Here is a 72,089-nt window from a genome sequence, read left to right on the forward strand (position 1 = left end):
TTAGCAACATGCTAAGTTCAAGTAAAAGAGACAGCTAGCAAACCTGGACTAACCAGTCTAATAAATGTGCCTGAAAACAGTGGAAAATGCTCCTAAGACCAGTAATTCAACACACTGCTTGTCTATGGAACATTGGTTCTTAGGTTCTTCTTTTGGTTGGATTGCTGTCAATTCCAACTGCCTTTAACTTGAGCAGTTATCTTTGTCACTCAGTCTGACTGAAGGGGGCATGTTTCATCGAGAAGGTGACATCAAAGCATTTCCTCCTTCGTAGTGTCAGCATTCAAGAGGTTGCCACCCAACACTACGTAACTACATCAACTGAGGTGGAGTTACACATGCAGTAGGATTGCTTTTTCAACCTCTTGGGGGCGTGCTAGCTAGGTTTGGAACAGAAAAAGTGTAGTTTTTCTCACCTAAATCATTATATCATTTAAAACATTGTCCTCTGGTCTGCATTTCTCATACGCCATAACACACTTCAAAAAATGATCAATTTGGGTCACCATAATTTACACGTATTTTACTTGGACAGCCTAAACACTGAGCACTAATGTGTTCATATATGTTTCATATGCACTTTTTAAATATGTGTATTTGTAGTAAAATAAGACACTGACAATCTACAAATCTAGATATTGTGTCATTTTGTGGAACCACGTCTGAACCAAACCCAATAGTACTCAAGGCTATCATTATACACATGACGAAATTCAGATTTTTGCAGGATGTGTTCTACTCTTACCGCATAGGTGGACTTTGGGCTGTGTAAGTAGCCAATAAAAATGCAACTGACCATTACCATGCCAGTGTCAGCACCAACAATTATATCTGGTCAGTGGTGATCCTGTGGTGATCCTTTCCACTGATGAATGGGGTTGAGGAGGCTAATAAATATTGCAACAAAAGATGGGCTACAGGCAGTTATTGTAAACCTGCAATGTGCGCCTAGACACTAGATAATATACCCAGTGCGTCTAGGTACTAGGTGGATGTAATGAACTTCCAACTAAATGCATGTTCCTAGACTTTTGCATAATGTATTTGTTGACATACGCTGTAGTCAAACCCATGCAACAGAAAAACTATGGCATTAAATATGTAAATAAATAAATAAACTGGAAGTATTTATGGAAATAATGAGCGCTAAAGTGAGCTAATCACGTCCTTACACTGTGAAAACAGATTTGTCCTTAATTAAAAAGCTAGGTTAAAATCCCCCTCCCCCTACCACGCACACATCTACAGCACACAGGAGAAACATCTGCTCAATTTCCATTTAGATAATCGGCTGCCACCCTCCCTGTGTCCTCCCGGCTGAAAGCACCAACGTGACAATGCTAAGTGATCCCCAGTCTACCAAAGCTACAGGTGAAATCAGTGGGTAATGCACTGACAGTTTTTCAGGACATGGACAAAATGTAAACAGTGACGCAAGTAGGATCTTTTAGGCCGAGTTCAAACAAACAAACAAGTAAACAAACACAAACACATGAACAAACAACAACTACAAACCAAAACACCAATAAATGACTGTCCATGAACATGTAATGTAATGTAATGTACTTGTTTATATGCTTTACGCCTCAAAAACAATGTGCTTGAAGGTGCTTGATCTCACTCCACCCTCCATCCTGGATCTTAACAGGTATGCTTGTTAAAATAAATAAATAAACAAATAAATAAAGTTACTGCAAAGGGAACCACTTTTGGTTTTGGTTCTATAAAGAGCCATGTTTATTATTGAGATGTGTAGGTAAGGAGAATCTTTAAAGGTCTAAAAAACCTTCAGTTATTAGAGAGGTTCTTCACACTCATCACACAACTTTACTGCAAAAATGTTTATGGAACCAAAAGTGATTGTTTTATGCACTTTTATCTTTGTTCTTAGAGCATTAACTGAAATGTTTTTCTGTAATTTATTTTCTTTTTGATATATTTGTTTTTTTTTAGTTTTTTGATTTGCCTTTTGCTTTTTAGTTTTTGATGTATTTGTTTTTTCTTTGTTTCCAATTTCTTTTTGCTTTTTTTTTCAAGTATTTATTTTTTTTGTCTTTGAGTATATCCTCTTGCTATTGTATTTTCCCTGGCAGAACTTACACAGGTGAGGGTTATTTGTTTGGGACTCCAAAAGGAGTAGGGTGAGGGAGTTGTTCTATGAGCTTTGATGATGGCAAAAAGCTGAAACCTCCGGTTTGTGTCTGGCTTCTTTGTTTTCTATTTCTATTATTAAAATAAAAATATATTTTTAGCAGTGTGCAGGAAATATCATTCCTACTTCATATTTTGTAAGATTTTAGAGTTAATTTGTTGCCATTGTCAAACAAAAAACATGTATCTCTATTTTCGCTGTTTTCACTTTATGGTATAATCTGGATCTGACACATGTTAGTTAAAATGATGAATGATGAATTGATGAATTGCCCCAAAATGTAAAATTAATTTACATTGTCCTCCATTGAAGGTGAAGAAACTTTTTAATTTCTTCTATAAAGCTGACATTTTGAAAATTTCTGGTGTGACAATAACTATATCTATTTGCAGGATCTGAGAAAGGTTGCCACCATCAGGGTGGCTGTTTCTGAGCTTTTGGGGGCCTAAGGTAATATTCTACCTATATGGGGCACACATAAGTATTAAATAATAAAATAATAAATAATGACTTCATTTGAGGAGTAAAAAGGAAAGACATTAAAACCAATAAAATACATGAATATATGAATAACATAACATAAATAATAACTAAATACTACATGCTTATTGGGTCCTTTGGTGGCTTGAGGACTGCTTATTTGCTTATTTGCTTAAAGATATAAGGGAGGTATGTTGTTAAGACATTGCATCGTAGGGGTATTGTGCCAGTATCTATGTGAGGGGTCCTATTAAAATTGCCCACCCCATACTCCCCCTCAGGCAGTTACGCCACTGAATGTTACCACTGTTATATAACTCAAAGAGCAGTCATGTTACTTATTAACTGCAGCTACCTTGAACCTTTGCTGATAATGCTGACTCATGTACCTTTCAATCACCAAGAACATTGGGAAAAAGGAAATGTGTATGTGTGTGTAGGTCCATGATGAAATAAGGAAATGACAAAATCTCAAAATAGGCCCTCAAATAGCCCCTCCCGTCCATTCTGTATGCAGCTCAGGTACGGCTGTAGCAGGTGGAATCAGGTGTTGTAGACCCATGGGCATATTCAGATGGATTCACGTCTGTCCCAAGCTAAGCCTGTCAATCCATCTCAAGGCTACATGGGGAAAAATACCTGAGAGAGAAGTGATAAGGCTCTTCAGGGCTCAGTACTACACTCTGTAATTTCTCATTGCAGCACTCAGCACCAGGTGCAAAAGTGTCTGCTCATCCCATGGCAATGTCTGACTCATTTGTTACTGCCTGTTATGCAGCACTTGACTAAACAAAATTGAAAAGCACACCTTGAAAAGATGCCAAGCTCTGTACGAGTTCATCGATGAATGAAGGTCAGTACAGAACTGTTAAATACTAAACAGTGTGGATTGAGTTGTAAATCAGCGGGTAAGCTGTAGGTCAGTACATGTGAGCGGGCAATGGCTGACTGCCCGCTTCGGAATCACATAAACCAAAAGCCAGCTGGAAATACCCACTGCACTTTCAGCTAGTCAATCAATGCTGTATGAAAATGAATGAAAATAGTGACCTTCTACATGCCCCTATAGCTCAGTGCTTAATTGATCAAGGACACAAGCTCTACAGGTTTTCTTGAGAAAGTCATAGTTGATTAATTGAAACAAATTAGCTTAGCTGGAGAGGTAACTGAAGTCATGTAGACAAAAGTCAGGCTGGTTTAGTGCCACCTCATGAGTTTTACAATCAGCTCTTAACTAACGCCTTAAATAATGTATCATTGTCTACTGGTGACTTTTAAAACAAATAATCCATCTTGACTAAGATGTTCCTGTATGTCAGTATGCACCTACAAACCTATGCCACAACAATAATAATATTGCGTCTTATAATGTCATATGAAATTTCGCTTACCAGCTACTTTTGGGCCTTATTATTAATTCAGCTGAAGCTGTACTGCTTTTAAAATGCTCAAATTAGAAATCAAAATGTGCCATTAGAAGCAGACAATTCCTGCCCAAACCTTTTGCTTTTATTTGTTTTAAATGAACTAGTAAATGAGTTACAGTTGTGTAAACATCATAATCAGTCAGGTAAATTGTGTTTGTGTGTTTTTCTCTGTAAATGTGAATCAATACAGGTGTCAAGGATTTCTGAGATCCTACCAAATGCAAATCACCTTGTCTTTAACTAACATTCATCCACAATTGTGGTTGTTTACATAAACTCACCATGGACATAAATGTCATGGCAATATTTAGCTTGTAATGGATTATTTGGACTGTTCTTTGTCGAGGGCAGTAAGAGTGAACAATCTTAAACAGAAAAAAGAATGTGTTGCACAGGTTTGAGTTTTTTGGGGGAGGGGGGTATGGCTATATAAATGGCTTGTATAAATACAAGGACAAATATATACATACACCCACTTTCTTTCAACTTGCCAAGGGTAAGGCCTCATAGCTTCTTGTTAGTGATCATGATTGACTACAGCTGGTAGCTAATTATTATTATTATTATTATTATTATTAATAAAAGCAATTTCTTGTCATTTTTAAACAAAACAAAATCTTGAGATCTGTAGATTCCTGGAATTGTGTTGATGGCTACAAAATACAAAATGTAATGTAATTTAATTTCACCAAATATTAGCTGTGCTGTGTGTATAATTTTTACCGTGTGCTGATTTCAGAAAACGTGTTGCACCACATTCTTGTTGGTTTCTATTAAAGTATTTAAAATGAAATCTTACCCATGAAAACGCTGTGTGCTTTCTGTTGGTGTTGGTGTTCTGTTGGTTTTTTTTTCTAGGGATTTATTTCTGTTATGGATATTTCTTCTTGGGTTAGTGATCTCTGTCCAGGATAACATAAAGGACTACTAAAGCAACCTACCTCAACCCCCTGTTTGTTACAGTATGAGTATCTGTAAACTTCTAACCACAACTGTGAGTATATGTAAAATATACCTGGATGTGAAGCTGACTGTAATATCGTTGCTGTCCAGTGAAAAACAGGTGTCTCCAAAAAGCTTTACAGGCAAGGGCAAAACTGTTCTGAACTTTAAAGTCAATGTAAAATAGAAGTTTTTTTAAGTAGTTTAGAGCGCTTCTATTGGTCCAGAATTATTTACAATGTAACGAGAATCTACAGGGTTCAAACCATGGAGAACACTAAAAATGGACAAAACTGGAGATGCAGGTTTTTCATTGGACAGCAGTGATATTCTATAAAATGTAACCCTAATCCTAAATTCAAATCTTAATGTAAACCCATAACTTAATGCTAATAGTATTTTTCCTATTTTTTTTATAGTATGTTTTTATATTTGTAAAGTTGCATTTATTAAAAAAACAAGTGCCTTTCAAATTAAGCTTTAATAAACGTAATAAACAGTTTCACAGTTCAACAGTTTTTTTCCCACTACAGGCTATTGTACAAATACTGACTGAAACTATCACAGTCCTCCAAACTGTCAGAGTGACAAACAGTAATGTCTGAGCCCATGACAGGTGAAAAGGCACAGAGGTTGCTGTATAATTTCCTAGAAAAACATGCAAATATTGCTCTCCCACCACACCTCAGCCAATGAGAAGAGACCAGACAATCGCTTGAGCAATGCTTCTATAGACAGTCTTTGTGTGTCTGTTATCTGTTTTCACAAAGTCCCACCAGCTGCCAGTCCCCTCCACAGCCTGGAATCATGCACAGCAAGGGAAACTCATGGTAAATGTGTTTTTTTTTTATGAATATTGAGGTTGTTGCATGTAGTGGTTATTTGTGTGCTTTGCTAAATGTACAGGGTGTGTATATTTACATTGTGTAAATATATCTAATAGATTTAGACTGTGCACTTAAAAAAGTGAGGGATTTGCTTGATTCAAATGTATACATCATAATATTTGACATTAACACACTTTGGGCAAAGGGAGTGGTGTACACATTTGAGTATATTTGTACAATGAAACTCAATTTAATTTGACATCCCCTACAGCAGCACAGCCTTGTGCTTTACGACTAAAGTTTAATGCTGATTTATGGATTGGACTACATTGGAGTCAGATTTTTTTTTTATCTAGTCCAATCAGGAATAATTTGATTCATTTGTATTGTATCCGTATTTTTCTAAACTTTACAGAAGAAGCAAAAAAATAGCATTTCTATTGGTCCATTGCTCATGAAATTGTGACACAATAAAAAGAACAGTTGCCAGATTCATATTATGTCAAATAATTGAGACATGAGATGAAAGATGGACATACAAGGTTTTTACATGACCATGACAACCTGAAAGGGTGGCTCTCAAAAGCCTTTATTTATAAAGCATTTTGGTTGGAAAGCTCATGTTGGTGGGCTCTGCAAAGTGGCCATTCCAGAAGTGTCACATGCCTAAAGTCAACACTGCTAGCTGACCGGTCATGGCATGAGGGCATCTTCATTTTCAGGTTCAGCGAAAACATCTATTACCAGCTCCATTGGAATACATAATACAACTTTCCCCTAACAATTCCAAATGATAAATGGTTGCCAAGAGTACTGGTAGAAATGTCTAGTGATAAGCTACCCTGTCTGTGCTCACTGTCTCTCTCTCCGGATTCAGCTGCTGCTCATTTGACGAGTGCAAGTTGACCACAGAGTGGCTTTTGAGCAGGACTAGACACAGGCCGAAGATAGCTGTTGTGTGCGGCTCGGGGCTCGGCCTCCTGGCAGAGAGTGTCTCTAACAAGCAGGTCTTCCGCTATGTGGACATCCCTAATTTCCCTGTGAGCACAGGTGAGTGGGACCATCATTAGTGACTATAGGGAAAACATGTTGTTTATGTTGACCCTTTTCTGATCTCCTTTATCTCAAGCTTCTCATTTTGTGATCATCTAAGGTTCATTTAAAGATCAAATGGACAAATTAATTTCACTTCAAAACATTAGCATTTAGCATTAGCATTCACTTTCCAGTCAACATAAACAAAGTCTGTTTTTGAAAGTTTGGACTTTTGTGATTCTGTATCTTTTATTTTATTTGGATTGGTTGGTTCACACTACAGTAGCAGAGGTGTGGTAAATAATGCATGACTTGGTGGGATACAAGCAAACTGTCATATCATGATATAAAATCAAGAAATCTCCTACATACAGTCTATCACTGATTTCACATTGTTTTATAAAAATTAAATGAACTGGGCTCCCTCTACAGTAAGAACGTGGAATTTGCACTATGCACTTACATGCATTTCTGGACAAGCTGAGATGCAGAACGGGTACAAGATGTAAATGAAGCATCAAGTTAAAAAAAACAAAAAACATGAGGAGTAATATGACATGATTTTACATCCATACCACTCAGATATACACAGTTCTTGTCTGTTATTCTGTCCGCTATACTAGAATTACATAGTGGTGTTAGCAATGTGCTGTGCACTGAGTAGCAACAATAGATACACAGTTTTTCTTACTACAGGTCAGTGGAGCATCACACTGATTTTAAAGCTGTTATTTTAATGTAAAAATGCTACATAATGTTGATTTAAATACCCTCCAGGTATTCAGGTGAACCAGCCTATTAAAAATGTGCTTTGGCAGTCTGTCCATGTGCTAACATAAACAGTTAAAGAGCTAATGAGGCAGGTTAGGCAGTCAGTTTACTGTTAAAAGTATAAGTTCCCTGAGGAACATTTGGAGGTTTCTGTGTGGAGGAACCTCTTAAGGTGCTTTGAGGAATCTTCAAGAAAAAATGTTTTTAGAAGAAAAAGGTTCTTTGAAAGTTCCTCCTCTGTTTTAAACTGAAGACGTTCCTCAAGGATTAGTGTACAGTGCTGAGCTGCACTGATAAGATCTTGCTATAATGTTGAATTCTGACATTTGGTGCGAGCCACAAAACAGAGATTGTGTCAGTTTAATTTTCAAGGTAGGTGTGTGATAAGAAAGCCTTGGTATATATAAGAATCATCTGTGCAAATGGCACTGCTCCAGTCTGGGTCTTTGTTAAGGTTTTCTCTGGAACGTTAAATGAAGATCAAATTTCTGTGTGTAATTGGCTTAAAGACACGCTTTTTTATGGGGTGTCCTAATTGTGTTTATATTGTATCTATATGTCTTATTTTATCTGAGCATGCTTCTAGCACATTACTTCAAATCCTGATTCTTCAGATTCAAACCAGTCAGAATCTGAAGACCATATATTTTGGTAAAGTGTTTAACTGAAGACATTTAGACCCATAATGGCAACAGTCATTTATTTCTGGCCATCAGCCCAGTTTTTACTGCAAAGTTTTTATGCACATCCCAAAAGATTCTAAAAAAAAATCTCTACCTCTCAAATTTTTTCCGACATGCAGTGATGGCAAAGTGCTCTTTATGGACCTGGCTGATGATTTATGTCATAATTATTGTCCATGTGTGACAGTAGAGTCATTTCATTCAGACTATAAAAATGTCGGCCGGTGGTGTCTGAGGCTGTTGTGAAAGCTCTGAGGCTTTGTGAAGGTACAGGGGTTTAACTGTTCTCCTCGCTGCGTTGTGTAATTAACAAATTGCGCCCAACTCCTGGTAAAATGAGCCGTGATTTCATGAGAATGAGTAACTGCTGCCCATGAATAAAATATCATGACGTGGGTAAAAATAGTCCCTAATATCTGCCAGAGGGGGTTCATATTATGATATCTTGGACATATTTAAATATTGATGTGCTGAAGTGAATAATCTTGATAAGTGTTCCAATGCACCTAATGATATTTGTGCCACATGCTTTTGTGTGTGTGTGTGTGTGTGTATATCCTGCTCCTGCATTAACAGGATAATAGATGATTGCAAGAGGTTCAATGTCACTAAAGGCTGCAGCAGACAAGACGTGAATGCACTCAGACAATACAATAAAGAACTATAGATGAGTTGTGTGATAGTTTTCATGCTGGTTCTGCTGCTGATTTATTTGTAACGTTGGTGTCTAACAGAAGCCTGTTTGCTCTGTGATAATGACTTAATTATAAGAACTGTTTGATAGGAATCTACTCAGTTTATCATACAGCTTGTAATTGAGGGACATACAGACAGGTGACAGATGATAGGATAATCAGTGAAAAAATGCAAAGTCAGATCCTTTTAATCACACTATTAAAAATTAAGGTGCTAGGAAGGATTTTTTGAGCAATGATATCAAAGAACCATTTTTTTCATCCATAAATAACTATTGTTGGAAAGGAAACCTTTTTGTATTTGTGAAAAACCTTTATGTCCACTTCTTAAACCTATAAAATGTTCCTCACATGTTTTCTATGGCATTACTTTGTAGGAGGAAAAGACCTAAGACATTTTTATGGGGTCACTTCATGGGACTAGTATCTGGACTGTCTCCTGATACGATTTTAGCTCCATGCATTTACACTTGGTAGTCAAATATGTAAACGGTTAGTCCGGATCTCTGTGTTGGATGGAATACAGATTCACTCACACTGCACAGCAATTCTTAATGGTGTTTTGGTTGTAACTGCAGGGGTTTTGGCTGGACTGGAAGGTGTTTTGGTTGTCCAATGCAACTTGGAGAGACGGATGCATTTCCACTGCTATGACATGGCTCAAATGAGTCTCAGCCCACCTTCTGAAATGGTTTGAGTGATCGGATTTGTCTCTGTTATAAATGTGTCTGTGGTGTGTTTACTCTTACGTTATGAGGTTATAAGACCTTATCTAGATATAATCCTGATACTCAAGACATATGAAGGAAACGGGACGGGATCTAAGTGACTTTAAAAGGGGGTTCATTACTGGGCCATGGAGGGCAGGAGCTTCAGTCTGACTTCAGTTGTTGCCGTGTTTACAGAGAAGTGTAAAAAAAAAGTGGTCTGGTGAGTGTTTCTTCCCCATATTCTCCACATGCGGGTGAGTGTATGTGTGGAGCTCACCAAGAGAACATACAGACCTGAATACTAGGCCTCTACATTAAGAGGGTCTGGTGGCTTTGTTATACTGCGGGAGTATGATGTAAGTGATGGCCTTCACATTCTCCAGATCTTAACCCAGTTGAATGCTTATGGAAGATTTTAGGCTGGTGTGTTAGACAGTGCTTTCCACTACCATCATCAAGGAGTATCCTTTGGATGTGGCGTGTGAAGGTGCCACACTTTCCTTTTTAAGATCAAAATTATATACCATGAAATTTACAAGTACAAGAGGTAATAATGTCATGCTAACACATGCATTTATTTATAAACAAGGACTACTACCATTTTTACCAAGCATTACCTCTTATTTCCCCTATTTCCATGTGCTGCTAGTACATTAACACCACTACATCAATGAAACCAGCAATGTTCTGGTAAGAAGCTGGTAAGAAGATGGGTTTAATTATTCTCTCTAAAGTGTTTTTTAAAAATATTTGGTCGCACAGGTAAGTCTAGATGCTTGTACACACACACACACACACACACACACACAGCCAGTTAACCCATTCCTTTAAAGGGCTAACTTTCTTGAGAGGAATTTCAGAGCGCACAAATACAGATTTCAATATGAAGTATTTTACAACAGCCTATCTATAATCTTAACTAAAACAGATACAGATTTTGCTGCATCTACACAGTTTGTGTTGAGCAGTGACACTGCCTGTATATCTGGATACTTTTACTTTCACTTTTTTGGTCTTTGCACAGTAGATGAAAGTAGATTTGATACCATGGTAATTTTGTTTGTTTATCCTTATATTGTCTTTAAACCTGGGATTTGGTGCATTCTACCACCAAGTTGTATGAATCTGGACCTTTATGTTGGTTTTCCCCTTGTTCACCCATCTATCTGTACTTTTACTCTAGTTACAGTTAAATCTATACAGTCATGGCAGATTTATGCTATATTCTATCTCAGACCTTGACAACAGTCAGCGGTGCTTGCGAATATATCCACGCTGATGAGCGTGCTGGTCTCAAAATGAGGTGTGTTCAGGTACATTTCTGGCATTTTGCTATCTTGGCAACAGAAAACTCTGGAACGTCATTGACTGAAAACAACATAGGCAGACGTGAACAGTCGGACATGCATTGCTATCTTGGCAGTGAATTGTCAACACAGGCGCGTGCTCAACGTGTGCACCATTGAAACAGCAATCCGCCAAAGTCAGACGGCACCTGGCTCTTAATGGGAATGGCAAGTGACACGCTGATTGGTTTATTGCATGTTACGCCCAAAACACACCAATGATTAATTAAGAGACTTGGTGCATGCCTTTTGCACGTTTCGAGCCACACAAGGCGTACTTTTCTCATTATTACGATAGCAAAGACACACTGACGCTCTAAATCAAGCAGCGGGAGGGAGCACTGTTGACGGCTCACCGAAAGATCCTAAAATAGGGCCCCAAGTCTTTCCCAATGTCATCAGCATACTGTATACAACTTTTCCTATTACCAGTTGTTCTGCTGGTCTGAAAAGGGGGTTCTGAAAGTAACAAATAAGCACATGCTGATTGAGGCATTAATGCTCTCATTAATTTCTGGATGTTTATTAAAATACATTTTCATGGCTACAATAACACCCCCCCCTTTTTTTCCTTAAAGCCATCCGTCAGTGCTCACAGAAAGAAAAGTGAAGCAGCTCCTGGAGGAGCAGACGCAATTATTCAGCTTCTATCTCATTACGTTGCAGATTTTAGGGCCAAACAAATCTCAGCAGGCAGGATTCAAGGTTATATTTGCATAGGCTGTGGATCATCAGGCATGGTCACCCCGATCCGGTGGTGAAATATGTTCTGCCCAAAGCAAATAACAACATTACATTTCTGCCTTATGCAAAACAAAAGTCCAATAAGCAGAGTAATGCCATACACTTTCACTAATGCCCTGCACGCAGTGTTGAAATTTGTAGTCGTGCTAAAGCCTCTATTGTTCTGGAAAGGCTTTACACCAGATATTGGAACAATGCTGTGAAGATTTGATGGCATTCAGCCATAAGCTTAATAGTGTGGTCAGATAGTGATGTTAGATGATTATCCAGAAAAAGAGAATGTACTGATACTGCTGCAGATTCCAGTGATGGAAAGCATTATACTGCTCTAACCAAAGCTTGTCATTAAATATGTACTTAAGTACTAAAATGCTGTATCTGTTCTCTACTGGAAGATTATTTTTTTCTCCTACTTCTACTTTTACTTTATTACATATTTTGGATGAGTTTAATATGTTTACTCCATTAGATTTTGATGTGCTGTGCTGTTACTCGTTGCAATGATAAAAACGGTACGAAAGATTTCAAACTCACATTATCACCAGGCCAGAGCGGTAGATGGCGCTGTCACCGGGTTTGATGAAGACGTCTTAACATTGAGCAGATCAAGCGATTGAGCCGTGAGCATGCATGCTGCCGTTCCACCTTTTACCTCACTGCTGCACTTACACTAGAGCTCTGTTAGTTTATTCAGAGATGGAGGAAGAACCACCAGAAGAAACACCATCTTCACCACCTTCTTACAAAGAGTTAATCTCAGTGTTTTAAGGTGCTCTCCTTGCTTGTTTTTACATGTGAAACACTTGTGTGTGGCAGGTTGAGTCAGTTCTGTTCAGCCTTTCCTTGGGATGAGTTTGTTTAGAGAGTTAATTGAAGACTCCATGTACATGAACACTGTCTTGTACTTTCCTGTCCTTGTACTACAGCCAAAAGAATTGTGACAGTCCTTAAGTCTAAGCATTTGAAATAATATAAACAATGATTTTCAGACTTTTGATTGCTTTCGGTAATAACTACATAATACAGTACTTTTACTTTCAGTAATTAAGTAGTACATTTTAGAATAAACTACTTGCAATACTTTAGTACAAAAAATTTGAATACTTTAGTACTTCCACTTAAGTATGGAGCTTAAAGAACAATTCTACTTCTACTCAAGTCACTTTTTTGATAGAGCACTTTTACTTTTACTCAAATCCGGGGCTCTAGTACTTTATACATATTTGAATATGACTTACATAGCATTTCTCGTGATAATAGATGTTATCATAAAGCAGCTCTACAAAGATCTAGTCTAAGCCTTTTTGAGCAAGTTAATGGTGATGGGGCAAGCAAAAACATTCTTAGATCATGAAGAAACCTTTAGAAGAACCAAGACTCAAAAAGGCAACCATTCCTCCTCCTGTCGACACTGGCATATCCCAGTAAATGGCCAGATAGTGGGATAACAAGGAACTATTGCTAGTGTAAAAACATGAATTATGATATAAGTGAGTGCAGGATACATGCTCAGTATTATTGTAAGAAAGGATAAAACTGGTATAAAGTCCATGCAGGCTAAACAGTTACACGCCAAATCCAAATGTTTGTGGACATCCCTTCTAATGAATGCATTCAGCTACTTTTTACAAAATGCACCCAGTGCAGACACAAATAGGCAAATGTACAAAGAGTTTGTCTTGTCCCTGTAGAGAAATTTTTGTCTATTGAGCAGATAAACATGAACCTATTGGCACCCTGCCTAATGTCAGGCGTGGGCTAGATGGGTAGAAAGCCCCCCCAGCATTGAAGTGTGGAGCAGTGGAACTGTGTTCTCTGGAATGATGGTTGGTGCTTCATCCAATACTTTTGGGGATGAGTTGGGGGGTTGGGAGTGAGGTGGGGTGGTGATGATCCACTATCATGTTTGTTGCTGAATGCAACAAATCTCACAGCAATACGCAGTTTTAGCCTGCACTGGACAGTAGAGGCAGCTACTCCAACAACAGTAGGCTAAACTCTTTTTTAAATACCCTTGATTTCAGAAGAAACAAGGAGTGAGCAGGTGTCCCAATACATTTGTCCATATCATGTATGGTTCCAAATGTTATTTTCTCTGATCTTTTGATACTGTATTAAAATTTCTACAGCCTATCCTGTAAGCTTATTGTCTGAAGCTACAATCATTTGTCTCTTTCTTTTGTGTAGTTCCGGGCCATGAGGGGCACCTTGTGTTTGGCCATGTGAAGGACAAGCCCTGTGTCTTCATGCAGGGGAGGTTTCATCTATATGAGGGTTACTCATTGTGCAAGGTGAGTTCAAATTGATAATACCAGACAGCAGGAAAGCTCTGCACTCTTGTTTGATTGTGTTTGGGACCTTCCTCTCATTAATAATCTTTACATGTAAAACTTGCTGAGGATTGTCTTTTTTTTCACATGCTGGGGGATCGACTTCTACTACACGGTTCTGCCTATTATTGTTAGCTATTGGCCCTGGATGCTCTCTGTGACTCCACAAGGACAAGTGAACTTGGAAAACTACTCCAATCTGTAAAACAGAGTGGAGCTGGCACCTCCTGTATGGCTCATTAACTTTATCTGTCACAATCAGAAACCACAGTGCATAAATATAGGGACTCCAATCTGGGCCTGCTGATACTGCAGAGAAATGAACTCCACTCCTTTTGCCACTCACATGTGCATGCAGAAGGTGGGGAAACAAGCATGAACATACATTTCCAAATCCAAAATTACTGATAATGAACTGTAAATGAAAAAGTGATTTGTTAGATGTAATTGATTAAATGTGCACATCAGTTCAGTATTACTGAAGTACACATTACACTAACACGTTTACAGTCACCCAGTTCACAGTTCTAAGTAATGACCAGGTTAATATAGTTTTGATAATATGATGGTGGTTCAGAGTGGTTCAACCATGCCACTTTGCCATCAGTGGCCAGAGTCAGAGAGAGCACAATCAGCACGCTGTCTCTGGATGGTGTTCTAAAAGCACATTGTTGGTCAACTGAAGCGTCCGTTAGCTGGTGTTGTGGAGCTGGGAACCCGTTGCTTTTCTCTAAGCGTGCCGGCTGCTTGGCAATGCTGCATCAGCGGAGGTTAAAAAGAGGTGTGTATCGGAGGAGACATCTGTAAAGTCCTTACCCTTCCAGCGTTACAGTGACTGTAAAAATATGCTCAATGCCAGACATGGCCTACAGGGGTATAAAGCCCTCTAGCATCTAGCTGTGGAGCAGTGGAACGGTGTTCTCTGGAAAGACGGTTGCTGTTCCATCCAATACTTTTGGGATGAGTTGGGGAGTTGGGAATGAGGTGGGCTGGTGATCATCCAACATCCTGACCTTGCTAACACACTTGTCACTGTTGCAATCAAATCTTTACAGCAATGCTCCAAAATGTGGTAGATAACCTTTTTTCCTGGACAGTAGAGGCAGCTACTGAAACAAAAGTAGGATAAACTCTTTTATATACCCTTGATTTAGAAAGAAGCAAGGAATGAACAGGTGTCCCAATACTTTTTCCATATCGCGTATGCAGATTGTATGGTTTTGAATTTGGATTCACTGTTTCAAATGTTTTTTTCTTAGTATCTTGTGATACTAAATCGCTAAATAGGTAATGCCTAGAAAAAAAAAGCATTACCAACTATTAGAACACTATTAGACAGCAAAACAGATACACAATGTTATTACAAAAGTCTGTTAACTGTAAGATAAATTTGTGTTGATATATTTGAATAATGTGGAAATGATGAACACTAATTAGCTGAGTAAATTAAGTGCATATCTAAATTACGTAAAACCATTAAAGCAATTATTTATTTTTTTAGTCTCATTGACCAGTCCCTGCTCTCCAGTTATAAACCCTGTTTTAAATGAGAAGATCCATATCTCGTACACACTGCATTTATCTCAATCAGAAAACCAGCATAAATTCTTTTTTTAGGATGGCATACCTTATGTCACCTGAGAAAGAGAACTGAAATTTACACATGTCAGTCCAGGGGAATCATTTATCTGTCGCACAAAGTGCCAAGGATGCGCTTTTCATTAAATTGCCGAGGAATCTACATCCTCCAGCAGTGCACAAGAACTGCCAGAGTAATTGCACCTCTGACAACATGACACAGTGCATTACAATCAGACGTCACAGCCACCGCAAGCCTCCAAAGGCGGGCAAGAACGCTTCACTCCTAATGGAAGGCTTAGGCATTAAATCCATCAGTCGCCTGTCTCTTTCGCTATCAGCTTTTCAAGGGGCCATTTTGGTAAATACCTTTTACCTGAAGCTTTTTTTTGCCTGAAGTGGTATTAGATGGCATAGTGCTAAAGAGAGTTGGTCCAACTTTCATCAAAGCTTTAGAGTTAAGACTAAAGACATTAAGGAAGTTCGCTACAATTGTTTCAAGTTAAAGACCCAGAGGAAGCACGAGCAGCAGATCTGCACTGCACATAAGCACAACATGACAGCGAGCAATGTCTCACAATACTCCCAGCAGCCCCCAGCATCTGTGGCTAAATAGCCTAATTAACTATGCGTGCACCACTTGCCAATTTGTTTCATAGCAACCCTTGCCAGGTTTCAGTAAAGCTGAAGAGACATGGTTGGGGCACTTTGTTTGGAGTTGCATCACAACTTTGGGTTGCCCATTTAAACTAGTTTCATAGACCCTGTTTTTGTAGCTATGTAGCCATGTTGGGTTCCACTTCTGTCAGACAAGAACAGAAAGCTGAGGCTGCAGTGGGCACAGGATCACCCAAACCTGAACAGTTAAACCCTGGAAATAAGCAACCAGTCAGAATTTGGCAACCATGAATCCAGCCTGCCTTGTGTCAACAGTCCCATGCTGGTGGAGGTGGTGTTGGGAATGTTTTCTGGACACACTTTGGCCTGTTAGTAAGTTCATCAGGGAACTTGTAAGGGTTCTTCAATTTGAAACTGTGGAGGATCCTCTTCAAGGAACGGTTAAGGAACCCTTTTCTTCTGAAAATCTTCTCTTAAAGGTTCCTTAAAACACCATTCAGAGGTTTCTCCACAGTTGCAAACTGAATAACCTCCAAAAGTTCCTCTGGGATGTCAAACTTTTAGCAGTGCAGGCTTTGGAAGGCAGCTTCTGTCTGTCATGTACTTGTACATGTCATGAAGAAGAATTGACAAAATAGCACTGAGAGATACTGTTTAAGAAAATGCTGCTGTTTATGCCTTTTTAAGCTTATGAAGAGAAATTAATGGACTGACATTAATGGTATTTAAGTAAGTATTCCTAAAGGATTTCACTTTAGTCAAGGCTAGGTTAAGAATAAGGGTTAAGACTAGGTTTAGGCATAGATTAATGTGAAGGTTGGGGTCAGGTTTAGGTGTAGATTAAAAAGTACATTTGTGTAGTTTTTCCTTGGTTTCAGTGACATTGCCTTAGTCAAATCAACTCTCGGTTGTGAATTGGCTTTAAGGGGAGTCACGTGTAGTCTTTTCTTTATCACTAGAGGGCGCATTTCCTCTGAACGTGGCAATTGTTCATTTTACAAGACCATAAAAAGGCCCACCTGAACTGCATGTCGCAATCATGTCAACCTGGACCAGAATCACATAGAGAAAAGTTTCCATGACCGTGTAATGTGACAGCAATGCTAGAGCAATGGATAATGAATCAACAACAAGAAACAGTAAGCTGAGGTGTAAGTATATGTCGGAATGTGATGCAACCATACGCGTGAAGTTTGATGGCTGATTCCACTGGACCTTTTTCAGCAGCCCTGCCCCCTCTTTTGTTTGTTTGTTTTTTGTTTGTTTTTTTCAGTCAGTCCTAAAGACATTTTATTAGAGCCAGTGAACATTCCTTAGCAGGCTTAGCATTTGCTTTGAACAGTTCCACAATTCAGCATCTGTAATCAGAATAAATGTGGATGTAAATTGGCTTGTTTACAGCTTACCATTTTATGAGGAGACGGTTTTTCTTCTTTGCACATAACTCACTGTACTTTATTAATTGGTCTCTTTGTTGCTGAGAGATGTGTTGTTGAGGTTAATTGGAGAGCTGTTTGCTTAGTCCTTGAGTGACCTCTGTTCTTGTCTGCAGTTAGTAAAGCCATTCTGCAGAACAGAAGCAGTTTGTGTATGCAGATCATTATTATTATTGCTATTATTATCTCTTATTCCAGCAGTTTCAGTGTGATCGAACCAACATCACAATACACTGAGTACAAACAGAGGTACACACTGTTCTGGTAGGATGTTTTACTAGCATTGTGCTCTGTGTACTGTCCATTACTGCACTGTGTGTATGTTTTACACTGTTCAGTACTGCGCCACTGTTCTGTACTGTACTGTGTTCACTGTTCAGCACTGCACTGTACTGCTTTACAATGTTCAGTACTGCACTGTGTTCCCTGTCCAATACTGAACAGTGCGACCTGAACACTGAACACAGTACAGTACAGAACAGTAGTGCAGTACTGAGCAGTGTAAAGCATTACACACGGTTCAGTACTGGACAGTGAACAAAGTGCAATACTGAACAGTGTAAAGCAGTGCAGTACTGAACAGTGTAACTGTGTGCACTGCTTTACACTGTTTAGTACTGCACTGTGTTCACTGTTCAGCACTGCACTGTACTGCTTTACAATGTTCAGTACTGCACTGTGTTCCCTGTCCAATACTGAACAGTGCGACCTGAACACTGAACACAGTACAGTACAGAACAGTGGTGCAGTACTGAGCAGTGTAAAGCATTACACACGGTTCAGTACTGGACAGTGAACAAAGTGCAATACTGAACAGTGTAAAGCCGTGCGGTACTGAACAGTGTAAGTGCGTGCACTGCTTTACACTGTTTAGTACTGCACTGTGTTCTCTGTCCAGTACTGCACTGCTTCACACTGTTAAGTACTGTACTGTGTTCACTGTTCAGTAGCGCACTCTGCATACTGATTTACACTGTTCAGTAGCACACTCTGCATACTGATTTACACTGTTCAGTAGTGTACTGCATACTGATTTACACTGTTCAGTAGCGCACTCTACATACTGATTTACACTGTTCAGTAGCGCACTCTGTATACTGATTTACACTGTTCAGTAGCGCACTCTACATACTGATTTACACTGGTTAGTAGTGCACTCTACATACTGATTTACACTGTTCAGTAGCGCACTCTGTATACTGATTTACACTGTTCAGTAGTGCACTCTGCATACTGATTTACACTGTTCAGTAGTGCACTCTGCATACTGATTTACACTGTTCAGTAGCGCACTCTACATACTGATTTACACTGTTCAGTAGCGCACTCTATGTACTGATTTACACTGTTCAGTAGCGCACTCTGCATACTGATTTACACTGTTCAGTAGCGCACTCTGCATACTGATTTACACTGTTCAGTAGCGCACTCTATGTACTGATTTACACTGTTCAGTAGCGCACTGTATACTGATTTACACTGTTCAGTAGCGCACTCTGCATACTGATTTACACTGTTCAGTAGCGCACTCTATGTACTGATTTACACTGTTCAGTAGCGCACTCTATGTACTGATTTACACTGTTCAGTAGCGCACTCTATGTACTGATTTACACTGTTCAGTAGCGCACTCTATGTACTGATTTACACTGTTCAGTAGCGCAGGCTATGGCTTCTGTGAAATCGGCATAACAGCAGCTATTTTTTAAAGACATTAAGATAAAATATGTTGAGGTTTTGATATGATGGCAACAGTACACACGCACACATCATCTTCTCTCTCTTGACGGCATTAATGTAAGACATTCGTTCGACAGAACATTCTCTCATAGCTTTTCTTTTAATCACAGTATCACAGTACTTCCTAATCAGCTAGCCCATTATATCTTGACCATCTGCTCACACAACATAGTCAGGCTACACACACAGTCAGAGGACAGTTCTTATGTGAACGTCTAAACATTACATGTTCATTACCCTTCTAAGAATAAGGCCGCTGATTTCCAGTGGCATGAACGGGAAGGGTCAGCAGGGTTAGTCTGAGCTGCATGGCCGACGTGTGTCATGTCAAGGAGAGTTTCTTAGCTGTGGATGTGTGTGTGTGCTGTAATTTGGAGTGTATTGATTTGGCTGGATTTTGTGAAAGCGCTGGTCCTCCTGCGTGACCTGTCAGAGCAGGGAGCTGTAATGGCAGTGCTGTTGGTGCAGCCTCCGCCCCACTCAGCCTCATCAGCTGCACAGAGCAGCCTGACACACACTGTCACATCCCTATTGAGCTGTGCTATACTGAGCTTACTTCATTACTCATCCCTACTCTCTTTCTCTCTCTCTCTCTCTTTCTCTCTCTCTCTCTCTCTCTCTCTCTCGATCTGTCCCACCCTATCACTCCATCTCTCTTTATCTCTCTCTCCTTATCACCTTCTCTCTCTCTCTCTCTCTCTCTCTCTCTCTCTCTCTCTCTCTCTCTCTTTCTCACTTTGTCAATCAACGTCTCATTCTCTCTTTCTCTTTCAATCTTTCTTTCATTGTCCCCTTCTCTGTCTCTCTTCCTTTCTCTTTCTCTGTCACTCAGCATCTCTCTCCATCTCTCTCTCTCTCTCTCTTTTAATTCATGGTTTATCTATTTGTTGAAAAACCTCTAATTTCGGCAGGTGTATGGGAGATGGGGCTGGGTAAGATGGGGAGGACATCAATAATGGCTGCCGCAGAGACATACCACATCTATGTTCGACCAAATACAGTCACTAAGTTGACTTAAGTGACCATGAGCCCACCGGGCATATCATCACAGCAGTGTGACCACAGAAACCATGACATTCACTCCAAAAGTAGCAGTTGTTAATGTGTTAGCCCCACTAGGATAATGCTAACGCTAGCCTGGTGATAGACTGGTAATAGACATTTCCCTGTAATAGACGTTTCCCTGTTAAGTCCAGGTTAACTGTAGATGTCTAAAGCTCATAACACCAGTACCCTTTAGACTGCTAGCATAGCTTAACCTCACCCTCTATACAGGACAAAAAAAAAATAACTTTTAATGTAAGTCAGTGTAAAAGGTTTCTATTACTGGTCATTTTGCAGAATTTCTATTGGTCCAATCATTATGACGTATTTACACAATGTAAAGAACATCTGCCAGATTACAATGATGTGGAAAAGTGAAAAATGGGTATGCAAGGTTTTTGCATGACAGCGGCCAGATGTAAACTGGCAAGGAATATGCAGATTTGTTCGCTTGGCATTTGCATATACTCAGGCTATATTTTGCATATGGGTCTCAGGTGCATCACATAAAACGTCAGAGTGTAGTCTTGCCACACTATACTACTGCAGGACGAGGTTTATCTGTGTGAGCTGCAGTCTTTAACGACACAATTTGCACTGCAGATATAAGGGCCAGTATGGGGTGGGGGGGATGGGGGGGGGTGGGGGTGTGTGCTTCTGGCAATATGATTTGGGTAGAAGCCAAAGAATTTATATACTCAACCTAAGGCCAGTGCTCATGGGTGTGTGTTCGTACACTTTCAGGATAAAAACTTTCTGAGGTTATATATAATGCAACCTCAGTTTTATACCCTGAGGTCTAAATGAACATAATACCTGATTAAAATAATGTTATTTCTGCATCATCTGATCACAGTACAGACATAGTAACCCTGCACTGTGCAGTAGGACTGGATAATTGTGTGTATATTCTGTCCAGGTCACGTTCCCTGTGCGGATCTTCAAGCTGATGGGAGTGGAGACTATTATAGTAACAAATGCCTCAGGAGGCCTCTGTCAGGACTTCAAAGTGGGAGACATTATGATCATCAAGGACCACATTAACTTGCCAGGGTTTGCTGGACAGCATCCACTGTGTGGGCCCAATGATGAACGGTAGGAACAGAGAGCCAGAGGGAGCTAATTGAGGAAGCACTAAATGTATCTTAATGATGGCAGTTTAAGGTATACAGCGTTTAGTCAAAGTCGGCTTTATCATCCATCGTTCTCTTCACAGCCTTATGCTGAGTGAGGAACGAAATAGTGTTCCTTTGGTATTCAGTGCTACAATGAACCCTTTAAAGCCAAGTGAGGTTTTGAGATGTCTGCAACATCAGTGTGGTAATTAAATAATTGATTATCTTAAATAACTATTTAAAAACATCTAAATAATACTACAATATTATATAATACATTAAATGAATAATAATTAATTACATAAATAAGAAAATAAAAATCAGATACATGTTTATGCCCCCTGATGGATGGATGCAGTGTGTGCACCAGAAAAATACATACAGAGTTCTACATTTAAAGTTTAAAGGTTTTTTTGAAGACAACTACTATAAGTAGTTAAAATGTTTTATATGTACGTATTTAGTAGAAATCTACTGTAAGTAAAAAATTGTACTGTATGTATTAAACATAATACAGAATAAAAGTCATATGTGCAAAGTGTAAATTAATTTGTAATTTAATTGATTTATTTTTTAATCTGGCCAGAATGTCAAATAAACACTTCAGTTTTTAAAGAATTACAGTTATCTGGCAAATAATTGATGATTCAGGCTTTAAAGGGCTAACACAACTGCAAGAGACAAGAGGATAAGGCATGAATGGTCCGTAAATACTGACTAAATTCTGAAAAGTTAGTAAATACTGAACATAAACTTATACAGTAGAAAGTACTGTATAATCAGTCAAACAAGCATTAAGCATAGGTCATTTTCTTGTTTTGTTAGCATATACTAAAAGTAGACTTTAATCCTTAGACTAAGGAGCATTACTAGTGACAGTGCTACTTTCTTAAATATTAATCTAATACAATACTGCATTAATATGTACTGATCTGCCAGTTTATTAGGTGCACTTACTTCTACAGTCATTGGCCATTCTATCATGCACAATAATAATGGTGGTGCATTTTCAAGGTTTACTCTAGCTCATCTGTTGCTTTCCAATTTATCAACTCCCTTCCATCAGTGAAAAGGGAGCACCATAGAACCACCGCTAACTAGACATTTTTTGGAAAATGGACCATTATGAGCCTAGCAGCAACACTGACATGTGACAGTGATAAGTAGTGCTTATGGCACTGGCATCTGTGAAACAGGCATTTCTGAGTTGTATCATGATGTAATTTAACCAAAACATATTGTCATACTGCCCCATCTCTAGATACTTGGTAGGTGTGCCTAATAAACTGGCTACTTACTGTCTGTTTATGAAATATTTGATTATTAAATAGAAAATAACTAATCATTATTTTCTCTGTGCAAAACATCGATCTGCCTTAGCTTTGGAATCCGGTTCCCCTGCATGTCTGACGCTTACAGTAAAGACCTGAGGAAACTTACCCTGGACATCAGCTCTGAGCTGGGCTACTCTAACTTTGTGCGAGAGGGTGTTTACTGCATGGTCAGTGGGCCCAACTTTGAGACCATTGCTGAGGCACGCATGCTACATATATTGGGCAGCGACTCTGTAGGTAAGGAAAATGACATGCCCAAACATTCTAAGCATTCACACAGTCACACACACCGGCCAGACCTGGCAGCAAAGAGGTCATTCTGTTAAATGTTCGCATGCAGTGCAAAGGCCATCCATATTGTAATTAGCCCTTCATGGAAATGTCTGCTCCTTACTAAATAATGTAACCAGTCATAGATAGCCACTGAATCTCCTGATAGAGTAAAGCCACACAGAGTGGACACTATAGTTCACATTAGTTCACTATACTGTACAGTACAATTTAAAAGCACTGTTCAAGAATTTGGAAGCAAAGTAAAAATTAAGGAGCAGTGTTAAAATTTTAAAAGCAATGTTCAAAAAATTGAAAGCATTCTTCAGAAATAAGAAGGAAAAGTTATAATATTTAAAAATTATATTACAACTTTGAAAGCAATGTTAAAATATTTAAAAGCAATGTTAATATTTTAAAAGCAATGTTAACATTTGGAAGCACTGTTCAGAAATTTGGAAAAAAAGTTAAAATATTTAAAAGCAATGTTAAAAGTTTAAAAGCAATGTTCAAAATTGAAAAGTTATGTAAAAGTAAAAAAAAGTAAAGGTAAAAGTAAAAATGTGGAAGTACTGTTCAAAAATGTAAGAGTAGTATTAAAATATTTTTAAAGCAATGTTACAATTTTAAAAGCACTGTTCAGAAAATTGGAAGAATATTTGTATCTGAATGTAAATTAGGATGCACTTTCAATAAATTTAGTAACACTGTTCAAAAAATTTGGAAGTAATGTTTGCAAGCATTGGGCTAATGTTAAAATCCTTAAAAGCAATGTTCTAAAACCTGGAAGCACTGATCAGTGCTTTGGAACACTTAAAAAATTGGTATTTTTCAGAAAATTTAAAAGCAATGTTAAAAAAATATTGCAAGTGACTCCCATTCTTGAACAGTACTGTGTTTGTGCTTATAAAATTAGGACTTTACATTTTTCATCTTTCATATTGGTCTGCTTTGAAAATTTTCTTTGGGCCCTTCACATTATTTGTGGATCGCTACAGCTTCATTTTAAACACTCTCAACTTCTTCTTCTTCTTCTTATGCATAATAATAATAATAATTTACAAATATTTGAAAGATAAAAATGATAGAAAAAGGCATTTTATCATTTGATGAAAAGTAATGGAATAGTTCATGTATGTGAACATAGCAGTGAACCCTGTGCTGATGGCTGGACATTAGTCTTCAACATTAGGAATTAAAAATGCGGACCAGTGCTGCTCACTGCTATTAATGATGCAGTGCAGGCTTCTCTTGGGTAATTCACCATGAAGGTAATTGGTGCTTAATTAAGTGTGTCTGTCCCTCCCGTGCTCCTCTGTCCTCCTCTTGTCATCCCTGCAGGAATGAGCACGGTCCCCGAGGTGACGGTGGCCAAGCACTGCGGACTGCGTGTCCTCGGCCTCTCACTCATCACCAACAAGGTGTCCCTGGACTACAGCCGTGAGGAGAAGGTCAATCATGAGGAGGTTCTGCACATCAGTAAGATGAGGGCTGAGATGTTACAGAAGGTGCTCAACACCTTCATTGCTCGCTCCCACCAGGTGGAGGCCATTAACAGCACCTAGACCTTCTCCAACAGCCACACGGGTGGACTCGGATAAGGGGATAGACTTTTGTTATTATGAGATTCCAAACTGTTAGATTATTATTGTCAGTCATATCAGAATCCTGATCAACCTTAATATCATCCTAATGTCTCATCGTTGTTCCATTAAGAGATGTTTGTTAACTTCTTAATTAAATTAGACTAATTACTACATGTGCATGTCCACATTGACCACAGTAAAGGTATCACTGTGAAATGTATGCTACTGTGTTTTCTGTCACTACATAAAGAAATACCGTACCTCCTAACTGTTGGATGCACTTGGCTAGTGTCTGTGAGTGCACTGATTGGTAAGCATTTAATGTATGTGTATGCATATATAATCACTGTCACACCCTATATCTCCATTTGTGCTGTTTTTTCCCTTTTTGCCCTAATGTAAATCTGGCAGTTGTTCTTTAGTTTGTGTCAAAATTGATGAACGAACCAATAGAAATGCTTCAAAATGACTTGGAATAAAAGTTTTCTCCTTTTTATACATATACACTCATATACATATACATCAAAATACAAAGTAGCAATAAAAGGTGACTGAAGTGGGAAGTATACTCCTATTTTAATTGCCTATATTGGCAATTGGTAACACAAACTAAATAACATCTCCAAATTTATTGTCTTCTTTAAAACATATCAAATTGTCAAATTAACTGAAGCACTTAACCTGCTTATTCCATGGAACCTCTTACACTTAATGCATACATTCAGAGATGTATTACTTTCTTATATTCTAAGTTACATAGAAACCCTCTACATAGCTAAAACGCTCCTGCTAAACAACTACACAACAAGTTCATTTCTGCCAAGTTTATTCAAATCAAGGATAGTTCTTCAACTCCTTGAACCCCAGGGATAATTATTCATAAATTAAACCTAATGTAAAACTATTTTCAATGATTTGGCCACCATTTCATTTAGCATTTCTTGTGGAGTCCCACAGGGTTCTTTTATAGGGCCTATGAAATTGGTGTTGATTATGACCATAATGTAGTTATGAACAGAGGGAAGACCTGAAGCGTATGCTTACATACAGGGTCTAAGGAGTTAAACCATGTACAGTTGTGAAATATGAAGGATGATTGTGCATATTCATAGTCAACAAATCATCTATCAAATATCAAAGATTCTGAAATGATGATGAAAATGTGAATCATTTTGTAATGTATTTACATGTTAGGTTTTCAGTTGGTTTAACAGAAACTGCTCTGAGCTTTACATTCCAGCTGCATCAAAATTATACAAAATAAAAGTCATATATGCAAATGTTATTTATTTAATTTGAATGGTCAGAAGATCAAATGCACACTTCAGTTTTTGAAAGAATTTGATGAATTTTATGGTAATTACTAGATGGTTCAGGCTTTAAAGAGTTCATTAGCATTAAAGGTTTACACAAAGCTAGTGTGTGGAGCAAAAAGAGCATGACTATATTGCTACAGTACAAGCACCTGCATTGTCCAATGACACGGATTTGCTGCTGTTGAGCTTTTGTGAGGAGCCCTGCCAAGGCCTGACTGCATAAACCGAACGTAATGTGAGCTAAAAGAGCAAACACCCCCCTATAGTGCAAGGAAACTGCACACACAGTACCAATGCTGTTCCCAGCACTGAGATGCCCCGGAAAGACACGGAATATGTGTGGTTAAAGAAAAAGCACCATTATCTGGCACTTGAGGATAACCAATGTGCCTTTAAAGATACAATTACATGTCAGCTGATTAGTGCTGCCCTACAACTGAAGATCACATCCAGCTCTTGGAAATCTCTGGGGTAATACTGCAGCAAACTATAAGGAGGTCAGGATTAAGCTGAACCAACAACACCATTTTACTGGGCTCAGTAAGTCTTAAGCAAGGCTGTGGCAAGCAATTAACTGCCTTTAAACACTTTACTTGGATGGTCCACTGCAGATGTCTCATAAATGTGCAACATTCAACTGAATGTGTATTAAATGCAATGGAAAGTTTAATGTAAACGATCGTCTATTAAATGTAACCCTATACCTTATCCTTTTAGGGTTAGATTTAGGGTTTAGGCTAAGGTTAGGGTTGCAGTTAGGATATAGGGTCGATTCAAGAGTAAGGTTAGGGTTAGAATTTAGGGTTGATTTAAGGTTAAGGTTAGGATTAGGATTAAAATTTAGGGTTGATTTAAGGGGAAGGTTAGGATTAGGGTTCACATTTGGGGTTGATTTAAGAGTAAGGTTAGGATTAGGGTTAGGATTTAGAGTTGATTTAAGGGGAAGGTTAGGGTTAGGATTAGGATTTAGGGTTGATTTAAGTAGAAGGTTAGGGTTAGGATTTAGGGTTGATTTAAGGGTAAGGTTAGGGTTAGGGTTAAAATTTAGGGTTGATTTAAGGGGAAGGTTAGGATTAGGATTTAGGGTTGATTTAAGGGTAAGGTTAGGGTTGGGGTTAAAATTTAGGGTTGATTTAAGGGGAAGGTTAGGGTTGGGGTTAAAATTTAGGGTTGATTTAAGGGTAAGGTTAGGGTTAGGATTTAGGATTGATTTAAGGGTAAGGTTAGGGTTAGGGTTAAAATTTAGGGTTGATTTAAGGAGAAGGTTAGGGTTAGGATTTAGAGTTGATTTAAGGGTAAGGTTAGGGTTAGGATTTAGGGTTGATTTAAGGTTAAGGTTAGGATTAGGGTTCACATTTAGGATTGATTTAAGAGTAAGGTTAGGGTTAGGGTTAAAATTTAGGGTTGATTTAAGGGGAAGGTTAGGGTTAGGATTTAGGGTTGATTTAAGGGTAAGGTTAGGGTTAGGATTAGGATTTAGGGTTGATTTAAGAAGAAGGTTAGGGTTAGGATTTAGGGTTGATTTAAGGGTTAGGTTAGGGTTAGGGTTAAAATTTAGGGTTGATTTAAGGGTAAGGTTAGGGTTAGGATTTAGGATTGATTTAAGGTTAAGGTTAGGATTAGGGTTATGATTTAGGGTTGATTTAAGGGTAAGGTTAGGGTTAGGGTTAAAGTTTAGGGTTGATTTAAGGGGAAGGTTAGGGTTAGGATTTAGGGTTGATTTAAGAGTAAGGTTAGGATTAGGGTCACGTTCCAGATAACTTTTAAGTGTTTCTTATAGTGTTGCAGTATAAAAGCATTGCTTATGGAAGACTAGCAAAAAATCCTTTAACCCCTGCTGAATAAAAACACTAAAAACAGCCTGGACTGTTCAAGTTGGCCAAGCTGGCTAAGCTGGTTGACCTGCTTAGCTCTTGACCAGCATAGTCAAGTATGTTTTCATTTTTGTTTGGTGGCTTAGCTGATCTACCAGCATCATCAACCTAACCAAGCTAGTCAACCAGTTAGTCAAAAAGGTTGTCGACCAGCATGACCAAGCTGGTTCATTTGTATGACCCGAATCACCAGCATGACCACCATGGCCAAACTTGTTGACCAGCACAAGCAGCCTGACCACACTGGTAGTCCATATGCTATGTTTGTCAAGAGCTAAGATGATAAACCAGCCTAACCAGCTGGCTTACCAGCACAGGGTACAATTTACCTGGATGGCCAGCTTTTTGACCACCTTTACTATCAAGGGCCAGCTTGAAACCAGCTACCAGCAAAAGCTAGTCTGCCTGTTTTTTTGCAGAGACCTAATGAGAAGTTGTACCACACACTTTGTTAATGTTAAAATAAGTATGTTCATGGTGCATTATTGATTTTAAATATATTTACTGCTTAAAAGGTCACACTGATACACTGTTTGGACAGATTCGATGTGAATTCTTTTTTTGCTGGGTACAATCAATCTAACATTAACATGATGGCAAGTTTATTGTTGCCCTTTATTGTTGCCCTGCCAAGTTTCAGATACAGCTCTGTAGGTGTTCCAGCCTGCTTGGTAGCATAGCATTTTAAACTGGATGCTCAACACTGTGTAACAACTCTAAACTGTTCTAAGCACTTGTAAATGGAACATGAATAAGCCAGATACAGGCCCTTAGCTTTTTAGGGATTTTAATGATTACAGCGTTTATCGAGTGGAGGCTGGGAAATATTTGTACCACTTGTAAACTGCACCCAAACAGCCAATGAAGTGTTGTTTACAAGTGTTACTATTACATTCCAAAATAAAACTTGAGTCTGAACAAAGCTTTAGTCCGTGTTTTGTCCATGAACTATTTTTAGAAATGATTAGGACCACAATCTTCAGATCTGCTTTAATGCAAAGCTAAATGATGCAATTTAAATGAAGTCAATTTTATTACAATACTGAAACTCTCAGAGCATCAAAGCTGATGACTTCTACGTTAGTTTCTCACTCTGTTTTTAGAGTCACGCTGATATTTCTGATTGACTTTGCCATAAAGCTCCTTAGATTATCTGCAACTGGACTATTTCGGAATGTTCATCCCCCTAGCGTGCCAATATGACCCAATCCCAAATATTATAATGATTAAAATTATCATTATTATCATGCTGAATGTAATAACTGAACTGCATTATGCTGGGCAGCATCTCAGACACCTTTAAACCAGAACAAAACTGACCCTCCACCCAAACACTTATTTTAAACCATTAGATCTAGTTAAGATAAGATACCTAGCACCCATATCTGGCCCACTTCTGTACAGTCATTCATTGCAGTATGTGGTCTGGGTGTGGGTGCTAGATGTGGCTCCAGATTGGCCAAATCATCATCTCTAACTAGCATACTTGAATACTTTTTAATATTAGATTATCTAAATTGGCTTATTTTTTTTTTAAATATTCTTATATTTATATAAGATATAAGATTCTGTTTCTTTTCCACCACAGTAACCTTTTCCCCTGTTCCACCCCAGTCAAAAAACACTTTGCTAATTAGAAGCATCCCGTAATTTAAAGTCACTGTCAATGCAGTGAATTTCCACTTAGCAAGGATATTCAATTCTCTTTAAACACGAAGCATGACCTTTCTTTGATTTTCTCAGGATGTCAAATGCAAAGACTCAATGGGGTTCTTGATTTATGCAAAGAACTGCATTTCTGGTGTTTCGAGTCAGCAGGAGAGAGCGGTCACATCCAATAGCTCTGTGACCCTTCAGCAGGTATACAGAACTGCGGGCTACTCCGTTTATAGGCCAGGTTAAATCCTTGATAGAACATCCGTCTGAACTCTAAGCACTAAAGCTCTGTCCACAGGCCCGCTCAAAGCAGAAGCTTCTTGGAGGAAACAGCTGAGAGGTCCAGACCGGTGGGAAAATGAAAAAAGTACACTTCTGTTTCAGAACCAGCAAGTTTATGTCTCAAGACGGGCAATACGTCACCGCTGCCAGGAAGTGTTCCATGATGGCTCAGAAATAATGCCAGACAGTTTGGCAGTTGATATACCTTGGCTGTCACAGCTTTGCCCGCACAGAACATTTTTGCATCTTCAAGATTTACTGCACATAAAGGAAACTATATTCTCGGTAGTGGACGCCGAGTCTGCAGCCAGATGAAGATAAGCGCTGATTAAGAGAGGGCCACTGAATATTAATCCGTAAAGGGCCGAGTAATATTACATTCAGTGCATTAGTGCAAGTGTTTCAGCAATGAGTGTAGCACAGATTTGTCGTCTGTTAAACACAACAATTCATTAGGCCGAAGACGTAGATTGCAATCAGTGGGGTGATGGGGAGATAACTAATTGGATTGCAGAACAGCCTCATATTTGAGCTGATTCCTTGACAGCAACTTCTTTTCATCATCTTTCATTTAATCTTCTGCTGTTTTTCAAAATTGACAATCAAGGGAAGAGTGGAATTGCTCTTCACAGACCTCTCATTTTCTTACTGACACTTTGAGGGCATAGGAAAGATCTAGAAGATTGTGAAAATACAAATGAACAAGTCCCCACATTTTTACAGTCTTGCTAGTTCGGACCATGCCGTCAGTCTATGATGATTTGGGAGGAACTGAAGAGATGTGAGAGAACTCCAAAAACTTTGGGCTGGAGTTCTGGTGGCTTCTGCTTGTGGTAGGAAGCCAGTTTCCCATCTCTAAAGACTGGAGCCAGGGATCAGAGATTTAACAGAGTTAAAGGTAGATGAGGTCAGGGACACTTAAACAAGGTAGAGATGGTATTTATAGATCATTAGACTAGGATAAGGGGCTTCAGGCATGTCCCTCCTTCCAAATTTGTGTTATTTCATAACATCACTAAAACACTTTCTTGCTTCACTCTTAAATACGAACCAAATTGGAGAACCAACAGTGGTCCTTCTATAGCACTGCTCTCTTTTTTATGCCTTGCACCCTTTAAGAAAAATCTTCTTTAGCAAAGGCAGTGGATATATGTAGTACCATGAGAACCATAGAACCTTTTGAGTGCTTAAGCAATAGTAGCCTGGTAAAATTGTTCTTCACCATGATGGAGCACCTGTTAGCGTTCCTCTGTTACTATATAACAGTGGTTCCCAAAGCAGTCCACAGGGATCCCCAGACAGGCCAAAAATTTGGACTGTCACAGCACATTGGGACAGAGCAAAAATGTGGACCATCTGGAGGACCCTAAGGACTAGTTTGAGAATCACTGCTATGTAGAACTCTCCTTCGCTGAGAGTGAGTGTAGGCCAGATTTCAAAGGGCATGTCCTGTCTTTTTCCATTGCCAACATGATTCAAATCTGCTTGGGCTCCATTCTCTCCACTGGGAAGTGTCTTAGGGGCAGGTCATTCGCTAGCATGTGCACTTGTTAACCTGTGATATGAATTTCTCACTTCACAGTCTGCAGGGGTGTTTCATATCGCACACACCACAAGGGTCTGTTAGTTTTAACCGTCCACCACATTGCGTGTGGTTTGCTGGGTCTATGTGATGACCACAGGCATCAGACATTTTACCAAATGTGTTTCAGACACTTGAAAAAAGTTCCACAAACTCAATCACTTCTTTCCACTGTGTTCAGGTACCTGGACTAGATGTTTTAGCATTGCAGCGGCGTGGTCGGCAGCTTGGCAGACTGCTGAAGTAGTGTCCAGGTGAAAGCGTGTTGGCTGTGGTACAGGGGCATCTGTCTCATCCATCAGTATGTCTGTCTCTGTATTTGTGCTAGGCCAGAGCCTGTTTTGTTTGGCAGCAAGCACCACAAGAAACATATGGAAAGCAATTACCACTCAGGTCTCGCACAACATGCTGAGTTAATGTGTTGTACACAAGAAAGGCAGCACAAAAACAACCATGAAATCCCTACACAGAGGAACATATATTCATATAGAAAAGGAGCTGCATTCTTTTAACACTCGTATAATTATGTTGCCATTAGTGCTGTTAGTTAACACACACGATTAATCTGCTACCTGCTAACTTTTCGAATGCATATTTTACCAAGTTTGGCCCCAACTTCCTCCTGTAGGTCACTCTCTTTCCAGAGTGTAGTGAAGTATTTAGCCATGTAAACACAGAGTCTCTACCGCTGAGCTCAGAGGCTAGATTACACTTTATTTATGCTGAAATATGGATTCAATCTCACAACTGACTCTCATTCTCTTACACACATACACACACAGCTGCTCCTATCTTAGCTCTTAGCTTAATCCAGCCCAATGACTAATCATCCATTTATCTCTTTAAAAAGTTGCTTTTTCTTAATTAAAGCTTTGTGGTGTTGGAGGCTTCAAGTTTCTCAGAACTACAGATATTATAAGAAATCTAGACAGTTTATTAGGCACATATTTGTTCTCCTGCTCAAAAATTCAAGGACGTCCTAGCTAGCATCACAAAATATTGTTGTGATTATTGTGATTCATTTTAAGATATTGAGACCACTAGTTTCTTGCACTAACTAATAACGGTTTGGGATGCATTTGAAAAAAAAATGCTATTTTCCCTCAATCTGGACGCAGAGCTGCATAGCATAGCATACTGAGCAGCTGTCCGTCACATGAAGGAAGGGTGTGGCTATAACTGGAACAGAACTGGAAAGCAACACGTTGGAGAGCAGAGTTATGTTAGTGTGAGCTGTGGGAGTCATATATGGACACGGTTGAGTGTAAAAAGGAGACATATTTGAGTAGGTGAACCAAAAGACGTCTTATAAATGAGGATGCGGTCACTGGTGGAAATATGTTATTGTAACGCTGGACATGGCGTCTGTTTACGCTCTTCAATAAAAACAGCCAATCAGCTTGCTGGTTACAATGCGAGCGTGGGCAGGTTGATGGTATTGTGGCTTTGGGCAGACTGTGTCAAAATAAAAGTCACTAAAACAAACGAAGCAGTAACACAAAATAATTTCAAACTGAAAGCTAAAGTTACAGTCTAGCGTCTCGGGAAAACTGGATAATGATGTACTTTTATTCTATTTTAATTTCAATACTCTACTATTATTATTATTATTATTATTCGACTATCAAAATAGTCATTCGTTGCTCCCCTAGTTGCCATCAATGTTGTATCACAAACTGTTCAAGAAAGATTAGGAAAAAATGGAGTAATGGATGCACTTCAGTAAGAGCCTCTAATCTTCAGCATTCGGCCGCAAAAGCATAAGTGAGGTCTGGTACTACTGATGTTGGATGATGTAGTTCCCGATCACAAACATCCAAAGCTACTTGATAGAGCTCCATCCCTCCACAGAATGCAGTTCTGCACAGCTCAGTGATGTGCAGGGGGGGCTTTATTCCATCTAGTCAATGTTTGACATTGGGTATGGTGACCTTAGACTCATGTGGGACTGCTCCAGAGCATCCCATTCTATTGCTGATGCCTTTCTGTGGAGATTATTCAAGATGTGTGTGTTCAGTGCAATGCCTGTGCCAGTACTGAAAACAGACCTTGAGAACCTGAGCTTTCCACATCCCACTTTACCTCCCTTTCACTGTATTTTGTTTCCCATCACTACTGAATGGACAGAACAACAAAACTGGCCGTTAAAAGCTCTTGAAAAGGACACGAAGGCCGTAGGTGATCTATACAGAACTGAGTCTTAACAACGACACCTGGTAGCTATCAAGCGAGCTAGTGTTAGTCATGAGACTCTAATGTTCTTTGCAGTAATAGATGTTGAACACAAAGACCCAGACCAGCGTGTTTGTTATGCAGAGATGTGCTTTGAGGCGGATGCTGAAATGGCACCTATTTGCTTCATCTTTCATTTTCCGAAGTGTTTTCCTCTGTGCTCATTGATGTATGTAGCCTAAAGGAAAGAATCGTTTGCACATTATTACACACAAGGTTTGACCGTAATGGGCTGCCTGTATGGCGCCATAATAAGGTCTATTGAGCAGTTTGTGGTGCCTTCACTGAAAACAAATACAACTTTTTTTTGGCTCCTTTACATTAAATGGTGAAGTACACAAGCTGTCCAAAAGTATCCAGACGGCCCTTGCAACTGAGCTACTGAGTAGTTCGACAACACACACACTCACACAGCTTGTGTAATCTACATAGAAGAGCACTTCAGATGACACTCTGAAGTAGCCAACACATGGGCCAAAGGTCAGCATGCCCAATTCAATGCCAAGCACTGGATAAAGCCAGCCTCCCAGCACTGGACTGTGGATCAGTTATCCAATCTAAGTAAACATAGGTCAATATCCACAGTGAGAATCGTTCTGTTGACTGCATTAATGACAGCTGTTGAATTTGTCATAGGCAATAGTTGTTCCACAGGTCAACAGTTCTTTCTTTCAAGAATAGGAGGTCTATGCTATGGATTTGTTCCTTAACCTGACACTGTGCATAGACTCTGTGAGGAGCGCGACTATGTGTGTGTGTCTGTGTGTGTGTGTGTGTGTAACAGAAATTCAGACTGAACGTTTTCTTCATTAAACCTTCAAGGTCACCCAGACAACTCTGCCTGAAAACTGGACAATCAGCTTCAGTTAAACTTCTCTTCACTCTTTTGTAGCTGATTTTGTCTAAATCTGCTTTACTGGTCCTTTTGTCCAGTTTCTTGAGGAGCCCTCCATGCCTTGTGCCCCCATAATAAAGTGTAAGTAGGGGCAGAAAACCTGAGGACTGCAATCAATGAACAGAGCTGGAAGTGGTGTGAGCCAGGTCGTTGTGTCCTGAATATTTCTAGAACTATAGGACGAGTGGCAACAAGGCTTTACGGAATAAAGTGCTCAAAACATTTGCTGAGTCAGAGGGGATAGGGAAGCGCTCCGAAATGTCCCAAAAGAACGGCAGAGTCAGTGTTTTATGACTGTGAAGCCTGACAGTTGAAATTTATTGGACTTTGGCGAATGACTCGGCAGTTCCCTCGCAGCCTCAACAGCTGTGCTCTAGGACGCATGTGAAGCATGTCAAATTGTCAAACGTCATTTTCGAAGGCCAGATGTTGCACACAAACAACTTGGAAGTCCACTGGTAAATGGATTTTGTTGCACGCTTTTATCTCAAACCAGAGCATGAAGAACAAGGCCTAATTTAAATTCATGTCACAACCGTGCACCCAGCGCGGCGTGTCTTCACTACCTGCACAGGGCTTCATTCTTGCCTTGCAAATGAATCACTCCTTTTGAACTGCTCTTTTAAGAGGTACAGGTGAATCGATATACAAGCCCGAAAGAATCAATCTTTTTGGCTCAATTTTTTTTAACCACAGCATAAGCATGGATAAACACGTGCTGTGCCCTATCCATCTGTGCTGCCCACATCACAGCTCAACTGTAATGCTACACATGCTTAATGTCCTCCATATTACCCATAATCACTTTATATTGTAGTTTAAACTGAATCACTGCAGTGACATTCAGCTGCCCTACATGTCTAAAGGTACTGATCCAAACACTCCTTCTAATCCAGCTTCTTTAATGCATTGAACTCCATGTCTTTGTGTACCACAATGTATTTTGAGGAGTCCCACAGGGTCGGAACCGAGGTGTAGGCTTCCGCACACGCACCCATTTAACTGGACTTCAACTGTGCACACATAGCTTGTTGATACAGAGATGAAGCATTGGCCAATGGAAGGGGCCAGCCAGACATGAGCCTTCAGTCACCATGGATGTCAAGGGTTACAATGTCAAGGGTTAGCTAGAAGCACAAAGCTCTGCAGTATTGGGCTGGGGAGCAGTGGGACATTTTTCTCTGGTGTGATGGAGCTTCATTCAGAACCGTTGGGATGGGTTGGAGTGACATTCCCTGGCCTCACTGATGTTCTCATGGGGCTGATTGTAATCCAAACCTCACAGCAATCTATCGTAAAGCCTTCCAAGTTGAGTAGACGCTCCTACTGCAGAAACAGCAGACAAACTCCCTGTTAATACCCTTAATTTGAGAAGAAAGGATGGATGCATGAGCAGGTGTCTACAAACCTGGACATACATTAGCTAGGTTGCTGTCACCACTCAAATAGATTCCACATAGACAAAGAGAGAGTGCTGTCTTCAGGACTGACCAGGACTGGATTACATGCACACCATTTCTGGACGCATAATCGGGCAATATTAGTGATATTTCTGATCAATAAAAATTAAAATACTGAAAATGTTTTTCTGATCAATGGTTGCATCACAAACACAAATGATTCAGGTGTTTCAGCTTTTTCAGAATTGAAAGTTAGCTGATATTAGGCACTGTAATTTCAGTGTCATTTAATTTAGTCTCATCTGGATCATTTTAGCCTACACGTGGGTCCTGTATGTGTGTCCATCCATGTGAGGGCTGAATACAACGAACCAAAACTTAAACTCGATTCAGGTGAGAAGAGTCGACTCTGTGATCCGACTCGGTACGGTCAAAGCTAAAGCCACTGAGCTGCCAGACGTCTGTCGTCATGTATTTTTCCCACCCGGATTCAGGTAAACCCCGCCTCCTCCCCGCGCGAGACCTGAGTAGTAGTTCATACGCATTGGTCGAAACGCTTGTAAGTATGAACTACTAGCCAATCGCAGCACAGGAGGCGGGGTTTGTCGTCGCGGTAAAGCATAACTGTGGCATCTCTCAGCATTTGAATTCAGAGAGCCTGAGGATCCCGGTGAACCAATCCGAGCGCAGCAGCAGCCTGAGGAGCAGCACCGAGGAGAACATGGCAAACGCTTATCTTCAAGGAGTCGAGATCTCTGCCTCTCAGTTCCTGGATATCTTTCATCATTATGACAACGACGGTAATCTCCTTTTTAGACTGGAGATTTTAATAAAGACTTACTTAAAAATACTAACAATTATTTTGGGGGAATTCTTGGAATTTTTTTCTTGCCTCTTGATTTTTCCAACGAGTTGCTGAAGTTTCTTTCAGATGTTCTTCTGCTGGAATCCTTTTGTTTTTGATGACAGCTTTTTCATAGTTATGCTTATCCTTATTCTTTTGATTAAAGATAATCTGAAAATGCATCAGGATTCTGTACTAAAAAATACTAAAAAAAAAAAAACCTAAAAAAAAAATATATATATATATATATTTATTTATTTCTTTTCTAGATATTTTCAGTCCAACCCAATTTACATGAACTCATGAACTACTGTGTGTTCATTGTCACTGACTGGCGCTGTACCTTTCTCCAGGTAATGGATATATCGAGGGAAAGGAGTTGCAGAACTTTATTAAGGAGCTTCAGCAAGCTCGGAAACAAGCTGGTCTGGTAAGTCCCACATACACTCTTCTCACAACCAGTAATGCAGGGTTTGGCTCACTGGCTAGACTGGTGCTCACCAGCCCTTCTCTTGGAGATCCTTCTTCTGCGATTTCAGCTCCAACCAAAATCCATCCCACCTGATTGAGCTGATCCAGGGAGAACGATTAGGGGTTGAAATTGAGCTGTTCAGGAAAATGGATAGGAGTGGATAGGTTGGTGACCACTGCCCTAAAGATTAGCGTACTGTGTATTCCAGTATTTCACAGATAAGGTCATAAGCCTGCTCCCAAACATCAGCATACAATTCTGGTATAGCCAATAATGGGCTTGAAGGTACCCTGCAAGCCCAGCACTTTGTAGACACCTGCTCATCTATCGTTTCTCCTGAAATTAAGGATATCAGCAGAGGTTTGTTCCCCATTTGCTGCGCTAACAGCCTTTACTCTTCTAGGAAGGCTTTACACTAGATGTTGGAACACTGTTCTGTGGATTTGATTGCATTCAGCCATAAGAGCATCAGTGAGAATCTGGTCAGGTTCTGGAACACAAGCCTCACTCCAATGTATTCTAAGGATATTGCATGGAGCTCCATCACTCCAGAGAATACAGTTTCATAGCTTCACAATCCAATACTAGGGGGCTTTGTACAACCCTAGCTGACCCTTGGCTTTAGACATTGTGTCATTAGGTGCACATGCATATTTCCTGGGTATTTGGTGTATGTGGTTTGAGTGGAGATGGTCCACATTCTGTTCACATTATCTCTCTGGTTATTATAATGGATTTCACTGGTTAGGCTGATCCAGAGACTGCTTGAATGTGCAGCGTGACGGTTGCAATATTCCTGTGCATTTGAGCTTGGCTGTTAAATTGAGAAGCTGCTCCCACAGCATGTAATTGCTATGTGAGTGATATTCAGATGAGTCCGTATTGGATTTCGCCCGTGTAATGGGACAATGCTGGAATCACTGTCGTATGTCTCCTATCACAGTCAATTCTGAAGGTGATGTATGCATGGTGACTGATGAGGAACGGGCTGCTGGGACAGAAATTTGCTCATTCATTCTCAGGCACTGAACTGAGTGCTGTGGTCTGTCTTCTAATATATCTGTGGAAAGTTGCCTTTAAAGAGATGTTGTTTGTACCTAGTTCAGGTGTTACAGTCAGTATGAATTTGTCTTAATTCATAATTGACATAATTGAAGGGAAGAAATGCATTTGAACAGAACAAGGCTATGTGCAGAAGGAGGAGTGGCACTGTTGAAGATTACACAGCTGTTCATGTGGATGATTTATGGGACTTATGTCTTGGCAAAAGAATTGCTACTATCGGTTGATTTTGCTTCCTAATTTTAGCACGGTCATGCCACACGGTGAGCACGCTAAGCAGGACGCACTGATACAGGGACTCTGAGCTGATGCCGATATCCATATTTTCCATGTACATATCTGTCCTTTGGCATATGACTGAACCTATGACTAAAGGGAAGAATTGAAAGGGATTTTTCATTGTTTAGAAATTACAGATTATTACAGTCCCTCTATTTTCATAGACTCAAACATAATTGGACAAATATAAAAATTAAAAATATAAGGAGTAGGGATGTACTAATACCACTTTTCCATTTCTGATACAGATACCAGATTTTCAAGTATCTGCTGATACAGAGTACCGATACTCTTTTTTTATAGGTTATACATATTATACACATATAATATGTTATACACATCTTTATATATAGGTTATCTTATCCCAAAAAAGATATAATAACATTGAAAGAATAGCATTTCAGTAACTAAGTTTCAGAGCTATGAAAAAATAAAAAATGGTAGAGTGCAGTAATCTGTTTGTAAGATACTGTGTGGAAGTGCCAGTATAGGCATCGATGCCGATACAGTATTGGTATTAGTGCAACATGAATAAGTATAAGATTATTTTTAATACTTGGATGCAAATCCTTTCAATGACTGCCTGAGGTCTGGAACCTCCTTTATTTACTTTTTAAAGTAAATGCTTGATTGTAGACTTTGTCTATCTAATGCGTATCTTCTCAGGAGTGTTCCTGACTTGACTAGGTGTCATGAAGAGTTGTTTCTTCACCAAGGATATAATTATGTGATAATTCTCTTGTATATGGAAATATGCTGTACATGTGATGGTGGAATGAACAGTGAATGCAGGGGCTGTGGTCTCAATAGCCCGTCAGTGTGTAACGTGTTCCTGGGATTGAGGAGCAGCTTTGATATTCACCTGTTTTGGTATCATATCTAATTCTTTTAGCCAAGATTATGATTCAGTGTATTTTTCACCAGCTATATGTAATATTCACATTTTATTCCCATTAATTTCCATAATGAGCTGTTAATTCCCACTGTAAATTTCCCAACTTTGAAAATTCCCAGAATTTTGCAACTCTATTATTCAGTAACTACAGGCACTTCTGGTGGGGTTAATTTGTATTATCTTACAGTTTGCAAACCCTTTGAATGTAAACTCGGATAGTTAGTTTTGATAAGTATGCTTGGTAGCACAATAATTTGGCTGAAGTTGTTTTAATAACAGACAATGTATCTCTTTAATATCTAAAACTCAAGATTTTGCAATATAATATAATATCAGATTTCTTTCTTTCTTACATTTGTGCCCATGTTGATTACAGAGTAATAGTCAGAATTCATCTTTAGTGGGTTACAAATGCAGTGAAATGAATGAAATCCAGATATTTTAGTGCAGTAATTCAATATCACCTGAACATTCTGCATATTCTTTAAGCAATCTTAGCCTAATATCAATGCTGAAATGATCATGCATCTCTAATTAGCTGTTTCATTTATCTAGCTAATATACTGGCTATACAACCTACAGTCTACCAACCAACCAACCTTTTCAAGTTGTCATGCTTCTTCCCTGTAAACACTGTATGTACTGTATGTAGTGCTTCAGCTGTGTCCATGAGACTGAAGGTTTGTACAGTTACAGGCTCTGTATTTGAAGCTGTATTGAAAAAATAACAGGAATGTATGACAGAGTGGTGTGCGGTATGGTCTGCAAGGCTAGAGGAGCGACAACATGCTGATAAACATTATGAACAATATGAGGTGAATTTGCTTGGAATGTTTTCAGTGATCATAAAAACACAATATTTGAGCGATTCTTTGTGACGGTGTTATCTGAGCTTTTCTACAGTTTTGAAAAATATATTTTTTTTAAATGCTGTCCACGGACCTCCTATAGTGATTGGATTTTTCGCCCCCACTCATTTTCCAGCCCACCATCACAGGATCTTAGTGGGGTTTTCAATCATGCTTGACTCATTTCACTCAATGTCTTGTTGGAATATCTACCATGTGTTGTGTACCTTTTTTTGTTCCCTTTTTAGGTCTACAGGACATGATAAACCCTACACTAGAGCTCTGTTACAGCTCTGTAGAATCAAAACATAAGGACATAAAATACCAAAAATCAAAGCGAATGGACAAGAGCTGAATATATGTGTATCCTTCAGTTATGCATTTTATTACTTATTAAACAGTAAAAACTATATATTGAATAAAATAATCACTGAAACACGCTCATGTGTTCCCTGATATCATTATGTCTCACATTAGATTTTTTATGAAGGTCTTTTACTCTTTTTACTTTTAGCACATACTACATATAGCACTGTAGATGAATCCTAGTTTATCAGTCTTAAAAACAGTACCACCCTCTAGAGAGGGTGTGTGTATACATTTATTAGCAATGTCTGTTCATCATTTAGTAACCCAATAGGTCTGAATAATTTAGGTATTTAGAACTAGTTAGTTAGTTCTCTGCTAAATCTGATAGACCAGTCATAGTAAATATAGACAGGTTTGTACAAGCTGTAAACATGACTCATATAGTCATAGTAAACATTCACAACAGTAGCCATATAATATAAGTAGATAAAGAATGATTATTATTGATTAATGATTATACATATATATATATATATATATATATATATATATATATATATATATATATATATATATAGAGAGAGAGAGAGAGAGAGAGCAGTAGAGCAGTTAGACGAAAGAGAGAGAGAGAGAGAGCAGTAGAGCAGTTAGACGAAAGAGAGAGAGAGAGAGAGAGAGAGAGAGAGAGAGAGAGAATGCAGACATACACATAGCTATACATATACATATTTATGCATATACAAAGAGCAACCATTGCGTTGAAGTTACTGATAGAGTAATAATGATTCACAGGGTATAGACAAATGGGCGAACCACACCATAACCACACATAAGAACCATTTGCTTTGCTGTTATTGAGGTTTGCTGATGATGGCACATGCACATGCACACTCTTGCACATGATGGCATTTTCAGCAGCAAAGTTGCACCCATAAGAAATTTTGCCAGTGATATAATTTTTTCTCCGTACGCCACCATGAACAAACTAACAAATTTAAATATAAGAACAATTTTATGACTTGCAGTCAGTGACTGCCTGACGTATGCCTGTCTTCAGCAAGTGAAAAGCATGTTCAGTTAGGTTGAGTTCATGTGACTGGCTTTAAGAACATTCTCGATCTTGGCCTTCCCTTTTGGGTTGGAATAGCTTTGTTTACTTCAGAAATGATACTTCGACTTCTGTCAGCAGTCAGAACATCAGTAAACATCACTGACCTAGTTCTATTGGCAGCCATATAGGCCCATGCCATAACAGTGTCTCCACCATGTTTGACAGGTTATGTGAACATTGGCTTTAAGAACCTTAGATTATGAACCCTTCCTTTCCTTCTCCATACTCTCCTCTTCCAACCATTTTGGTACAAGTTAACCTGGCCTAGGTCTGGTCAGAGTATTTTGGTGTTGCTGATCTCACCAGTGCATTGCTCACTTAACACAGCAAGGTTTATTACACACTAAGGTGTATTACTCAGTAACTACAGGGGCTTCTGTACAAACTGGTGGGGTTATTCTTTGGTAATGGAACCTTGTAATAGACTCTGGTCTTCTGGCAGGCCATAGGCTTTTTAAGGGGTTAAAGAATATACAACACTATTCTCTAATGGGTTTGTTTGGTGGGGGGGGCTTTTTCACTTGCATTAAAACCTCTTTGGGCCACATATTAAGAGTTCCCATCCTAGATGTTCAATGTTTAAAAAATTCCACACTAGGAAACAATTCCAGACCTTTAATATTCTTTTTGTGTTGTGAAATTACAAGTAAAGACAACTGAGTAGATTCTAAACACTTAATACAATATTTTTGTTTAACCTATTAAATTGAATTACATATAAGTTGCCTCATCTCAAATCCATTGAGGTAATAAGCAAGATTATAAAAAATGGTCACTGTCCGAACACTTGGACACAACCGTTCACTGTTTACTGTTCACTATTCAAGAGTTTATGTAAGAATGACCATGGAATGACAAAAGGACTTTGAGGGAGGGTTTCCCAACACACAGTAAGACTGAACTCTTAAGAGTTCTAAAAACTAGGGGTGTATTGTAAAGTATTGATATTAATCTGATATTGAACTGATATATGTTCTTTTGTCATGAGTAGGGAGTGACAGTTACTCTGCACCTCAGCTGTACTTCATCTGTCAGACAATGCGGGCAATTAACAGGCAGTAACTGTGCAGACAAGATCAGATCGAGAATACTATGGTATTTTTTATATTGTCTTTGATTCATGTATTCACTGCATATGTCTAATGTAATACATTTTGAATAATCATTTGAAAGATATAAACAACGCAAAAGTGGCCATGTTTGCCTTGTCTCACAGAATGGGGACAAGGTGGTGGATGTGCGGTTAGAGCACCGGGCTATTGATGACAGAGTTGTGGGTTCGATACCTTGGCACAGCAAGATGCCGCAGTTGGGCCCTATGAGCAGGCCCTTCACTCTTTCTGCTCACTGCTCCGCAGGAGCCGCAGCGATGGGAGCACACTGTCACTGTGTGTGTTTGATCACCAGTGTGTGTGTGTGTTCACTGCACGGATGTCCAACACAAATGATTAATATGGTCTTGTCCTGTCTTGTCCTGAAGCTGATATTCCACCCTAAAACAGTGCTGCAGTTAGTTGGCAGCTTCTGCAGGATTTATGGTGGTAAGTAGGTGCTATTTTCCAGCTTCTTACTGGCTTTCTCAGGCTTTGTGAAGGCAGTTGTGTTTGTTTACAATGTCTTGAGTGTTAGCAGTAGTTTGCATCTTGAAGTAGACTGTCTGTATTTACATTCATGAAGGTTTATCTTGATTGTAGTCTTTACCAATGATACCAGTGATTTAGTTGTCTTTTGTGACCTTCAGAGTATTTTGGTGTTGCTGAGCTCACCAGTGCATTGCTCATTTTAACCTGTTAACACAGCAAGGTTTATTACACACTAAGGTGTATTACTCAGTAACTACAGGGGCTTCTGTACAAACTGGTGGGGTTATTCTTTGGTAATAGAACCTTGTAACAGACCCTGGTCTTCTGGCAGACCATAGGCTTTTTAAGGGGTTAAAGAATATACAACACAGTTGATTCTATTCTCTAATGGGTTTGTTTGGTGTGTGTGTTTGTGTGTGTGTGTGTGGGGGGGGGGGGTTCACTTGCATTAAAACCTCTTTGGGCCACATATTAAGAGTTCCCATGAATAGCTGTTTAATGTCATTAATCGGCACTGACTTTCTCTGTGATTAAACGAGCACATGGAGGTTAACTAGCATCTCAGATACACCTCTTTGTCTTTTAAACCAGCACACCAAGCTAAAAATGAGCAAGTGTGTGACTGGTATGACTGGAAATTATACATTAATTAACTTAGGTGTCGGTGTGTTCCAGCAGTGTTGTAGAGACATGCTGGGTCAAGCTGGTGAGATTAACTAGTGAAATTAAGACTGATTGTTGAGTCATGTTTGAAGCTGAACGCTCTATGCTGACCATTCCAATCCCAACGATGAGACCCTACCAACCAGGGACCATCCATGGCAAATCCCTCTGGTGGGACCGCATTTGCCCTTATACAGTTTTTCTGTACTTTCTGGAAGTATTGCATCACCAAGTTCTTGTCAATACATAAAACCTCATACTATCTGATTAAGTAATGTTGAAATCATCAACACTACTTTAGTGAATCATCAAACTCTTGTGGAATATCTGCAGACTAATGCATGCTGTACAGTTTCTCTCAGACTGGTCCATGCACTGTTTCATAGTACATAAACAGGAGGTCTCTACTCTCTACATTTCCCAAAACGTGACCCTTTGGTCAGAACCTGTACTTTCCCTGTGCAATGTATGAGTAATTGTCTGAGCACTAAGTTTTACAATGAGAAGCATATAATAATTCACATGTAGGTGGACAATCATATATTTTAGATTACACACTGCTGTGTTACAAGTTGCTGTGTCATCACAGTCAGTCAGTTTCCCAGCCGCACTAGGTCCTCAGTCTGTATCACGGAACAGAAAGTTATGCAATTTCCCAATCATTACTCATCTACATTAACACAAGCTGCCATCAATAGGAGCACATTAACCCTGCTAGTGGCTGGGCAGGCTTCTGAATTAAGAGGGACACAATCATCAATACGTGGAACCAGATCAATACTGGTCTTTGATTTCTCTTAATATTAGACACATAGTGACATGTTGAGTTGGCTGTTGTGTACTCACACAAAAAAGTTTATTAGATAGTGCTCGGCACTGGGAATGCTTTTAAGATGGGTGTGGACATGTGGTGCTCACTGTCACTGACCATTTGCCATACCTGTGCCCACCATAGGTTTACAATTAGTGGCTGGAGCACATCTGTTGCTGCACAATTTATCACCCTCCCTCTTGTCTTTCCATCTACCTATGGAAAAAGACTACTGTAGGAGTGCTGTAGGACCAGATATTATTGGGGTGGAGGGCCTTTTTCAGCACTGCAGGGACGCCAACATTTTTTCCATGTACAATTTGTGTAAGCCATTTTCTCGCCTTCTATCCCTGGGGCGTTTCTGACCACAGGACCACTGTTTGCTGGACATTTGTGGTTGGCAGACTGTTCTCTAACCAGCACTGACATTGAGGTGTGTAAAACCCCAGCAGGCTAAGCTCAGTTATGTGATACAGTATGTATCAAGAGACAGGGGTAACGATTCAATATATTGAGGTATATGATGATCAGTAAGCAAAAAAACTTTTTTTGTATCAAATTTTTAAAAAATCTGTGATAGTGTAAAAACACGGCATCATATTCATAACAGTGGGATCTAAAGAGTACAACACTGCTGTCTAGTGGTCGGGGTTTAAACACAACACCAAATAACCCAATGTCTGCAACCAATCTTTACATGATGCTATTATTAAAGATGCCCAGCAGACTAAGGCACTGTCACCATGATCAGAGGATCGCTGGTTCAAATCCCGGTTGTCCTGCTAGCCATCAGCAGCACAATTAACCTTGCTCTCTCTGGTGGGTAGATGGTGCTCTCCCCACATTTGCTGGCCATCGCTAGCGTCTTCAGGTGATACGTGTGATGCTGTTGGAGCCGAGTATGTGGCGCTTCCCTACAGGCACATTGGTTGCCTTCGGCAACTGTTCAAAAAATAAACTGCTTGACTGCGCATGGGGCGTGTTCTAGTCCGCCCTCACTGATGACAGGGGCATTGGGGGTGATTACGTACGGGTTGGGTAATTGGTCTTTCTCCACTGATGTACAGAGAATCAGGTGGTTGACAAACAGAAAATGTTTAACCTGCAAAGCGCACTGGCATACTAGGTGTTTCTGATAAAGTGGCCAATACTGGAATGCATGGAATACTGTTAATATTCCATGCAGTATTTCCCTGTATATATGTATTGCAGCTGGCTCCAATGATACATGAATCAATTCAGTGTTGTTACGCCAGCTTGACTTGTTCATTTTGTTTGTCAAATTGGTACACATATATGATCAGTGTTTGGCATCTGTGTGTGCACCAGAATGTGAAAACCCAATCAGCCTTGTTCTGTGAGGGGTGAAGAAACACATACACATGCACGCCAAATAACAGGATCCAGATTATATTATGTTGGAGGAAAATAATGCTCTTCATTCAGGTTTTCTTGAGAGCTTTCTAATGGTTTACACGACTCATAGTGATGAGCTTGTTTCTTTTCTGTACTTTACAGGAACTAACAGACCAAATGAGGGCTTTTGTGGAAGAATATGAGAAAAATGCTGATGGAAAGATAGACATTGTAGAGGTAAGAAAGCTTTCCTTCTGGATGTGTGGCAAAAATGTTTATTAAAAGGGCTCATGTCCTCTGTTTTTCTTAGTGTTAGAATGGATTAATACACCACTAAACAGCCAGAACTCCATTCTACATGACCATTTACCAGCCTCCTTTTATCCCTTAAATGGGTTGTTTATGTCACTGCATCTTAAACATATATATATATATAATTAAAAAATCAAGGATCTTATATTTTTAACAGTGTTGACTGAAAGCCTCAGTTTTCATATAAGATTGTTTTTGTAGGTTAGTTTCCTTATATGGGCTGTGTGGACTGGGGAGTGAAACATTACCAATGAAACTCTCCATGAAAATATTCATTATTTAAATATATAATTATATAAATAAATGTCATCTCTTCAACACCAACAAATAGTTCTAGAATATTGCAGTTTGTTAGGGTGGATGCAAGTTGTTGCTTTAGGTTAAGAGACATTGAGCAGCCAACCGAGATAAAAAAAAAAATAAAATAATAATAATAATTAAAAAAAAATATATATATATATATATATATATATATATATATATATATATATATATATATATCAGGATATTGAAATGCCTCAGAATGTATTTCTTCAGATCTTACTACACAAAAAGGAATGAATATGAAATGTGAGAACGGCATTGCACAAATCTGTGTTTGTGTGATTTAACACACATCTGATTTTATTGCTATCAGTTTGAGCCACAGCTGAGAGCATGAAATGTCCTCTAGAATCAACAGTGTCTCTCTAGACGCCTGTGATTTACTTTGTCTGTTTTGTAGCTGAGATGGTTTCTGTATGTTTAGTTCTTTAACAGACTGATATCCTATTATCCTAGGATAATTGATATTAGATACATTTTTGGATAATAGAAAAATTAAAATCTAAACAATGCATGGTAAATAATATATAATGTAACATAATATGTAGAACATAATATGTAGAACAAGAAGGGGCCTGTGTATGGGACTGTATACTATGTACAGATCATATTGGATGAAAAGATAAAACAAACAAAATATACAGCATATTTCCATGAGAGAGGATTTATAACCAACACTAAGAAGGCTTGGTTACAAGCAACTGAACTGGGTTTATACAATTCAAAGGAATATTTTAAAATATAAATAATGCTTTGTTCAAAGTATAGTTAGTTCAGTTGCTTTTTACCATATGAAGTAATATTTTAGGTTGATTGGACAAATCACTTTTTTTCACAGTGAAGTGGCATTGGTGCATTTAAATGATAGAATATAGTAAAATACGAACTAAAATGTGGTCAAATAATAAATAAAGTGTCACAGTGTAAAAAACTATAGACCATAAACAACACCAGCAGAAAATGACAATGAGAACTTAATTAACTTAGCATTAATTAACCTGTGACAGGTGTGTAGCAGCACTGACGCTTATAAATATACATAATGTTTAAGTGTAAAGAGTTTTTAGTGTAGCACAATGACTATAGAAAAACACCTCTACTAGCTGGTTGCAGTATGATATGTAGCTCCACCCACTCCATCCTTTATGTTTTAATGACAAAACAGGCCATTTTCCATCTCCAGTGTCTAATTTCAGCAGTTTGTGCTCCCTGTTCTAATATTGTCACATTTCTTATATTCTCCCAGAAATCTCTCCCAGTTTTTAAAAGGCTATGTCTGCAGGACCTGAGCTGTGGTCAAGTGGTCAGGCAGCTAACTAGTGAATTGTCCTAGAATTTATCATTAGTGTTAAATTTAGATGCTTTAACAGCGGTGTCGTGTCGTGCTGTTGGTTTTATTAACAGACACTCTGTACAAAGTTCTTCACGGTTTTTATAGTGTGTCTAATGTTAGTGTAAAATGAGCAGTGTGAGAACTGTTTTTTAGTCTTAGTATTTATAGACTTAGTAATTGTAGTCGGATTGGTCCAGCACTGGTCCAGCCCCAAATATTGTTTCTATTATTTTTTATTTTAGTTTTTTTATTTGCCACCGATGCTCACTGTCTCTCTTGAAACAGCAGCTCGGGGTCTGTTTGTCTTAGCGGCAAACAGAAAACAGCGCTGAGCTCACAAGCTGTAATTTAATGGAAATGTAAATTGGTAATAAAATGTTTGAGAAATAACCTCTAATCTCGCTCCCTTCAAGTTAATTTGTGTTTTTTTATTTTTTTTATCACTGTATGTTCACCTCACATTCGCCTCATTGTCCAGCCTAATCCATTGCAGCTCAGGGGTTAAACTGGACTCTAGTAAGTTAGCTAACCTTTAATCTCGCTTCCTACTAGTTTACATTTACGGCATTTAGCTGACGCTCTTATCCAGAGCGACTTACAAGGTGACTCGTATTACACAGGTGGGCCAATGTAGTGTTAGGAGTCTTGCCCAGGAACTCTTATTGGTGTAGTGCAGCATACAGTCACCCAGACTGGAAATCAAACCCTGGTCTCCCACATGATGTAATAGCTCACTGGCAGCTAGTGGTTTTATCTGTTGCGCCACACCAGTTCACTTTACAATGCTGTGTTCGTCTCATTGTTCAAGCCTGTTCTGGGTTGAGGCATTTTGCGATGTTTTAACTCCATATGTGATGTTTTAGTTCCATAATCTGAAGCATGAATGAAATGTCTCCAGCTGAAACTATCACAGCTCTGGTCAGGAGTAATAAAGACATTTTGAGAATTTGACCATATTCATCTGATCATTTCTACATACTGTACTACATCACTGGAACAGAGACCCAGTAGAGATCATGATGAGCTTATATTATTGTTTAATATTTTGTGAATCCTGATGCTCACTGATTTAAGTGGCCGCTATACTGATTAAAGTGCACTGCAAACAACACATCCACTGCAAATTCATTGCTAATAACAAACACAGAAACTAAAGAATATATGACTGAAATGAAATATATACAGAGAAGATATTTTCATATTTGTCATTTAAAGAGGATCTAGCACTCGTAAAAAAAAATCACTTTGATTCCTACTGCATTACTGAGCAGTTCATTTTAATCCACTGTTGAATTTAAAGCAATGTTCTGCGGGTTCTGCTGTGAAGATCTTACAGTCTGAACAGTGAGATTGCTACCAGTCAAAACAGCATGCCCAGGGGCCAACAGCTGGACGTGCTGTGGAGTAATTTACTGTTCAAAGAAAAGCCCCATACAGAAGCCCTAAGGCTGCGCTGTAAGCTCAGTGGTGGTCTCAGAGGTTCGGTCTTAGAGAAAGAGGCGTGTCTAATCAAAATGAGTAGGCGAGCCTGGCTCCGCCTCTGGTCTCTACCACACAGAAATGTGCCCATATGAGGACGCAGGGTCTCAAGAGGTTAAAGATGATTGGTGACAGTGTTTATAATAATATAATATAATATAATAAAAATAATAATCATAACAAAGTGACTTAATGAAGGATATTGGGGATGAATTTATAGAATGTAAATAAACATGGCACTGTCACACAAAAACCTTGTATCTCCCTTGTATTTTCCTATTTTTCACTTTTTGGCATATTATGAATCTGGCAGTTATTCTTTACATGATCTCAAAATCGCATGGTGAGTGGACCAATAGAAATGCTCCTAAATGACTTAAAATAAAATCTTTTTACATTGATTTATTTTGAAAGTTAGGAAGGTTTTTCCTCCCTTTTCCTGTAAAGCTGCCATTTTTGGGATAAGATGATTTTGCCTGACAGCGATGTTCTATATTTTTACTATCTTTTATTTTATTATTCAATTTTATTTTACAGCTGGTGCAAATCCTACCCACAGAGGAAAATTTCCTGCTATTTTTCCGTCAACAACTGAAGTCCTGTACAGAATTTATGGAGGTATGGACGTGATTTATAGTCTGTTCAGTATGTTTAGTCTGTTACTGAGCCTGTTACTGTAAAAACATCACTGCAGCTGTTGCCATTACTATTTCTAAGCCAAGCTTATTCAAAAACCCTCTAACAATTAAAAATCAGTTTGGATTTAAAGAAGGAGGAATGTTTAAAGTATAGCTTGGATTGCTTATGAAAATCAGCTCTCTAAACATGATGGAAGACATTGTTTTCTTCTTTGGGTTTCTGTTTTGGCTATTCCACACTCACACACACACACTGGGGGTGCTAACCCCAACGTTGTCATCCCCCCCCAACAGGCCTGGAGAAATTATGATGCTGATCACAGTGGCTACATTGAAGCTGATGAGCTTAAGGTAAGAAGGAATGGTGTCCTGTAATGACCTCAGAGGGATGATTTCGGTGATAGCCTGGCTCTGCTCAAACGCTTCTCTGCTGAAGTATTGGGAGCTATTTTTCTGCCTTCTCATTTTACTCTGCGACTGTAGCGGAAACGTAACCCGCTGGCCAACATCCCACAAACTACCTGCACACCTTCGTTCCATAGACCCTGTATCGATTTGTCACTCAGAAGCAACGCTGACCTTTGAGAAAGGTTCAATAAAAAGGCAATAATGTGAGAATGTTGGAGTTTCCAGGTTCCAGGCCATACTTCGAGCAGCTTCATGTACACTGAAGCACCGCTGGGCCAGTCCCAGCCTCATGAACCATTACCTTCCTGTCAAGTGCTGCCCTTTTCTGGTGACACTAATATTTCGAGTCAACATGGGCCTGAGCATTTAAATGAAGTAGATGCTGGAACAGTCCCACTGACTTACTGACTGACTGACTGACACAACCCTCAAGGGGGAAAGTTACAAAGCCTGGCAAAAGAACTTAAATGGCCGACTGAGAGACGTAGTATTTGAACAAATAGAGGCAATATGTCACCAGCAGTCCTTTTCCAATATGGTATGTTATGTATAAGTGTTTGCCTGGCGGACCAGAAGCAGGCTGGAAAGGTCAGTGGAAAACCGGTACAGTAGGGATAATGTCTCCATGCTAATACAATAGTAAAATGAAAGCTTGGATGATTATGTAAATTTAGACAAAGGGCTATGGCCTGCAGAATACACAATGACCATGGCAGTACACATTATATCATTTCTGGAGAACCACAGTGCAGAGTTTTACATTATAGCTCACATTTGGTCTGATGGCAATACAGTATAATGGCCATACGATTATTAACTGCACTAGCTTCTTATACCACTGAATAATTTATTATGATAATTATATTCTGTACTGAAGGCCTTAGCACTGTAACATAGGGGTGTCCCCATCAGGATATTTTGCCCCCAATCGGATCAAAGTTATAAATATCTTTTTTTCTGAATATATCTTTTGTGTTTGTATAAATAAGACAGCCACACAGTTTAGGTAGCTGACTAGGGAGCTGTCCAGGTGCTATGATTTCCACAACTCATTGCCCATTTTTTATTCTCCTGAAGTAGCTGTTGCGTTTAGCCTGTGCATATCACATTTAAACAAGTGCATCATGAATCTGAACACAGTTTTCTGTCTGGACAGGTCTGAGTATTATAGCAGTCGCTCTAATGGTCCTTTTCTGCACAGTGCCTGTGGCTGTGCTCCATTGACCTCTTCCTCAAGCCTCAGGCCAATTCATTGTCACTTTATTTGCAGAACTTTTTGAGAGACCTGCTCCAGAGGGCAAAGAAACCTTTTGATGAGAAGAAGTTAGAGGAATACACATTAACCACGGTAGGAAGACCACAGATGTTGGGCTCAACAAGTCATTTCTGAGTGCTTCATTGCAGTTTGGGGAGTTCCAGACATGTAACTGAAATATCCGTTTCTTGCAGCTGAAAATGTTCGATTCAAATAACGATGGGAAATTGTGTCTGTCAGAAATGGCACGGTTTGTCTTGGCATTTTCTTGCTAAATCTTCTGAATCTTTGGCTGTTTATATCAAACTGTGTTCTTAGCACTTCTAATAAAACCACCTCTCTGATTCTACGACAGGCTACTGCCGGACGCTGAGAACTTTCTACTGAAATTTCAGGTTTGTCTTTGTCAATATGTAAAGCATTACTTCATGCTGCAGTGAATGGGATTGTCTTTAACAGCACAAGTGATCCAAATCCTTCTCTACAGGGGGTAAAGATGGCCAGGAAAGAATTCAACAAGGTCTTTGAGTTGTACGATAAGGTATGTCCTTAACACTGTACTGATCAGAGGCCTGCATTTACATAAAATCTCACCTAAAAGGCTGAAATTTGTCTAAATTTAGGGTGTAACGGTACGTATATCTTCATCCCGAACAGTACGGACTGCACAGAGAATACGCAGTAAGATATAAGGTGCGTCCCAATTCAGGGGCTGCATCTTCAACAAAGTCGTAGCCTTTAAATAAAGTTATGTAATAACTTAAAGTTTGGGAGAAGGACCACACCCCAACTCCTCCTCTTCATTAGTATGCACCTCTCCTTCCCGTGACAAAAATTAAAATTTCATCCATTCTCTGCCCGGCAAGGGGGGTCTGGCTTTGGGTCTCATCAGCTCGAAGCCCCCCAGAACTCCAGCCCAAATTTCTCGAGTTCTCCTCCTTGTCTCAGTCAACCGTGGTCCGCACTTCGCAAAAGGCTGCGTAGACTGTGTAGGACGAAACGAGACAGTCTACTCTATGTTGGATTTCCTGTTTGCATCACAGCACTGCAGTTCCTGCCATAATAATTGCACCGCGAAACAAAACTCTTAAATTTGTAGTTTAGTTTGGATGCCCTTGATTGTAAAGTTACAGTCATATATATTCATTTAAATAATAATAAAAAATAACAACAAATAATTTCAGCAAAAGTGTGTTATTAACATCCTCACCGGCACGCAATGAATTTTATGGTATGTTGGCCAATCCTTTGTTACTATAGAAAATCAGTGCGCATTTCTCAACCGCAAACAAAGTAGCCTTCGAAATGGGACAGCCTAGTCGTGCTACTGTGATGCAGTCAGCCTTTAAACGTCCACACAGTAGCCTTAGATTGACGAACCTCATGTGGAACCAAATTTCACAAGCGTGAGTTTCACCCAGAAATCTTAGTAAGCAAAGCTGGGATTAGCATGGAATTGTGGGAATTGTAGTATACAACAGTTTTGTTGGATCTTCCCCACCCTGTCCTCCTCTTTCTCGCTTTCTTGTATAGATAACGACTCGTTTGTTTATTTGTCTTTCACCGTTCTGTATTTTACTGACCTTCTGCCGATTTTCCATCTTATTATAACTAATGAATTCATTGTGGATCAGACGACAAGACCATTTGTGACGGGGTTGTTCGACAGTTGTAGGTTGTGGAAACCAGTGAATGCGAATGTTTACACACTACAGGCTGAACCAAATACCTCAGGGGAGCTACACTATATGGACAAAAGTATTGGGACAGCTGCTCATTTACTGTTTCCTTAGAAATCAAGGGTGTTTTTCTTGGAGTAACTGTCTCTACTGTCCAGGGAAGAAGACTTTCCACTAGGTCTTGGAGCATTGCTGCAAGGATTTGATTGCATTCAGCAACAAAAGTGTTAGTGAGATCAGGATGTTGGATGATCACCACCCCACCTCATCCCTAAGTGATCTCAAAAGTATTGGATGGAGCACATTTACATTTACTGTATTAAGCTGACGCTCTTATCCAGAGCAACTTACAAGGTGACTTGTATTACAGAGGAGGGCCAATGGAGTGTTAGGAGTCTTACCCAAGGACGCTTATTGGTGTAGCACTCCCAGACCGGGAATCAAACCCCAGTCTCCCACGTGGCGTGGCAGCTCAGTAGCATGTAATGGTGTTATCTGTTGCGCCACACTAAACAATCATTCTAGAGAACACAGTTCCACTGCTTCACAGCTCAATGCTGGTGGGCTTTATAGCCCACTAGCCCCTCTAGCCCAAGTCTGGCATTAGGCATGGTGCCAATAGGTTCTGCTCTAGTAAGTCCTATTCTATTGGCAGTACTTCTCTACGAGTGCAACTTAAAGAAGCAGAATGCACTGGTCAGAAGGGGTGTCCACAAATATTTGGACATATAGTGTATACAACACTATTCCCCTTCCCCTGTGTACGGTTACCGTTACCCTGCAGCCTGTAGTAATAGAACGGCTTATTTGGAAAAGTCTAATCCTCAGTCTGAAATGTATGGAAGTGCATAGATCAGACAGAACATTCTGAGGGTTTGAGTCTTCGATTTTAAGGCGGTCCTAAGGGAGACAGTTATTAGTATGCAGAGAGGGTGCCCTGTCTGGATATCACCTCCAGCACTCTATTGGAGTCCTTGGCTCTGGCTTCACTGTAATGTATTAGTGTGTCCCTGAATAGGGCAACGAATTCTTCGCTGCTGATGACAGCACCTCTGATCCTTATTGACTGGCAGGTTCAGGTTGCACGCACACACACACACACACACACATACACACACACACACACAAACACACATATTTTAGACTGCTGGGCTATCTGAATACATAAAAAGGGGATTTGGCATAAACGAAGACAAGACATACTCATTAGGAGAGCTGTGAGGCGTCTCCTAGCAGACTGGCCAGTTGACACATCCTGCACACATCTGCTTGGGGCATTTATTGTTTGCCAACGAATATTGTGCAGATTAAGCTCTACCAGTCATTCAAACAAAAGTGGCAAAGGGTCACAGTACTGGTCTCAGGCTGATAGTGACAGTGCACAATGAATTATACGCCCTCTGCTCTCCCTTTATACAGTGGATGCCTACTGATAACAGCTCTGCCATATATTAGCATTATCAAGGGCATCAAAGAGCAACCCAACTGCCAGAATGTCCTGAGCAATAGCAGACAATGGCATACCTTTCCAGTCACTACACAGGAGACTGGCTTTCTAGCCTATATTTGTTTGTCTTTAGCATGAAACAATTGCCATACGAGTTGGCATGTCAGAATTTGTGTGCTAAACCCATCCGCCAGAGGCCACATTCAAGGGCCACATTCAGGAGGGATAATGTCTGAACGGGGATTAAAAGAAAGGCTACCTGTGTGTATGTATGTGTGTGTGTGTGTGTATTTGTGTCCAACCAACGTTTGTGTTTTCCCCTTTCTTTCGCCCGTTTCCAGGACAGGAATGGCTACATGGACGAGAACGAGCTGGACGCCCTGCTCAAAGACCTGTGTGAGAAAAACAAAAAGGTGAGCCCCCAGTCCACCACATTTCGTTTTCGGAGATGAGAGAAACACTGTTTGCGTACATCTCGCCAACAGCGGCTGGATGGGCTTATTCAAACACAATTTGTTGGAGCTGCCTCATGAAAGCATGCTAACATCAGTCAGAATTCAATCTCCCGCTCTGTGTGTGTGTGTGTGTGTGTGACCTGCATGCCAATGCAAAACTTCAGAGGCGGCTAAACATGGCTTACTTTAGGCTGTAACATAAGGGCAACTGCCAGCCTGAACATTTTAGAACTTTAGTCACATTGAAATATTTCCGTGACTTTATTTGCTTTGGCCAGCAGAACTCTCAGACTCAGTCTCAGACATACTGCGCTTTGCCTGTTGCAAAGTATCCCTGGGTACCTTTTATTGACTTGGCTTTTGCAGTTTTTGCACATTTTGCAAGTCACTCAGCTAAATAAATGCAATTACTGGATATATCAGTGCTTTTGGCCCATCTTGAAGCTTATGGCATCGTCACACTTTGCAGCGAGCAGAGTAGAGACTATCACAAAGTCACAAAAATGACTTGATTACTTTTATTTACAACAAATATGGCAGAACAAAATATCAATATGGGCTAAGCCACATGGTCCACACTGGGCATATAAGGGCACCCTGGGACTACAAAAGGCCAGGTAAAACCATTTGGAAACTTGTGCCTGCCAGAAACCCCAACTGATACCCTGTGTAAGTATGGATAAAAGAACATGCATGCATAAAAGTGTCTGCAATAATGACAATGAAAAATGAAGGGAAGCCAGCACAAAACTGAAATAGGGAGTTTACTAAGGAGTAGAGAGCACTAAACAGGGGCAGAATGGTGTTGTATGTGTGGGAAATGAAAGAAAAAGAAAAAAACTGTGGACTGAGGCTAACCAGTGTTAGTCTGGCTGACTCGTGTGACCTACTGTTTTTCATCCATATGACTAACAATCACAAAGGAATTGAACAAAATATCAACATACCACAAATTTTATTCTTATTTGGAGGTAAAACATATAGTCAGTGTTTCATAGTGGATATATCAGTACTTCCTCAATCAAAAGACTATGAATTAATAAATTAATAATTAATGAAATATAAATGTTTTTTATATCAGTGTTTGGTCCATATTAAAGCTTTGATAAAACAAATACAAATAGTGTGTGTATTATTGTTTGTACTCCATAAAGAAGCTTTAATAATTAAAATGTAAATAGTGGACATACAGTGCCTTGCAAAAGTATATAACTTTTCAACCTTTTGCCACATTTCAGGCTTCAAACGAGATATGAAATTTTAATTTTTTGTAAAGAATCGACAACAAGTGGGACACAATCGTGAAGTGGAACGAAATTTGTTGGATATTTTACATTTTCTTTAAGAAATAAAAAACTGAAAAGTGGGGCGTGCAATATTATTCGACCCCCTTGCGTTAATGCTTTGTAGCGCCACCTTTTGCTGCGATTACAGCTGCAAGTCGCTTGGGGTATGTCTTTATCAGTTTTGCACATCGAGAGACTGAAATTTTTGCCCATTCTTCCCTGCAAAACAGCTCGAGCTCAGTGAGGTTGGATGGAGAGCGTTTGTGAACAGCAGTTTTCAGCTCTTTCCACAGATTCTCGATTGGTTTCAGGTCTGGACTTTGACTTGGCCATTCTAACACCTGGATACGTTTATTTGTGAACCATTCCATTGTAGATTTTGCTTTATGTTTTGGATCATTGTCTTGTTGGAAGATAAATCTCCGTCCCAGTCTCAGGTCTTTTGCAGACTCCAACAGGTTTTCTTCCAGAATGGTCCTGTATTTGGCTCCATCCATCTTCCCATCAATTTTAAGCATCTTCCCTGTCCCTGCTGAAAAAAGCAGGCCCAAACCATGATGCTGCCACCACCATGTTTGACAGTGGGGATGGTGTGTTCAGGGTGATGAGCTGTGTTGCTTTTACGCCAAACATAACTCTTTAGATCTTTAGATCTCTGCAGTTCATCCAGAGTGATCATGGGCCTTTTGGCTGCATCTCTGATCAGTCTTCTCCTTGTTTGAGCTGAAAGTTTAGAGGGATGGCTGGGTCTTGGTAGATTTGCAGTGGTCTGATACTCTTTCCATTTCAATATGATCGCTTGCACAGTGCTCCTTGAGATGTTTAATGCTTGGGAAATCTTTTTGTATCCAAATCCGGCTTTAAACTTCTCCACAACAGTATCTCGGACCTGCCTGGTGTGTCCCTTGGTCTTCAAGATGCTCTCTGCGCTTTAAACAGAACTCTAAGACTATCACAGAGCGGGTGCATTTATACGGAGACTTGATTACACACAGGTGGATTCTATTTATCATCATCAGTCATTTAGGTCAACACTGGATCATTCAGAGATCCTCACTGAAGTTCTGGAGTGAGTTTGCTGCACTGAAAGTAAAGGGGCCGAATAATATTGCACGCCCCACTTTTCAGTTTTTTATTTCTTAAAAAAGTTTAAATTATCCAATACATTTCGTTCCACTTCACGATTGTGTCCCACTTGTAGATTCTTCACAAAAAATTACAATTTCATATTTTTATGTTTGAAGCCTAAAATGTGGCAAAAGGTTGAAAAGTTGCTGAATACTTTTGCAAGGCACTGTATCAGTGTTTTGGAAGCTTTAGTGATTAAAATAATTGATTGTCAGATCTTGACCACAGCAATATGTTGCAACATGCATTACAAAGTAATAAACTGGAAATCACTAAGGACCCTCTTGTATCTGACAGGTTCTAGAAATCGCCAAAATCCCAGTATATAAGAACGCCATCATGGCCCTTTCCGACGGCGGGAAGCTCTACAGAACGGAGTTGGCGCTGGTGTTGTGTGAAGACATGTGAGACTTGCTGGGCAGCTGACTTCTCCTAACCCTCCACCATCCTCTCCATGCACATACCACCGCCAGCAAAGCTCTCTGCTCACTCGCCCCATGTGTGAAGATAGCTAGACACACTGGATGTATTTCTGTTCTTTCCTTTGGGGAAACGTGTAATCTACAGGCTGAGCGTACGTAGGTACATAGACCAGAGGCCGGTGGCACATACTTTTCAATCTGTTGTTTCTATACAGTTTCTAAATGTACAGATTTTGTAAAGATGAGACTGACGCAAACATTACAAAGGGACCTGAACCCCTGTACACAACATACATAAAAATGACCCCATCCCCAGCAGAGATGAGACGTACCCCCACCAACCCCCACCCCCTACTCGAAAGTACTGGAAATCTGTATCATCTGTATTAACAATAGTCCAATCGTATGGCAAAAGAGAATAAGGGAATGGCTTCACGATAAAAATTGATCTCCCCTATGATGTTGTAGCCAAAGCAATAAAGTGTTAGATGGAATGTGGATGGTATTCATGTGATGTGAGCTGAAACTGTGAAATAGAAAAGTACCTGTATGTAATACTCAGTAGGCTAAATTTATGTTTGCAGTGCATGTTTGCAACTGAAGGCACACCTTGCAGTGAGGCCCCTATCTATATGAACTGCATCGCCCCAGCCCACTCTCTAACCTCCTATCAACTACCAACATGTTTGCACTGTAAAGAATGACATGCGCCACTATGCCGACCACCAGAGACACTGTGTAACAGGATACTCTACTTATTAAAGCGCTACCTGAACTCCCAATTGTGTCTTCCAGTATGTTGTGTTGATCTTGGAGTACCGTAGACCTTTGTGTGCAGTTGAATGTGTGTGGTTTCAATGGCAAAACAGCAGCAATAACAACTGGGTCTAATACACTAAGGCTTTGTTAAGTCTGCAGGCAAATCGGACTGAACTAGAGCCTATATGTCCAAATGTTTGTGGACACCGCTTCTAATGGATGTACTTAGATACTTTAAGTTGCACCCAGTGTGCAGACACAGATGTGCAAATGGATGTGTACAGCTTGTCTAGTCCCTGTAGAGAAGCACTGCCTATTGTATAGGACTCTCTAGAGCGGATAAACATGAACCTATTGGTGTAGGCTAGAGGGGTATAAAGCCCCCCAGAATTAAGCCGTGAAGCAGTGGATCTGTGTTCTCTGGAATGATGGTCGGTGCTCCATCCAGTACTTTTGGGATGAGTTGGGGATTTGGGGGGTGAGATGGGGTGGCGATCATTTAACATCTTGACCTTACTAACGTTAGTCACTAAATGCAATCAAATCTTCACAGCAGTGCTCCACAGTCTAGTAGAAAGCCTCCTTCCCTGGACACCATAGACAGTTACTCCAACAAAAGCAAGATAAACTCTTTAATACCCTTGATTTCAGAAAAACAACAATGAATGAGCAGTTGTCCCAATACTTGTGCCCATATAGTGAATTCCTATTTAGATCATGATTTCTTATGCATGTGGACATGTGTTTTCGCCCACCTCGCAGAAAATTCTGGACGGATTCTGATACACAGCAGGATCCAAACTAAAGATGCAATTTGACGGTGTAATCTGCAGCAAAAACATCTCCTGATCTTATCTTATAATTGAGCTGCTGACCTCTTTAAAGTTGTCAAAGGTACAGAGGCGGCTTATCTTGAAGACTTTCAGCAAAGTGCAGCAATTCCCAGGCAGGGCTCCCACTCTTTTTTTAGGACAACATTAACCATGTCTTCCCTACGTGATTCAGTATATTTGCACTCGAATATCTGCATGTATTCATTTGACATTTGCATTTATAAGCATCTAAAAGCAAGTGTTATAACTCAATTCCTAAATTTTAAAATTACATGTATGATCACTGGCGTTGGCCATCTTCTTATAGTTCCCTAAAACTAATATAAGATAAGATAATCCTTTATTAGTCCCACAGTGGGGAAATTCTCAGTGTCACAGCAGAAAGGGATAGCAAGTTACAAAAAATGTAGATAAATAATTTACACTATATACACAATATAAATTATAATTTAAAAAGCAATAACTATTATTTACAGGTTATTGCAAATGACTCTTAATTGCACATGTGGGGGGGGGGTATTGCACATAGTGTTTTTACATTGAGGGACCATATATATGTATATATATATTATATATAGTCTTCAATCTCATCTGTCAAATTAATAAAAATAAATGCAACATTTTTAGAGCTATTCTAAAATTTGTGAAAGGTATGGAGTCTTTTGGGATTCCGTATTTCTTTTGGAAGCAAATGACATGCAGAGACTCAATATAACTATCTGACACTGGCTAGAAGGAAGGCTAGCGTGTGTGAGGCGCACATGTGTTAAGCAGTAAAGCCTACATATCAATAATAAATATTAATATAATAACCACTGATTTATTGTACACATCCATTTCTAACGTTAAACACTGTACAATGTGTCGGTGACCGTGCAGCATTCTAAACTTCAATGAACTGGGCACCAGCAGCTGAACCACACAATCTAAGTGGTTCAAGCGGCTCGACTTTTCCAGGATCTCACCAATACTTCCAAGAGTCCAAGTACCTGTATGTAATACCCAGCAGGCTAAATTTATGTTTGCAGTCCAGGGCATTTGGGAATCCTGGCAGGCTGGCTTTTTTATGCTGCCACTAGAAACAAAACCCAACAACTATGAGAATGTGCATAAATTCACACGTACTATGTTAGACTAAAGCGACCTCAAGCAACCCCAACAGCATTACCAAGGCTCTGTCCATGCCCCATGTTCCTTGGACGATTCCATTCTGAGGTTAATGACCTAAAAAATGCATTCGGCTTGGGTTAATGGCATTTCTCAATCAGAAAACAGATCCAAAAGTGAGAGAGAGAGAGATAGAGAGAGAGAGAGTAAGAGAACCAGGAGATGGATTATTCTTTGGAAAGCTACATTTTACACTTCTAAAAAAGTGACCAGTGGACACCTTTATAAGGGAGCTAATTTTAAAGAGCACTGCTGGCCTCAGAGCTGATCATCTGGAAGGTCAAGGCACTTTCTGAGCTTATGAGCCAGCCTTTTGTTTTACATATAACTCATCCCAGCTTGTGTACACTAATATTTTTAATTAGTTCATGAAATGTATTAAAGGATTCATTCATTTTATTTAAATTAATCATTTAATTAAATGAATTAAACTTAAAATGTCATGACCATTATAAAGGAACATTCTGTACAGTTTAAAGAACCCACATTAAACCCACTGGTGACGCTTAGCTACTGTAAGGTTCAGCGTTTAATTCATTTAGCTACATTTGTGACCCTCTAAATGTCTATTTTACATTCCTCTGTAAAGCAAATTCAATTTCTACAAATTCCTCTACAAACATATACATTTAAATTTCATTTGCCTTTATCGAAAGTACAAATACAGACTGAGAATCAGCAAGAAAAACACACAAGCTTATTAATAAGACCTTAAACATTGGAAAAAACACAAAAATACTATTCAAAAGGTCTCCCAACTCAATGTTGATAAAAAAATGAGATATACCGTTAATTATGTCCATGCATGTTTAATTATATTATGTTCCTGTGTGCAATTCCTATGAATGAACTGTATGGACATTATGTGGAACTGCATGTCAAATCTGTCCACTGGCATTGATCTCAACTCAGTTTGCCATTCTTAAGCGCCATTACGATCCCTTCGTTTTTCTGATCAGGCCTTCCATCAAATCCCACTGCTCTTTAGTGACCTACACATACAACGAAATGAAACGAAACATGCAGAGGTAAAAATGTGAGACAGTAAATATTAAAAATACAGGTCTTTTTTTGTGTATGTGTAGTGCTAAAAAGCTTACCTTTCTCATGACATTAAATTCACCAGCCATGAACACATATTCACCACCATCCATTCTGATGACCTATGGATAAAGAGGCGTGCGGAGATGCAACAGATAAGAAATGGGCGCTCGTGGTAGGCTATGCTGTTTCACCATTCACAGTTAAAGCAGTCAAACAAGTATTTACTGATTATTTGGATGACTGTTCAAGTAACTAGAATTTTAGCAAGGCCATATTTTGCAAATGAGTTAGAAAAGCCATAAACTGTGAAACATTGTATTTCAAATATATACATAATACATAAATAATTACAAACTACATATAAAACCACATAAATCACTTCAATCGCTTTAGTTATTCCTGTAGTAGAGTCTACACTGTGCATCTCAATAAAGAAATTGGGCTTATTCAACAAGAATTACAGGCTTACCACTTGTAAGTGAACAGCACTACCACTCTTTTCTATGCATCACTAGCCATATATAACATCACTGTCCCGCCAACATACCCACCTGATGGTAAATTGCCCAGTAAAGGGAAATGGATTTTGTGCCCTTGGGAAATGGATTCATCCACATATTATGCATGTTTACACATTTAAGGCCATGTTAAGCCTAGTCTTGAACCTACACAGCACAAGAAATCAGATTTCTGCCTCAAAAGGAAAATAAGCCTCCTCAACTAGACTTAACCTGGAAAACTGGTGCCCAGATATAGATAGCCTATACATTTAAAGGGCACATTTTGATATGTCTGGGTTGAGAATCACATTGCAATGTCATTTGAGAAGAACCCGACCGAACACTGAGTCTGTTCACCACAGCTTCAAACATAACTAGCCAATGGGATTAAAACCAGATACAGATTGATGAGGAACAGTTGTGCCTCTTGAGGTCGCCCATTGTACATTTTGAGGTGTTTAGGATCACTTTTCTGCTGTAGAAGCAACCCTCTATTTATTAACTTTTTTAAATCAATAGAGACGGTGTGATGTTTGCTTCCCTCGACCAGTGAGATGTTCCACATTCATCGATCCACTTCTGTGCTTAACAGTTGGAGAGATGTTCTTTTCATGTTATTCTGCAGCTTTTTTCAGCAAACATATCTTGCTCTATTTTCATTACAATGTTCAGAGTGCTAGGTAGCTGCTTAGAGAAGCCCAAGGATGCTGATTGTTGGGACAAGGGTTAAGGAATCAGTTGATTTATAAAGTCTTGAAATCTGCATCACCTGGCCTTTTCTAACCATGACCGAACAAGCTATCGACCCAACAAGCTAATTGTGGGCTGAGGTCTTGGTAAAAATGATGAGAGCAAAAAAAAAACAAAACATAAAAACAAAACAAAAAGGATAACACACTAATTATGTCTGCATTACATCACGCAACCTTAAAACTGGTGCTACTACACTAAGCCATAGAGGGATACAGGAATACAGAACACTAGGGCTGTACCCAACTCAGTCACATTAGATTTGGCCATTTTATCTATATATAATGATATCTATCTATATATAACTATTTATTCATATTGCTGAGCATTTAACACAAAATCAGTAATCAGTAAAAGAGACGCTGCATATGATTAAAGACTGCAGACTATTTAGATTACTGACATATAATGTCAGGCTGCCATATGGATTTGTGGAATATTGAGATAGACAGGAGCATGAATATTTGTTAAAAATAAGCTCTTCTAGCCGATTTTATTTTTTCAATTTAAACATTAAAATCCCTTCTTCCAACTGGATTAGCCAACTTTATTTCTCGTTAAACGTTTAAAGCTCCTAAATAAACCTAAATTAGAAAGTAAAATTAAATTAGAAGAAATGCAAGTCATCGGCCGTTTCTGGTTTTCTACAGGTTTATTAGGTGACTGTATTTTTCATCAAATATAAAGAAATCTTAGATCTAATCTTAGACCCCCCCTCCCCCCAACAGTGGCAGCTTGCCAAGCCCAGGTATTGAACCCACAACCCTGTCATCAACAGCCCAGAGCTCTAACTGCGGAGCCACCACTGCCCTTCAGTAGGTCTTGCAGACAGAGCTTGGATATACGTTTGTTAGGATTCTACCTTCAGAAATGCCTCCATACTTTAGACCTTCTATTGCAAGCCTAACTTACTCAACTCAACTCGCCTCAAAACTGAACTGCCTGCACATGATGTCATGTAAATTTTCTTTTAGCAAGCATGACAGATATTCAGCCCTGCTAGAATAGAAATATATATTTAGAATTTCCCTTATTTAGAACTCCTTGTGATCCTTGTGAATCTCAGTCGACTGACGGGTCTCCGACTGATGATTCATCTCGTCAACTTTAGCCCTACAGAATACAACTCCATGACTGCAGGACTTTCAGTGTGTCTTGTTATACTGACTTTGCACTTATTATTGCAATAATGCAATAATCAATAAACCTCCCACAGTTTATGGATTACTAAACTAATCAACATGCAAGTTTGCAAATTCTGCTTTTACTCATGTTGACAGTGTTCAAACTATGCAAAATTTTAGTACAAGAGCATGTGTGTGCTCAATTTTTGTCAACATTTGATATCTGTACAATGATTATGGTCAATTAAACACAAATCAAACATTTCTCAGGCTGTTCAAATGCTAAGCACCAATTTACACACACTCTGAGCGGGCGTGGGTTTCATCGTACAGACACACATTTTGATCGTATAAAATGTTGATGAAGGGCTGTTGGCACAATGTTATGTAATACAAATGCTCAAAGTGTCCCTTCTGCTTCTACATACGCCCTGGGTTCCCTGTCAGAGGGAGCGATTGTGCTCATCTCTCCCTCCCTGTGGCTGAAAGCGGAGAGGTCCTGAGGGGGAGCCAGCAGGTGAGCTACAGAGAACAGACAGCAGCTCTTTTTTCTACACAAGGTCAGAGCACACTCACCGCACCCGACACCCAGTTGGCATAGTCACTGCAGAGGTAGGCAGCTAGGTTGGCAATCTCTCCCGCAGTTCCGAGTCGACCCACCGGTATCCTATCAGGCATCGTCTTCTCAAACTCGCCAGTGGGATCCAGGCGACTGAAAGCCCCCTTCAGAATGCATAGATAGGAATAGGTGGAACTGGATCAAACAGATCACCCCTTAAAATGGCAAATGCATATAGAGCTTCTTTATACAGGTTCTTTACACAACCCTATAGAACATGTGGTTCTCCTTTTTAGAAAAGTGTTAAAGAAGAGCAATCTCCTGACCGGTCCTGACCCAGTGCACTGGGAGCCGGGTTACACCTAGCATTAACCTGGACTCTAGGTGATCGGATCACATAAAAAATTCACTTGTCTGCATGAAAAGCCAGGTGTAAACACTCTCAAGGCGCACTGTGATCAGATTAGGGGTCAGATACAAATCTTGTCCACATTTTGTCTCCATGTCTCGCTCTACTGTGTGTGTACCGGCAGATGAGGATATAATATCGAACAGAATCTATGGGAGAGAAACTAACAGCAGGACCATAAAGACTCTGTAAATCCAGCATTTTATATGATATCTTTCCCCTTACTGTGGGAAAAAGCTCTCCACCTCCCCTCTTCTAGCACACACTTTCAATCAAACATACAGTACCTTGGTTTTGATTGGCCCCGGCTGAATAACATTGAATCTCATGCCATATCTTCCCCACTCGCCCGCCAGAGACCTACAGGCACAAAAGCAAACACAATCAGCCAGAATCATAATCTGTCTTCAGCTTCCTTCATTCAACAACATACATTCCCTCTTCTGGCTGCCATTATCTCCAGGACACCATTCACTTTCCCATTATTGTTGGAACACAATGACAACAGTGGCAAGACGAGAGAGGGTGCAGAGGAAACAAATTTTAGCAAGCTGCTTTTGGGGGTCAGTCCAAGGTAAATCGATCCGGCTCGTGGGATCCAATCCACAGAATGGACAGTCCAATCAGAAATAACATATTTGCTCAATAGTGTCCGAAGATAATGGTGGGGAAATGAGGGGAATTGGGAGCTCACAATTATTCCATAAAAGAGCTTTTTTTCCAAAAAAAAAAAAAAGGGTCTCTGAAGGGCCAGTTTTTTGGGGTGAGCAATTTCCTATGTTGAGGAATTAGATTACGTAAAATGGGAACTTGCATACAATGGGGCAACACAGCATTAGCATGTCAGCATTACTCAAGAAGCATGCCTTTTTAAGTGGATTTTAACAGTCTGCAATGGCTTACTGAAAAGCGGTCCATGCTAGCCTATGGTTGCGACTCAGTACCCCAGTAGCAGCGATTCAACACCTTAAGATCATTAAAAAGAAAAAGGTCATATGCTGATCAAGCTCCAAGAACCAAAAGGAACCATGTCTGTAAGAGAGATATGGCAGTGTGAGAATCCTTAACCCATGAGATCCCACAGTGAGATATTCCTTACAGTCCTTGTCCTTCACTTTAACTCATGGAGTCCCTAAGTGACATACACTGGATACATCCTGGACGCGTCTCAGGACAGTTTGTGAATGTGTACATGTGACCTCATGTGACCTTTTTTTTGCGATAAACGATATTTATCAAAGACTAAACACATTAGTAGTGACAATTTCAGATACTCTCTCGAGCACAGTGATTTTTATTTAACATCTGCTGCTCTTCAGCTACTTAAACCAGTTTAATTACACTGTTAGTAATGAAACCTGCACCTGATCAGTGTTTAATAAGCACTAACAGTATCCTCCATGTGCTTAGAAAAGCATATTGTGTACCACAATGAAAAAAATTGTCATGATACGATGAAATATCATCATATTGCCTAGCTCTACCTCATCTATAAAATATTGGTGCGCTTGGGTAGTACTTGAGCCAAAACCTCAAGTACTACCCAAGCGCACCAGGCTCTCTCAGGCTCTGGCTGCTGATGGCAAATCAGCATGACCCAGGATTTGAACTCACGATCCTCTGAGCTGCTAAATTACATTTTTTTACATTCTAATATTCACTAGGTGTTTGTCCAAATTTGCTGAAACTCAGTAATTAACCATTACAGCACTAAAATGAGGCCGCATCAGAACTCAAGCACAGGAAAATAACTTTTCTCCAATAGTGACGGCACAGCTCAGGGCTCAGTGACACATATGTCTAGATCAGCACTCATTTGAAGGACTCCTTGACATAGGTCTACCAATACATGGTTATTGTCAAAAGAACCACCATCAAGACATTCACGGTCATGTCAACAGTGCTCCTGCAGAATGTCGAGACCTGCTGCAGGTCGCCTCCAGGGGTAAAAGGTCAGTAGAGGGCATGAACTCAGCAGGTCCTCACACAGCTCTAGAACACGGATAATAAGAGCAAGAGCACGTAAGGATGATTTTTCAGACTGCACTTTGCCAGTCAGTACAACTGCCGATAGCAAAGCTGTTCTCTAGAGGCTGTGTTGCTCCAACCTCCAACTATGTGCACAGACCACAGCTAACGGATCGGTAATGAAACTTTAGCAGCCCTCTGTCTCAGAGCCGTGAAACGTACTCTCGTTTCATACATGTCTGCAGAGCTAAGAATAGAGCCCTCGCTATTGATTTTGCTGATGCAACAGCATCACTAGATAAAGGCAGATCACCAACAATGACAAAAGTGCTTCGAGAGACCAAGCTGAAAAATGTGGAGTGTGTGCAGAGCAATTTTCACCATGTGAAAGGAGCGTTACCTTCAGAGAACAGATATGCTTTTAACAACAGTTTGACTGCTGCAGGATTACTGCCAGGCCAGAATGAGCACATGCCAAGGTCCCAATTTGTTAAGCATGCTATACCGGTATTTCTTATTTTGAGGTCTCATGCTCTGTATTGTTTTAAATTGTCACATAGACTGACCACTTTATACCTTTACAGACTTGTAAATGTATGGTTAAAGATGTACAGCTATACAGTTAATAGGGGTGTACTGGTACACGTATTCATATACACTGAAGCTATGATCTGGTGCATGCAGTTGCAGTACGGAGGCAGTCGCCTATGTGCAAAGATTAACGAGCAACCAAATTTCACAACTGTGAGTTCCACCTGGACAATTTAAATCGTAAGCTGTTAGAAACTTAGCAACAAGCCATGACAAACTTCGCTCAAGCTGACTGCCTCTAAATTTGGCGAGTGAGAAAGGCACACAGGAGCTAGAATCACTAGAAACACACTTCCTATTGAACGGCTTTTATTTATGATGTACTCTACTTTTTAGTTTTGCAGCCAACCAACTACCTCAGAGTGGTTCAAAATAAATGAAAAGGATTCTAGCCTAATGCACTTGAGGGTTTTTGTTGCTTTTCTCCCGTTGTACCTAATCGTCCTGTACTGTGATGTCCGAACCATTGAGACGTCTGTGTACCATTGCACCCCTAACAGTTATAAATGTACAGCTCAACGTTTTCCATATATAATTTGGGTTAAACATCCTCTAACACATTGTAAGTGGGTCAGTTGCTGGCTATAGGACCACTGTTGGGTGGAACCTTTTGGCTGGTCAACTTTTCCAAGCCAGCTACCACAACCCTAGTGCCCAAATGATGTTGGTTTAGACTGATTTAGAGGCCGACCACCCCAGAAACGCTGCACTGCCTCATACAAGTCAGTCAGTGTTGTGCTGCAAATGTTTCACCTAAATACTGGTCATGATTTCTTGGTGGTTCTCTTTCATTGATGGGTGTGATATAGAGGGTGCACTGATCATCTAATGTGCTAAACCTACAAAAAGCATGATAAAAAAATGCCTGATACTGTCAAATTCATCTTTTGGCCACAGTTGTGATGGAAACTTCCTATAGATTGGGATTTTTGCCACTGCTGGTAGACCTGCATGGCCGTACTTTTCGACATGCCTGCAAATTTAGCTACTTCCTTCACACTAGGGCCTTTGGAAACACCCAAATGCTCATTTTTGCCAATCATTAACATCTCCTTTGCGACCCATTTTCCACACATTCAGCGATACATCCCTGTGAATCCCATCTAAACACCCTACAGGCATTTGTAGCCCAATCGTCCTTGTGCAACAAGTTACTACTACCTTAAACACTGACTAATCTTTTGCCCAGGGAATGTATTATTCTATTACCTATTGTGCATTTAATAAATACATCATTAAAATTATTTTGAAATAATGGACAAATATACAACATGACGATCATGCTTCCCTGATTAGCTTATTCACTTACTTGCAAAGTGCCTCCACTCCCGCCTTGGCAGATGAACTGGGCACAACAAACCCAGAGCCACTCTCAGCATAGATTGTAGTGATGGCCAGGAAAGCTGCACCTGAAAAACATAAATAACCATGCATCAGCATCATGACATATCCCAACAAAACACATCATAACATAACAAATGAAGCACACTCAGTTCCATAACGAAGGCACTAAAGGAGCACTGATAGAAATCCACAATAAGCATCACAAGCAGGAACTACCCCAATGACATCCACACATGCCTGGAGGCCTTTTCAATTAAAGTCGCAGTGATGTATGCTCCACTTATAGATGCAAAAGTCAACCATGCAAACAACAGCGGCAAAGGAAGACAGCACCAGAGACCTCCATTAAGCTGTTACTGAGATATCATATCTAGCACTGCGTGTCCTGTAATTATGGCGTCCACAGGAGAGAAAAAGGTCAAAATAATCAGAAGAGGTTGCATTCCACACCTGCATGCGAACAGCAGATTCAAGGAACCTGCCTTTTTTATTTATTTATTTTTTACAGTAGAAACTGTTCTGGTCACACACCACTGGGTACTGGACATACTATTCAACACATAGTACTATATATATATATATTTTTTTTTTCCCATTAATAATTGAGACATAGAACACACACACACACACACACACACACACACACACACACACGTACATTATATATATATATATATATATATATATATATATATATATATATATATACTTACACACACGTGTGTGTGTGTATATAGACAGATAGATAGATAGATAGATAGATATATCACATATTAGGTCATATATATATATCCTCATGTGCAGCTAGACTAATATAGCTGAAGCTGACTGATGCTAGGTAGCAAAAAGGTTACTGCAAAAGTTCAAAAACAGACGGTTAACAAAGAAAACATTTTAGAATGTTTTCTTTCTTTCCATGATTGGAAAAATAGCCTCCAAATTTCCAGGGTTTCCAGATTTTCCATTGACATGTGGGATCCTGAACTGGAAAAGGTTTTTTTTTTATTCTTTATGCGTCCGAGAGAAGCAAGTACTGTTCAGGAATAGCCAAAAGCCTTCACTTCACTTTCACAAGATTTATTTTCTTTCTGTCCGGTCGAAGCTCATTAGACTCAAATAATAAGAAACAGAGACAGTATTTATGGTATTAACAAAAGCATTACATACTCAGCATTAAAGCTTTTAGCAAGTAACATAAAATGCAAAGTAGAGCAGACTGTTCTAACAGCACATAAACAACACTGTGGGTTATAAAGCCATTTTATTAAAATACCACATTTATTATATCGCACTGATGAGACTTCTGAGCCAATATTCTGCATGTACATGCCTCTACATTTATGAACATTAAAAAAGGTCATGTACTGTTTACTGGGGCTACATCTACCTGGATGAACATAAGAGATGTTATTATTTCTGCAGTATTTACTGCAGTAGTCCAGCATTGCCTAAACACTCAATAAATACATCAACAATCAAATATCAGCTTAAAATATAAATCATAATAAATCTGTGAAATGTCAATAGATATTTTTCAGCAAACAAATGACCTGCTGATACCAAAATTTTAGTGTATCCCTCATTTAAACAATGTAGATGTTCAATACAGAACTGGTTTATGTACAATAATATACAACTGCAACATGAGCATTTACTGCCATCTTGTGGTGTGACTGTAGCAATCAAGTATTTTGGTACTGCCAGAAAGCCATTTAATATACTTCCAGCAATTTAAATAGAATTAAATAGAATTGTTTAATTTGAATTCTTATTTTTTTCAGCTACCATAGAGTTAAGTCTAATAAGACCAAACAATTCTCACCTTTTTCAGCTTTGATGAGACGCTTCCCAACGTCTAGGGTGACATTGGCTGTGCCATTCAGAACGATGTCCGTTATGGTCCTCCAGGCATTGGGAGAGAGTCTTTCAGTGGGGCAGATGAAATTTCCTGCAGCATTGTTGATCACCACCTGAGGGGCAAAGAGTGCAGAGGGTTTCAGTGGGCATTTCGGCATATGTGTTCAGCATTCCTTTTACAGCTCAAGAACCCATATCAAAATACTGCTTTCCAGACAGCGAAGAACAATCAGAGAATCTACGTACATCAGGGAGTCCAACATCATTGACCATCTGGTCCACAGCAGCTTTTACGGAGGCTGGGTCCCTCACATTACACTGCACGGCATGAACCTGCAACATACACACAACCGTATCTCTCAGCAGCCTGAATTCAGAGAGGCTAAAAATGAAATAAAATTTAAATACAAAAGCTTTTGTCTCCACTTTTACTGTTTTTCCTTTTTTTTTTTTTTTTTTTTTTTGGTTTTGTTCATTTTGTCAGAACTTATAGTAGTACCTGAACTATTTATTTATTTTAATACATTTTAGTCTGCTCTCAAAAAGCAGGATTAGGGTTAGGTTTTGAATTCATTTAAAGCAACATTATGTAAATTTTTTACCCTAAATTTATATTACAGCTTCAAAATCATTGCAATGCTCCACTAACTTCACTGCACTACGTAACTCATAGAGGCAGGCAGGA

At 39.5% G+C, this 72,089-nt stretch overlaps 3 protein-coding genes across 4 annotated transcripts in view; 2 read left to right on the plus strand and 1 right to left on the minus strand.

The window, feature by feature from the left end:
- Nucleotides 1-5,808: 5,808 nt before the first annotated feature.
- pnp4b (purine nucleoside phosphorylase 4b) lies at nucleotides 5,809-24,915 on the plus strand. Its single transcript, XM_072678911.1, has 6 exons — nucleotides 5,809-5,831; nucleotides 6,706-6,878; nucleotides 14,000-14,103; nucleotides 21,478-21,653; nucleotides 23,054-23,244; nucleotides 24,619-24,915. Exons 1-6 carry the CDS (start codon nucleotides 5,809-5,811, stop codon nucleotides 24,840-24,842), a joined length of 891 nt encoding a protein of 296 aa, XP_072535012.1. The 3' UTR covers nucleotides 24,843-24,915.
- Nucleotides 24,916-36,765: 11,850 nt separating this feature from the next.
- Nucleotides 36,766-59,281, plus strand: calb1 (calbindin 1). The gene is made up of 11 exons (XM_072678912.1): nucleotides 36,766-36,900; nucleotides 37,298-37,374; nucleotides 46,496-46,570; nucleotides 50,319-50,399; nucleotides 50,714-50,770; nucleotides 52,098-52,175; nucleotides 52,277-52,332; nucleotides 52,438-52,477; nucleotides 52,570-52,623; nucleotides 55,550-55,621; nucleotides 58,375-59,281. Exons 1-11 carry the CDS (start codon nucleotides 36,822-36,824, stop codon nucleotides 58,483-58,485), a joined length of 780 nt encoding a protein of 259 aa, XP_072535013.1. The 5' UTR covers nucleotides 36,766-36,821; the 3' UTR covers nucleotides 58,486-59,281.
- Nucleotides 59,282-61,886: 2,605 nt separating this feature from the next.
- decr1 (2,4-dienoyl CoA reductase 1, mitochondrial) overlaps nucleotides 61,887-72,089 on the minus strand; it is a 15,177-nt gene continuing 4,974 nt past the window's right edge. For both annotated transcript variants that reach the window (XM_072678913.1, XM_072678914.1), the window contains exons 5-11: nucleotides 71,651-71,737; nucleotides 71,370-71,517; nucleotides 69,513-69,612; nucleotides 65,932-66,004; nucleotides 65,253-65,399; nucleotides 62,359-62,421; nucleotides 61,887-62,250 (exon numbers count right to left, since the gene is read on the minus strand). In XM_072678913.1, coding sequence (XP_072535014.1) covers nucleotides 62,191-62,250; nucleotides 62,359-62,421; nucleotides 65,253-65,399; nucleotides 65,932-66,004; nucleotides 69,513-69,612; nucleotides 71,370-71,517; nucleotides 71,651-71,737 — 678 coding nt within the window. In that variant the 3' untranslated portion in view covers nucleotides 61,887-62,190. The remainder of the gene's footprint in view (nucleotides 62,251-62,358; nucleotides 62,422-65,252; nucleotides 65,400-65,931; nucleotides 66,005-69,512; nucleotides 69,613-71,369; nucleotides 71,518-71,650; nucleotides 71,738-72,089) is intronic.

The sequence above is a fragment of the Salminus brasiliensis genome, chromosome 5, assembly GCF_030463535.1.
Source record: "Salminus brasiliensis chromosome 5, fSalBra1.hap2, whole genome shotgun sequence".
Lineage (NCBI taxonomy): Eukaryota > Metazoa > Chordata > Actinopteri > Characiformes > Bryconidae > Salminus > Salminus brasiliensis.

Bases quoted from the DNA above. Each gene is read 5' to 3' on its own strand.
- pnp4b (XM_072678911.1), top strand. From the start codon at position 5,809: ATGCACAGCAAGGGAAACTCATG. The intron at 5,832-6,705 runs GTAAATGTGTTT...CTCCGGATTCAG, and splicing joins CACAGCAAGGGAAACTCATG to CTGCTGCTCATTTGACGAGT. The intron at 14,104-21,477 runs GTGAGTTCAAAT...TATTCTGTCCAG, and splicing joins AGGGTTACTCATTGTGCAAG to GTCACGTTCCCTGTGCGGAT.
- calb1 (XM_072678912.1), top strand. From the start codon at position 36,822: ATGGCAAACGCTTATCTTCAAGGAGTCGAGATCTCTGCCTCTCAGTTC. The intron at 52,176-52,276 runs GTAGGAAGACCA...CGTTTCTTGCAG, and splicing joins AGGAATACACATTAACCACG to CTGAAAATGTTCGATTCAAA. The intron at 52,478-52,569 runs GTTTGTCTTTGT...CCTTCTCTACAG, and splicing joins ACTTTCTACTGAAATTTCAG to GGGGTAAAGATGGCCAGGAA.